This window comes from Corythoichthys intestinalis, chromosome 2, assembly GCF_030265065.1.
Source record: "Corythoichthys intestinalis isolate RoL2023-P3 chromosome 2, ASM3026506v1, whole genome shotgun sequence".
In the NCBI taxonomy this organism is placed as follows: domain Eukaryota; kingdom Metazoa; phylum Chordata; class Actinopteri; order Syngnathiformes; family Syngnathidae; genus Corythoichthys; species Corythoichthys intestinalis.
The window spans coordinates 56,688,950-56,761,038 of NC_080396.1; the positions used below are offsets into that span (position 1 = coordinate 56,688,950).

Genomic DNA, 72,089 nt, shown 5'->3' on the forward strand with positions numbered 1-72,089 from the left:
TTTGATAACAGATGCACAGTGTAGAGGGGTGTCCAATATGCCTTGAACAAGGCCAGCTTGACCTCTACTGAGCACTGACCAAATTTCAGAGAAAGAACACTGGCCTGGACATAAAGGGAACGACAATGTCAAAAAATGTCCTCATTGTCGGTCAGCGCGTCTGAGATCCTATGACTGAGATATTTCACCTGACTACAGGACTTTGAAACTAGACCTGACAACTTAAAGTCAGGGAAAACCAACCATTTGTTCTCATTTGTTCTTACAATCATAAGGACACTCTTTGAATCATTATTTTATAGTTTATAACTCCCATACCTCGAACACACAGTGAGCAGCTGCAGCAGACCAGCTGAACCTGGGCTAAGTAACACACAATCATCTGCATACATTAGATCAGGGGTGGGCAAAGCAGTCTTCGAGGGCCGCAGTGGGCCCTGGTCTTTGTTCCAGCTGATTCAGCACATACAGTTTAACCAATGAGGTTTCAGCGGAAGCAAGAAGCACCTGACTGCTATCAACTGATTGCACTTGTAAGAAACCAGATTGGTGAAAGGCTGTCACCTTGATGGGTATGAACAAAAAACAGCACCCACGGCGGCCCTTTGTGAAATAGTTTGCTCACCCCTGCATTAGATGGTTCACTACCTAATTAAAAAACCAACACAATACAAGGCTCTGTGTTGGAAACTATAATAGAAAAATTTATTGTCTGTTCCCAATGGTGACAGAAATTCTTCCCCAACAGCTAGAGCCTGGGCCGGCCCAGCCTATACGCAGATTATGCAGCTGCTTAGGGCCCCTGACCACTACGGGGCCCCCAATCTGGCAAATGTTTAATTTATATTCTATTTTGTTTACTACAGTTTGCTTTATTTGACTTTTGATACTTGATTACAAGCTTTAAAAAATAAAAGTTCTTCCTTAACTTCTTTCTTTCCTCTTTTAGAAAAAGGTTTGGCGCTATCTACTGTAAGTACTGACAATCATTTGGGGTGAGAAGTTTGAAGTATGCAGTGTAACAAAATCTGATTAATATACAAAATATGGACGTATGGGTTGGATTGCATGTATGGGTTTCACAGTACACTGTGACGAAATGGTGGGCCAAAAATGTGGGCCCCTTTGCATTATTTTGCTTAGGGCTCCAAAATGGCCTGGGCCGGCCCTGGCTAGAGCTCACAAACACATTCAAATGTTCCCATCAAGACACATCTTACCTAATAAAAATACTGTAGATGAAAAAAATTAATGTATTAAAGAAAAATAGTTAAAAATGCATAACTAGTGTGTGTAAAGTGCAATGTGTCATTTCAAACTGTTCAGGATGGTTACAGCCAATGGAATGAAAGATTTTTGTTGTATTTTTTTTTTTTCAGACCAGTTGGTCTTTGTACAGTACCTTCTGCCTGATAGCAGTTGCTGGAATGAGTGGCGAAAGGGATGGCAAAGGTCCCCATAACAAAAATTTGCAACTCATCTGTTGCTTATTCTCGTCTCGTGAGACGAATTTGATCTTCTCAAATTTATCTCATTCTCTGCTTATTTGTTTCCGAGTTTGTCTTTACCCTTAGGAGCAAGAGATGAGTCAAAATGAGCAAAAGACATCATTGACACAAAGGAGATTGATTTGAGAAAAGAAATTCTTATAATTGAAAATGGAGTTATACTAGCACTAGTAATTTCAGGCACTCAAAGCGTATTGACACAATATCCATCTACCTACTGTTGACGCAGCAATGTGGGGTTCAGCATCTTGCTCAATGATACTTAGATGAATTAATCAGGACAGATAATTGAACTCACAACCTCTGATTTGGGGAACGACTTGATCTACCACTGACCCACGCACGTGCTCAGATGCACCATCCTCATTGTGACGTGGTACAATAAGGGAAAGAAACTTCAGAAAGAGCGTGTAGCAGCGATGAAGCAAATTTATTTTATTCTGCTTCATTTAATAATTTGTATATTTCTTTGATACTTTCTTTGAACTTCCAAATCACAGACATGTTGTCTGTGAGCCAGTAGTTTTAGCGAGACAGCGTCAGCGAGTGTGTTGCTTCTCGCCGTGTTTTGACTATGTCATCTTAAGAGAGGACTAAGGTTCTTCACGCTATTTTGTGGTAAACTTTCGGTCTTCAAAACCAAAAACCGATAATGCATCTGTAGCGGCCGATAGTTTTCGGCGCTAAATATTCGGTCACATCTCTAATTTTTACATTGAACCAGATGCACGCAATGAACCAGATGTTATTTAATTATTTGACCGATTATATTATTTTAAGATTTTGGCACGAGATGGATTAAAATGTGATTGGACAGGTCAGACTCTACCGACACTACTCTTTTGTACGACGAAAGGAAATGAGATCAAATTGAGAAATATTTGTAACTGGCACAATATAAGGTTGCTTGGCAAGATCAGGAAAAGAGGCAGCTTTGAGGCAAGTTTAAGAAATAAAATACTTTGCTCATCCACATCTTTCACAGAGACATGACTGAGATCGTGAGTCCAAGTAAGGAGATCAAATTGAGACATACAGTATTTGAGACCAATATAAGATCTCGTAGTTGTCTCTTGGTGAGATCTTGAAAGGCGACAACTGTGAGACTTTAGTTCTACTTGTATGATTTCTCAACATTCTCAAGACCTTCTCATGTAATGCTCATTGTGAGACACACTTCTCTCAAGTCAAATTTGAGAAAACTGAGAAAACCACTCTGGTCTCGATCATTGCTGATTCACTTCTCCGAGATGTAAATGAGGCATAAACAAGATCGCATCTTCAATTTTGCGTTGCTATGGGTCCACTGTGATCAGAGTGACCTTTGTGAACACAGACCGGTTGTACAGTTCAGACAGGGGTGTGTAGTGAACCACATATTTTGCTAGCCATGTTTGTTATATGGAAGAGTCTGGTTTTGTGTTTGGTGGCGAGGAAGTTGAACCTGGATGAAATGTTGAAAATGAGAAAGGATTCAATGAGTGAGCAGTGAGCCAGAGTTAAAATGTCTTTGCTTATATAAAAAGTTTCCTCAGTTGGTGGATGGGCTGTTGAACTTTCTTTTATACGGAGTGTGGTGCTGTGAGACGGATAAACAGGTGTCAATCTCAGTCCTGAGGTATTTATAGTATTAGCTTGTCTGTTCTGTTATGGTACTCAGGGTCCAAATAAAAACAGGAGCGTGTGTTACTGTAGTAATATAGTGACAGTAGTACTATAATTGTTACTGTAGGATTAATTGTAATATAATAATAATATACAGTTTATTGTACAAGAGGTCCATATTATAGTCGTCACCCATTGGCACCAACGCCTGCTTGAGTTCTCCGTTGCCAAGCGCAGCCCTCTTATCAAGCACAAATAACAACCTTTTAAAGAAGGGGCCCCCAAACTACGGCCTATGGGCGGGATACGGCCCACCTCCACATTTGGTCCGGCCCCCTGAACAATACCAGAGAGCATTTTGATTTTTTTAAATTAAAAATTTTTTTTCAATAGTGTTATTTATCTCCTGGCTTTTTTCTGTGAAGAACCCAGAGAGGGTTATTTGGTTATTATCTTTTTAATTAGTAGTGTTATTATATTATATTATATTATATTATATTATATTATATTATATTATATTATATTATATTATATTATTATTTTGATTTTATTTTATTTTGTTTCGTGAAGAATGCAGAATGGGTTATTTGATTGTGGCTTTCTGAAAAACGATAAATTTTTACATTGAGGCACTCCGGCAATCGTCACACTTTTTCTGTTACAAACTGACCCCGGCCCCTCATCAGAGAAGGGAAATGTTATGTGGCCCTCACAGGAAAAAGTTTGGGGACCCCTCTTTTAAGGGGATGCCTGAAGTTATTGTTGCCAAGGTTTTAACACTCACAGCAGTTCAAACACCAACTCGTGTCCACCAAATTACACAAACACGTAGTCTAAAATGGCTCCTCGTACTCTCCAATAATGTACCGCTCTACTTTTGTACTAGTCATGAAAATAGAACCCCAGTGCGTAATGATCAGTGTTGTTAATAACGGCGTTACAATATAACGGCGTTACTAACGGCGTTATTTTTTTCAGCAATGAGTAATCTAATTAATTACTTTTCTCATCTTGGCAACGCCGTTACCGTTACTGAGGCGGGAAAGGCGTGTGTTACTATGCGTTACTAAGTTGGTTGAATAAAAAAAGTCAGAGAGAAACGGACTCACGGGGACGAGAGCAGAGCAGCAGTGGGGAAGACGCCGTTGCAACCGCGATGCTAGGTGGCTCCAATAATACCTGACGCCTAGAACTAGATGCAGATATCATATTATAGAACTAGATGCAAAAACTGACACAGCTGCATTGCCAACATGTTTTAAGGACTACATGCGTTAGTAAACAGCCGCCATCTTAAAGCAGTAGACCTCTCAGGAAGGCCCTGATGTAGACATCCTTCCTAGCGAACCTAAGTATTTTTTTTTTTTTTTGTTAAATCTAAAATGCTTCTAAATCGGCAAAATCTTAACTTAAATCTTTCTTTAAATGATGAAACAGTTTTAAAATTTACACATGTTTAAAGTAGACAGAAGGGAACTAATGCAATAACGGGAGCAATTTTAACAACTTTAAAGGGGAACTGAAGACCTTTCCAGATTTTGGTGTAATTTTATGAATATAAACTTGGGACAAGTTCGTCAAAACAACCATGACATTATCAACACGTAATTGTAAGGATAATTTGCGTTTTTTTAGTTTTTTTGCACTCCGTTAATGGTCCCTTCGCAAACCCGGAAGTGTGACGTAGGCAACAGAAGACTACCCACAGCTAACATAGCAGCAACAACGATGTCAGTGATATTTCCACCAAAGGTAACCATTCAGGATCGCTCTTTCGTGACGCTACCGATGGCAAAGGCTCCCAGGAAAGATGAACTACAATTAATCCCTACATGTTTGAACCTGAGGCGTCAGATGACGGCGATTTACTTGACACAGCAGATGGCGTCATGACGCCAATTGACAGCTCGACACTTCACGAACGGGAGAGTGAGTGGTAAATCCAGCATCGTGATTTTTTTATTAGAATGCGATTACATGGTTGTATAATTTTCCATGCTCTACACATAGCTAAAACTGGATATTAGGTAATGGGACAGCTCCTACCGATCTAAATATGATAAAGCTAGCCCAAATGTGGCTAAATGAATGCTCTACACATAGCTAAAACTGGCTATTAGGTAATGGGACAGCTCCTACCGATCTAAATATGATAAAGCTAGCCCAAATGTGGCTAAATGAATGCTCTACACATAGCTAAAACTGGATTTTAGGTAATGGGACAGCTCCTACCGATCTAAATATGATAAAGCTAGCCCAAATGTGGCTAAATGAATGATATGTTATTGATGTTTCAAAATAAATGACAAAACCTTTTTATTTTCCAGGTGTTGCTGTAAACCGTCAAGTAACTACCCTTCCAAGAGTATGCCTGTGTCATCAGGAGATCCCAGACGTGAGAGCCAAACTTGCGGAGGCTGAAGCACTGACAGGGGCATGAATTTCATTAAAAAAATAAAACCATAAATTGTTAACAACATTGACACATTTTGTTGACTGTTTAATGTATTCTATTGGCATATAATATATTGTAATTATATTACATTCTGAAAAAATATTCAATAGGCCGCAATAATAAATGATACCAGGTTTATGTTGAATCAGCATTAGCTTTATGTTGAATCAGCATTAGCTTTCGTTGTCAGATTGTGACACAACATGTTATACCAAGCACACAACGGCACACATCAAAGAGCATAATTTTAGTAAGCAACACAAAGTTAGGATAGCAACGGACTAGCGCAACATTGAAAAATGATAATGGCAGTGGGAAATATGTATTTACTCTTTTCTGTAGCATGAAGTGTTCTCTATACAAAGATAATGCATTATCATTAAAATATGAAGGTAACTTGATTTTTCTTTTAAAAAATGTGTACTGTATATATGACTAGTTTATGATTTCATATCATCAAAATTTGCTACATTTATTTCTCCTAAATCATCGTCATCTGATGTCGCAGACGGAAGAAATTCAGCATCTGGCAGGCCTCATAGGATCTCTTCAGTCGTCATCGCTGGACACCGCATCACTTCGGTCATCATATGACTCGACCCACTCTCTCTTGATTTTGGGAAACTGGGTGGCAACTGACTTGCAACGCTTTTTTCATCGTGTTGAGGGTTTCCGCCACTTAATTTTTTATGTTTGGCTTCCTGGAGGAAAAAAAAAATCACAGCAGCATGAAAATATTGGATGAATCCCAATTTTAATTTAATAATAATTTCTTGGTGATCAAATAATAGTGCCCCAGTCATAGCAGCATCTATTTGATGCTATTGTTCCCTCTTCAAATAGGCAGACCTTGATGTTGAAATATAAAAAACGAGCCAAGGACCTATTTGGTGCTGGGGACATTTGAATTTACATAACACCTATTGATATAGTAATAAAATCACATGAGTAGACGACATGTCAGCCAACCTATCTACTTATGACAGGCCAACAGCAAAAAAAAAAAAAAAAAAATGTCGCACTTCAACAAACTGGCAGTAGGAGTCCCCCTCGTTTATAAAAAAAAAAGCCATTAATGTTCTACTTACGTCTTTGGAAAACCAAGGTTGCATTGTTGTAGGTTTTCAAAGCTGTCGTGGCTGAAATGATGAAAACAATGAGCCGATTGGGGACCTGTATGCATGCTAACAAAAACGGTCCAAACCTTTGCAGAAGTTTTTTTTTGGACCACTCCTAGAGTCTCGAGTCTTCCTGTGAGTAATTCATATCGCTACACATAGAGATGGCATGACGAATCCCGCGAGTAAAACCCAGAAAATGTTTGCAATATATGGCGAGGATAGCGTGGTGCTATATTTCCGTGTTCAGAGTGGTGGCGAGGCTTCCTGGAAGTTACGTCACGAGGTAGGGGTCGGCAGGACGGCGCGTCCCTCGTTGCTATGGTGTTGCTATGGCCATAACTCAAAAACTACGCGGTCAATTATTATTTTTTTTTTTATGTGACTTTTTGAGAGAGCGCATGACGCATTTAATACAATTCAACTGAGTAAAACACTTAAGAGCGAAATCTGAAAAGCTCTTCAGTTCCCCTTTAACGGTTGATTCACAACTTTAAATGACTTCCACACATAGCAAAGCTAGTTATCGCAATACCCTTGTGTCTAGTTAAGTGGAGGGTAAAGAATTGGGCTAGGGCCAATTGTCCCCCAAATCCTTTAAACTTCACATTGTGTGACCTTTTTTTTTTTTTTTTTTTTTTTTTTTTTTTTTTTTTGTTTGTTTTTTTTTTAGAAAAAAAAAATAAAATATCACTAGTTACTTTGCCAAGTAACTAATTACTCTTACATTCAGGTAACTGAGTTACTAACGCAATTACTTTTTGGGAGAAGTAATTTGTAACTGTAATTAATTACTATTTTAAAGTAAAATTAACAACACTGCATATACTGTATATAGATATAACTAGATGCAAAATGACAGACACGGCACTAGATGCGTTAGTAAACAGCCGCCATCTTAAAGCAGTAGACCTTTTATTACGGCTCTGTTGTAGAGAACCTTCCTAACGAACCTAAGTAACTTTTTATCTAAAATACTTCTAAATCGGCAAAATCTTGACTTGAATCTATCTTTAAATGATGAAATAGTTTTAAAACTTTCATTTGTCAAAAGTAGAGAGAAGGGAACTAATGCAATAATGGGAGCAATTTTAACAACTTTTAACAGTTGATTCAGGGTGAAGGGTAAATTAGGGTAAAGAATTGGGCTCGGGCCAATTGTACCAAAAACCTTCACAAAAAAACTTAGCATTAACACATAGTGTGGCCAATGTTTTTTTTTTTTTTTTAAGGAAAAAAAAAAGTAATTATCACCAATTACTTTGCCAAGTAACTAATTACTCTTACATTCAGGTAATTGAGTTACTAACGCAATTACTTTTTGGGAGAAGTAATTTGTAACTATAATTAATTACTTTTTTTCAGTAAGATTAACAACACTGGTAATGATCAATCAATTACACATGAAAAAAACAGTATCAAGGGACAGAAAACACCTGATATGAAGAACATTCAGGAGAAAGACCGTTGCTTTATGCAATGATGTATCGTCAACTTCTTTGACCTCTGATTAAGGAGGAAATAAATGTTTAAATACAAAAAATGACACTGCTTCCAGACACAACCATTTCTTGATGGACACAAGCAAATGCACATGTGATGATGGATATTGGATGCTCCAATTGGATCAGTTAAAATATTGCATTGATAAAATGCATTGAAAAATGTCTGCCCCAGAGGGACTCTTTTATTCGCGTTTTTTTCTCCAGTATTACACATCTGAAAATTTATATTTTTTGTTTTGAGGATTTATTAAAGAAGATTCTCTCTCCTGGGATGAACATCATCATTGTGTTGTCTTTACCTTTATATTTGGCTGATGAACAAAAGTGTTGCTAACATTTTGTCCAGATGGACATTAAGGGTTTCAGCAAAGCTTCTGAAGCCAAAGGTAAGAGGTCAGAGGGGCTACTGTGTACCTACTGTGAGTGTGCTTAAGACTGCAGGAAAAAAAACGATTAGCACATTCAGCAGTCATCTCAGTTAAAATGTATTTGATAATGTACAATTCCGATTTATTTTCATTTTCAATTTTTTGGGTGTACCCATTGAGACTGTCTTTGTCCATTGAGCACGTTTGAGTATTATGCATGCGCACTACTTCACAGTCCGAAATAGACAAAGCAAACTGACCCGCATGCGCAGAAGCATCAAAACAAATGACTACACATGCTGGCTCTAGGTCATTCAAGGGTGATCTTATTTTGATTTCCAAAAAGAGGACAAAAATATGAGACATAAATAATCCCCGTTAAATTTATATGAATTATTAGAACGGGAATTATTAGAATGGATGTACGCACTGTGCCTGCATGACACACACACATAGGCTCAGTTTGCTAGTTTTCGCCACTTTTATGGCCAAGATGGACCGCACGTGCATGCAGCGCGCACTCGCACCCCCTCACCTTTGTGTTCATTATACTGCGCGAGTATGTATGTGTGTCACGTGACTCAAAAGGGCCCCATGTTGCTCGTTGCCTGGGGCCCCCGGGGACCCTTGCTACGCCTCTGGTCAAACCGCGAACGTAGTGACCGCATACCCAAGATTCATCAGTGCAGAAAGACAGCTGACACCGAAATTTGGACGTGCATAGCCGTCAATGGCAGAACCTTACTTGCGTGTCAGCTGAATGTCAATAAGCTGTAATGTCAAGTGCATCGTCAAAAAACCCACCCACACGTTTTTCTGCCATTTAAAATGAAAATACAATTTGGATGTGCATAGCCGTCAATGGCAGAGCCTTACTTGGGGTGCCAGTTGAATGTCGATAAGCTCTAATGTAAAGTGTAGGGTCAAAAAACACAGCCACACGTATTTCTGCCATTAAAATGAAAATACAATTTGGACGTGCATAGCCGTCAATGGCATGGACTTGTATGGCCTGCAAAACAGCCATATACCCCCAAAAATGCCATATACCCTCCCACAAACCAAAATGCATTTTGCCACATACCCCAAATAAATGCCACATGGCAAAATCCATTTTGCCACATGGCAAAAAAAAATTGCCACATGGCAAAAACATTTTGCCACATGGCAAAAACATTTTGCACAATGGGAAAAAAAATGCCACATGGCAAAAAAAAAAAAAAAGCCATATGGCAAAAAAACATTCCACGTGGCAAAAACATTTTGCCACATGGCAAAACATTTTTGCCACATGGCAAATACCACTTTTGGTTCTTGCTGTCTCTCCAAATTGGTTCGTAGGTGTTGTCTTGTTTTGTTGGAATGAAATCCTGCACCCACTGCGGCCCTATGTGGAATAGTTTGGAGACAACTGGGTTAAACTGTCTGTGCTGGATTGGTAGGAACAAAAACCAAGACCCACAGCGATCCTTGAGGACCAATTTGGACACCCCTGGTTTAATGTATTAACAATATCCATTCAGCATATATTATCCATTCATTCATCATACTTATTGGCTCTGTATATTTTCATTCATCTCTTTTAATGAATTCACCTCTAAAATGGGGTTTTTGACATAAAATGTTTGGGTGGACTGTAGTCTTCAATAAGTGTATAATAATCAGACATACGTGATCTTTGACTTCATCAAATTTTCTACCTCTTAAAATCAGAGTCTTTGGTCATACGAATTCTCCGAAACATTTGTCTTTATGATTTTACTCCTTTAACATTTGCTCACCAAATTTCCTCATTTGAGCCTCATGAGCAGGGTTTACGTTCCGAAAATCCATTAGGTTGAAATAAAAATAAGCAAAGTATTGTCCATATGTTTATTTCATTTATATATGTATGGATTTCCCATATGCAGTAGTAACAATAAAAAAACACATCCTGTAGTCCCAACTTGAAATCACGTTCCACACGTTCAACACCTTATTATCTAAAATGTTTGACATGATAGGGCTTTCAAAGTTTGGATGACATGGTTTCAGCTAATTAGATTGTAAAATTGACTGTACAGTGTTACCTCTACTTACGAACGTTTCTACATATAGAACAGAGGTCACGGAACCGCGGACCTCGGTCTGGTTCCGGACCCCCAAGCCGTCTGGACCGGATCTCAAGCTGTCCGGACTAATACACGTCGCAACAACAGAAATCATTTTTTTCCTGCGGGTTTACAGACCGGAGGTGGGCAACAAACAAAAACCTTAGCGGTGACGCGCGTGAGCCAGCCAATGGGAGTGAAGCATTTGAAAGTTATTTTTAGAACAGCATGTCTCACACTGGCTTTCCAGACTCCGCGGAGTAACAGCCAAAAACTGAGTCGAATGAAGTTGGAGGAAGAGGCGAAAAGGTACGGCAAATGGCGTGCTCAAAACTACACAAGATTGATCCAGAAAACAGAGTGTTTAAGGAGGAGTGGACCAACACATTTTTGTTCATTTTACCTGGCGGCAGCACCAATACATTATGCCTCATTTGTTCAGAGACGGTAACGCTTGTAAAAAGCAGCAATTTGAAAAGGCACTATGAGACGAAGCACGCAGCTTTTTCGCAAAGTTTTCCTATGAACTCTGCCATCCGTTCTCAAAAAATAGCGGAATTAAGGGCTCAATATGATCGCACCTAAAGGCTCATGGTTCATTCATTCACTGCACAGCAACGCGCAAATGAATGCTCCCTCAAAATAGCGTGGATACTGGGTCTAAACAAAAAGTCTTTCAGTGACACACCGGTTGTCAAAGATTGCATGAGTGCAGTTGCTGAAAAGAAGAGGTCTGTCAAAAAATAAAGCAAATCCCCCTGTCAGCACCCACAATAACCGCGAAAAGTGAACTGGTGACACGTGATGTGCGGACACAGCTTGATGATGCCATTCAAAAAGCAGAATTCATAAGTCTGGCTGTCGACGAATCTACTCTATTGACATGGCGCAACTTGTGATTTTTGTAAGATTTTTTAACAAAGAAGAAAACAAAATGTGTGAAGACATTCTGGGTGTATCATCACTGGAAAGAAATCTACAGAGCAATAAAATATATGTTAACTGAGAGAGGGATTGATTTGAGAAAAGTGGTGTCTATAACCACAGATGGAGCTCCAGCTATGTTGGGAAGAGAAAGGAGAGCTGTGGCAAAATTGAAAGAGGACCACCCTGACCTTACGTCTTACCACTGTATAATTCACCAATCAGTCCTGTGTGCCATACTGTCTGACAAGTATGCTGATGTGATGAACACAATGATGAGAATGATCAACTTCCTTCGGGCGTCTTCTTCCCTGCAGCATCGCCAGCTCAGAGAATTTTTCAAAGAAGTTGAAGCAGATGCAGATGATCTCCTGCTCCACAACAATTTTAGGTGGCTTAGTAAGGGGAAAGTGTTGGAGTGCTTTTGGTCCATACGGAATGAAATAGCAGCATTTCTGGGTCAAATGAAGAGAGAAAAAGCAGCAACATTTCTTTCATTTCTAAATGACACAGAGAAGATGGAACATCTTGCATTCCTGGTTGACATAACATCTCACTTAAATCAGCTGAATTTAAAGCTACAAGGCAAGGACAATTCAGTTTGTGACCTGATGAGGGATGTGCAGGCTTTCCAAAGAAAACTGGAAATATTCAAAGATGACATACAGCAGGACTGCACCCACTTCCCAGCTGTAAAAGAACAAGTGAAGGGTGACAAATTTGGTTTTGTGAGATTTATAAACAAGCTGATCACCAATTTTAGCAACCAATTTGACAGTTTTAAACTTGGAGAGCAGCTTCATCTATTCATTCAAAACCCATTCCTTATCACTGACACCAGGGGGTTTTCTAAGGAGGCTAGTCGCATCTTTCAATGGGCAAAGGAGGGATTTCTTCAGCTCGAACTTGCAGATCTTCAGGCCAATGGTGTTCTTAAAGGGCAAGTTGGAAACGGTGACACTGCATCCTTTTGGATCCAAATGGTTTCGGAGACTACTTTCCCAACTTTAAGAAATTTAAAAAAAATTGGTTATGTTTGGATCTACCTATTGCTGTGAAGTAGCATTCTCCACTATCAACATAATAAAAAATTAACATCGCAACAGATCCACCAATGAGCACCTTGACATGTGCTTGAGAATTGCTTTGTCCCCCTTTAAACCTAGGTTTACAATCCTTGCAGGGCAGCCACATGCACATTTTTCTCACTAACTTGAACAAACAAACAAGCATTTCAGTTGTTCAGTCATTTGTATTTTTTTCCTGCATTGCCAATAGGACATGTTGGTTTTAAGGCCTACTTGTATAAAAGTAGGTTAGTTTAGTAAAGTTGCAAATATGAATAATGTTAAATGTTCTAATTGTTCGTGAACATGCTCTTATGAACACTTTTTTTTTTAGTTCTATGCACCTTTTATATTTTATTTACATTTTTGAATATTGTAATTATCAGCATGGCCACATAAAGATATGTTTGTATTCTTTGGAAAAAAAGCATTAAGATTGTTGGAATTTTTTAATTTCAGACCCAGAGGATTTTTAATTAATGACCCCTGCTATAGAATTTTCAGGTTAGGACACGCCTCAACGGGAAAATAGTGCCTCTTGTTACGAAAAAAAAAATTCAGGATACGAAAGGCAAAAATACAGTATGGCTGGTACTCGCAGCTCTTAAAACTTAACTGAACATGACGTACTTATAGCTGCTCTGCCATTGGCTATTGCCTAGGCATCCAATTGGCTAAGAGGGACCTCTACTGTACGTATGTATCCCAGTGTCCTTTTCTTTCGTCCCTCGTGTTCTTACAGCTTTACATGAGTATATTAACTGTTATTCTTTACTCTATTCATTCTTGTTTTTTTTTAAATTTTTTTTTACATTATGCAAAACTCTGACTTTATGTTTATTGTGCAATATTGTAAATGTAACATGTATTTGTTAAAAATTTTGATGCATTTTTATGCATTATAAAAGGTTTATGTCTGAATTTTGGGGTGCTTATAACGGCTTATGGGCATTTACATGAAAAACGCATCTCTACTTACAGAATTTTCAAGTTACGAAACTTCCAGAGGCAATTAATTTTGTAAGTAGAGGTACCACTGTAGCTGTCTTAGGATAGCAGTGGACCGCTAAGTGGCTAACCTTGAGCTAGTTTGAGTGTTACTAATAAAATCATTTTGGGCAAAAGAATATACATTATGAAATGATTGAAGAATCTGCGCTCTAGTGAGGCCGCAAAACACGAAACACCCATGCTGGTCCATAGTGACTTGCTCAAACTGGAAAAAAACAACTCCATCATTTACTTGTGTTGTCCTTTGAAGTGTTATTTTTTGCGACAGTTTGATAAGATCATTTTATGACGGGATGATGACATTTGTTTAAAGCTAAAAAAATAGAATTGTATTATTTGGTCCAGTCAACAGATGGGTGTGTTCTGGCATACAGCCGGTCAACACAAACATCTCAGGCTGTGGAACAGGAATTATTGAAATACGAAGAGGACATTTCCTGTTGGCCACCACCCTCATCTTTGTTGTTGAATAGGTCTTAAAATACTCAAATAACTTTATCACTATAGGCTACATCTCACAGATGGGGCAATCTGACATATATATAAGGCTTGCTGTCTGATTGATTGCCATCATCCACAGCATCAAGCATCGTGACCATGAAGGTAAGATCGCATACCAGGACATCCTGTTTGAAAAGCTGAACTTCATGCATGCTTTTTCCAGTTTTTTTTTTTTTTTAATGAATGTCAATGAGATTTTAAAATTATTTTTCCTTGATTGTGCAGATAGCATTTACTCTTCACTCTTTGTTCCTTCTTTGCGGGTTCGCTGGACTGTTGACTGGAGTTGTAAGTAGAAATCTTAGCTGCATTTTTAATTGTTGCTTGATATATTGCTGTCTTCATTTGTGTCAAATGTTTTCAGTCTAACCTCTCCAATATACTTTTCTCCCTCACAGTTCTCAAGTAGAAAAAGTCATGCAGAAGGTTGTTACCGGCGTCATAATGAGACATTTTCTGAAAACTAATTCTGACTCCTGTTGGCATGTCATACCAGATTTTAATATCAACTCCCGTTTGCTTTACAAGTCGACAGTCGTGGATCTGGTGGTTGCTGCCCTGCAGGGTGGACTCAGTTGGGCTCTCGCTGTTTCATCTACCATGATGCCTTCTTTAATTTTCAAGATGCAGAGGTATGGAAAACATTCACACAGACGTTATGAGAAAGTGCTAAATTTGCTTTTTTTTAAATTTTTTTTTTTTAAAATTAACAAGCAGTTATCCAACAGCAGTTGAGTGGCTAAATATTATGGATTGGTCTCAAAATACTTTTTACTCCCATAACTGATTTGTTTTTAAAGACTTTTTTTGTGTTTTGGGGAGCATTACATTTTCCTCAGTTTTATAGCTGGGTTTGTATCTTTCTTTGTGCAGCGTGTCTGCCAGCTTATTGGTGGGAATCTGGCCTCGATCCACAATGCTGTGGAATATTTCCTAGTTCTCGATTTGGCTAAGGATGGCATTCTCCTTCCTGGTGATATTTGGCTTGGACTCCACGAGGCCGTAGAGGTGAAACACTTCCTGATTCTTTAAACAACTAGTGACAACTATTGAATGTATCACATACCTTTAACCATTAACAAAAATTATACAGAAACATTTCAGTGAGTTTGGATCTGTTCTCCATGGTTACCACTCAAACAGCATCATGTATCATCATGTATTTAGCCCATTACACCCTGTTACAGAAAAAAAAATGTTCCTGGCTTGTAATCATTTTATTTGTGTTGCTTGGATCCAAACTAAATGGAAAAAGTGCCACTAAAAAGGTAAAAGTTTGGTTTGATAAAGTTAGAGGCTATATTCGAAATTTCCAATTTAACATCTTAGTAATGCAGAAAATGTTTCTTAAATGTCATTTCTTCATGTCAAACTAAGTCTGTTATTTAAGGAGGAAAATCTGCATATACTGTATATAAAAAGAATTGTAAAGTACAACAGTAAAGAAAAGTGGAAAATAGAATTTCAAAGTCTTGACCACACATTCAATATTTTTGGGAAACAAAAGTGTTCTATATGTCAGTGCAACGAAACAAGCTGGGAAGCTACTATCTCAACAACACCACACAAGACATTCTTGTGTCTCCCAAGATGTGGTACCCTATTGTGAAAATTCAAAGATCATGGCACATGGTCAACGTGATTTAATATTTTTATTTTTTATTTTTGGTGTGACTCGATGAAACATGTTCTTGTGTTTTCCAGCATTACGCTTTCTTATGGACTGATGGCTCACAATTTGATTTCGACGCTCCCTTCTTCGACGATAACTTCAACATCACTGGAGCTTGCATTAAGATCAACTCCGATAGTAAATATCTGCATATTTTAAATAAGAAACTATCTACCAGCAGATTTGAACTGAATGTGCCACTAAATTTGTACATAGGATAATTAATACGGTATTGAGGGAATTTAGAGACATTAATTAAAAGGTTTTCATCGTTGTCACACTGTGTTGTGTTTCCTACTAGATCGACAGTGGTACCGTGAGGCCTGCTTTGCCAAAAACAGATTGGTTTGTTCCAGAGATGCTCCACAATGCTGCCACTGAGCAGTACTCCAAATAACATATAATCTGTAAAAATGCCATACAAAGCTTCATCATTTCTCATCCAAAATCAAGCCTCTGTACAGTATTTAATTGATTAATGAGAATGTTTTATTACTGTTGCGCGCAAGACCAGACTATCCGAGACTAAGGCAAGAACTGAGACTTTCAGGAGTCGAAGCCCCATAAGACCAAGACTGACATGACCTAAGACAAGACCAAGAAGAAAGTGTGGTCTCGAGAAAAAGAACTTGATCTTGAGTGGTATATAGTATTCTTTTATTCCTGACAACATGATTCTTATTCATTGATTGATTCATTGATTCAGATAATTTGACAAAGCATGATAACAAATGACTATAAATACAATAAAGCATTTTTGCATTGGATATGGCCTTCAATTCATTTTAGTTCAAAGACATGGAGATCATTATTTCCCAGAGTTTATTTTTGTTTATTTTTTTAAAGAATTGGAACGTAATTTAGCTTCACGGGGGAACACGCTAGTGTGAATTGCAGTCCGGTCTCAAGCCTTTTGAATGTAGTGTAAGGAAGGAAAGGTGGCGTAAAACTTAGGTCAACCTAGTTCAAATTCACAGGCCTCCACTGGTGCTATTGATGCTATTTCTGTTGATTGGATTGAATAGTTATTGAATTCCCTTCCCTTTTGAAATATAAATATATATATACAGTGGGGCAAATAAGTATTTAGTCAACCACTAATTGTGCAAGTTCTCCCACTTGAAAATATTAAAGAGGCCTGTAATTGTCAACATGGGTAAACCTCAACCATGAGGGACAGAATGTGGGAAAAAAACTGAAAATCACATTTTTTGACTTTTAAATAATTTTTTGCAAATCATAGTGGAAAATAAGTATTTGGTCAATACCAAAAGTTCATCTCAATACTTTGTTATGTACCCATTGTTGGCAATAACGGGGGCCAAACGTTTTCTGTAACTCTTCACAAGCTTTTCACACACTGTTGCTGGTATTTTGGCCCATTCCTCCATGCAGATCTCCTCTAGAGCAGTGATGTTTTGGGGCTGTCGTTGGGCAACACGGACTTTCATCTCCCACCACAGATTTTCTATGGGGTTGAGATCTGGAGACTGGCTAGGCCACTCCAGGACCTTGAATGCTTCTTACAAAGCCACTCCTTTGATGCCCTGGCTGTGTGTTTGGGATCATTGTCATGCTGAAAGACCCAGCCACATCTCATCTTCAATGCCCTTGCTGATGGAAGGAGATTTTCACTCAAAATCACTCGATACATGGCCCCATTCATTCTTGCCTTTACAAAGATCAGTCGTCCTGGTCTCTTTGTAGAAAAACAGCCCCAAAGATGATGATGTTTTTACCCCCATGCTTGACAGTGGGTATGGTGCAATTCAGTATTCTTTTTCCTCCAAACAAGAGAACCAGTGTTTCTACCAAAAAGTTCTGTTTTGGTTTCATCTGACCATAACACATTCTCCCAGGTCCTCTTCTGGATCATCCAAATGCTCTCTGGTGAACCGCAGACGGGCCTGGACGTGTACTTTCTTCAGCAGGGGGACACGTCTGGCAGTGCAGGATTTGAGTCCCTGGCGGCGCATTATGTTACTGATAGTAGTCTTTGTTACTTTGGTCCCAGCTCTTTGTAGGTCATTCACTAGGTCCCCCCGTGTGGTTCTGGGATTTTTGCTCCCCGTTCTTGTTATAATTTTAACGCCACGGGGTGAGAAGGGAGTTGAAAGTCCGTGTTGCCCAATGACAGCCCCAAAACATCACTGCTCTAGAGGAGATCTGCATGGAGGAATGGGCCAAAATACCAGCAACAGTGTGTGAAAAGCTTGTGAAGAGTTACAGAAAACATTTGGCCTCCGTTATTGCCAACAAAGGGTACATAACAAAGTATTGAGATGAACTTTTGGTATAGACCAAATACTTATTTTCCACCATGATTCGCAAATAAATTCTTTAAAAATCAAACAATGTGATTTTCAGTTTTTTTTTCCCCACATTCTGTCTCTCATGGTTGACGTTTACCCATGTTGACAATTACAGGCCTCTCTAATATTTTCAAGTGGGAGAACTTGCACAATTAGTGGTTGACTAAATACTTATTTGCCCCACTGTGTGTGTGTGTGTATATATACACATATATATACACATGTATATATATATGTGTATATATATATATATATATATATATATATATATATATATATATATATATATATATATATATATATATATATATATATATATATTAGGGCTGTCAAAATTATCGCGTTAACGGGCGTTAATTAATTTTTAAAATTAATCACGTTAAAATATTTGACGCAATTAACCCAGATGTCCCGCTCAGACAGATTTAAATGACAGTACAGTGAAACGCTCACTTTTGTTTTATGGAGTTTTGCTGCCCTCTGCTGGTGCTTGGGTGCGACTGATTTTATAGGCTTCAGCACCCATTACATTGTGTAAGTAATTATTGACATCAACAATGGCGGGCTACCAGTTTATTTTTTGATAGAAAATTTTACAAATTTTATTAAAACGAAAACATTAAGAGGGGTTTTAATATAAAATTTCTATAACTTGTACTAACAGTCCCTCTATCCATGGATCGCTTTAACAGAATGTTAATAATGTTAATGCCATCTTGTTGATTTATTGTTATAATAAACAAATACAGTCCTTATGTACCATATGTTGAGTGTATATATCCATCTTGTGTCTTATCTTTCCATTCCAACAATAATTTACAGAAAAATATGGCATATTTTAGAGATGGTTTATATACGTGTGTGTATATATATATATATATATATATATATATATATATATATATATATATATATATATATATATATATATATATATATATATATATATATATATATATATATATATATTTACATACACAGTGGGAAGAACAAGTATTTGATACACAGTCAATGGGAAAACCCATTGGCAGAGCATCAAATACTTGTTCTCCCCACTGTATCTATACTGCGTGTATATATATATTAGGGCTGTCAAAATTAACGCGTTAACGGGCGGTAATTAATTTTTTAAATTAATCACGTTAAAATATTTAACGCAATTAACGTATGCGCGGAACGACCCACTCAAGCATTGCCGCGAACAGACTACAATGGCGCCGTTAGAAATATATAGAGAGCTAAGGGCAGAGACAAGCAAGTGGAGTGGAATGTGGATGCAGGCGTTACCGGCACCCGCCAAGGGGGCCGCTGTTATTTTCAATGTGACCGGCATTGTCAAATTGAGTAGTGAGGAAGAAAGTGGTCGAGCGAGAAAGGGAGTGAGAGAGTAGAGAAAGTGCGCGGTCAGGGCAGGCCCGAGTGCAGCTGTTACTCACCTGCTTTTGTTATGTTAATAGAAGTATTCACAAAAAGCCATCTAACGCCTCTCAGTGTTTATATGTTCACCGCCGTCTTCCTCAGAAGGTAATCGGACGAATCGAGCCATTTGACGTCAATGAATCAACATGATTCACCAGTCCAATGATGTCCATAGCACTACCAATTTTCACGCAGGATGAAATGGAAACGCAGACATTTATTGGTGCCACGTAATTTAATGGGTTACGAAGTAGCATTTCTTCCACAATTGTTTAACTATTGCAGCAAGCAATATATGGAAGAATAGCTAGAAATGATCTTTAACTTAACACCAAGTTTTGTACTAAACGCAGAGAAGATATATCCTTTGAAGCAACCACTGTGACTCATGGTGGCTCAAATTCCCATAATGCATTTGGGCAGTTAAGAACATTTAAATCGCTATAGTATCATTTAGTGAAAACACAACAAAAATAATATTCCTATCTCTCAAAAATAAAATAATGTTCACAAAAAGAAAAGCGCTCAATGCAAAGAGATTCCCAATCAAAATAGCTATGCAAAATAATACGCTATTCAAACATTAAGTTTACCTAAAAAAATACACTAGATGGCAATATTTAGTCACAATACACAAACTATCAAAATTACTATAACTTGTACTCACATTTATCTTTTATGAATTAAAAGTCTTTCTATCCGTGGATCCCTTTCACCGAAAGAATATTAATGTTAATGCCGTCTTGTGGATTTATTGTTATAATAAACAAACACAGTACTTATGTACAGTATGTTGAATGTATATATCAGTCTTATCTTTCCATTCCAACAATAATTTACAGAAAAATATGGCATATTTTAGAGATGGTTTGAATTGCGATTAATTACGATTAATTAATTTTTAAGCTGTAATTAACTCGATTAAAAATTTTAATCGTTTGACAGCCCTAATATATATATATATATATATATATATATATATATATATATATATATATATATATATATATATATATATATATATATGGCGGAAAACAGAGACAAGACTGCAAAAGCAGTTTCTGCTCTTGCTCTCCTCTTTAAAAGAAACTGCTGTATTTTAGACAGTTTTAGACAACTGTTGTGATTGATTGAACAATATGTCTATATGCTGCCATAGCAGATGCGTGGCGCATTAAGCCCCCGAACTATTTTTAATTTGACAGTTTTACCCTGAAAACCCATGTTTACAGACGTCGCACAACCGTTTTTGTTTCAACCCAGCCATGAAAACAAGTTAAGTAAGTCCTATTTATTATTCAAAATGTTTGTCATTTTTTAGCTTAGAATCATTAATTGATGTCTAATACTTTGTTTAAAAGAAAAAAAGACTTTAAAAAATTATTCACTCGCATATTTTAAACTTTTAAACAAATCACATCACAATGAAAAAAATGGTACAAAAAAGTCATGGATAGCTACCTCATAACTATCGCTAAATTGTATTTTTTTGTTACTTTCGCATTTTCTCCGATATTTTAGATGATAAATAATCGATCCAAACAAAGAAAAAAAAAAAAAAAAATGTTTAAATGGATAAATATATAAAAAAGAAAATCCCGACCACTCCTTAATGTCTGCGATTTCTGCATCGCGACCCTTGTTATATTACCATGTTTCACCCATAAAATCCCCCAAAAATCCAGCTGTGGCCATTCACAGCTGTGTTTTGACACTCAGTGATACATGCAACATGGAGTTTTTGGATCGAAACAAGGTAGTACGCGATAATGTCTCGTTAAAGTCATTGCTCTCGTGTGCTCTCACCTCCTTATAGAGTTTTGCTGTTTAAAACATTTTTTTTTTAAATGCCCTTCAGTCCATAATTTTTCTTTCCCCAGAAAATTGAGATTTTAAGCTTTCCAATGATGTATCACACATGCATATCGGACAATTTTGAAATTTGGCCAAATTGGAGGTCTCAGAGCGGAACTTAAAGTCACCTGAATGTTTTCCGCCATATACAGTATATATATTTTTAATAAACTTAATGTAACCATGAAGCCCCCAACACAGCTCGTACTAGTGAATCTTTCACAAAATAGCTGACATTTTTAAAAATGACATTAAAAGTATTATGTGGAATTTATAGTGTTAATTTGAAATACTTTTCCATTCCATGCTTGCTCCTCCGATGCTGTGATGAGTTCACAGAGCCCTGACATTTGAAATGAAACTGCCCCAAAAAGCCTTTTTTCTTCCCTTCACTAGAGATCGTTCGGGCTGAACACTCTGGGTAAACACACACCTGTGCACGCCCACGTGCATCCTCCGCTTGGCATAAACACTGCACACATTAGCCAGAAATTGTCAATAATTTAACTTAAATTCTGACATAGTGCTGATCTACAGTCATGTTAGATTTTATTTGTACTTAATTTAGTCATAGATAATTTGTATATATCTTTTAAATAGTTTGTCTATATGTTATACATTTGATTGTACACTGTCTGAGCTGAATTTCCCTTATGAGGGATCTTATCTCTTATCTTATTCTGCAGACAATAAGAAGAGACAGGCTTCCAGCACAGCCCCAGCTCCAGCTCAGACTCAGACAAGTTTTATGTTCGTGCTCATACAAGCATGGGCACCATACACGAGTTTAAGACAGATGCTGCAGTTACGCTTTAGGCCATAGGTATCAGTCATGAGAAAAAAAGTGACAAACTCCATATAGAACCTTGAGGTATAAAAATAATATATTAGTATGGTTACTGTTTTCTTTGACCATTCCATGCTGAATGTTGAGGTGAGGGGCCTCGGGAACAGAGGGACCTGAGAGGTGGTGTCTGCACCCAAACCCCTTTCAGTTAATTACAAAGTCTTCACCACTTTGACCCAGATGAATTTATTTGGGTGACTGCCAGTCAACAAATTTTCACGAAAGAGAATGATAAATAATGTATTTGAGTTCATTTGAATTCAGAGACATGTTTTCATGCTTACTAAAACAGTACCCTGACCTTCGGGATTGAGATCCTTCCTCAGAGGAAGATATTTAAGGACCTTGGGGTCTAGTGATTGTTCCATGTGTCCAGAGATATGAGTGCACCAACTCCTGAGGTTCTTGAGTCCAAAGCAGCCATTCAGCCGATTTTTTTGGTGCTTTGACTTGTCTATGTAAACTTGATAAGTATCACTGAGGAAAATACCGAACAAATCTTCTGAAAGGGCTTCAAGCTGTTTAATGAAATCACAGGATTGCCAAACTAAAAACAAAGAATAAAAAAATAAATTAATAAAATAAAATAAAATAAATGAATAAATATATTAAAATATATTTTGTCATGACTTGACTTTTACTTTTTGTCGTTGAAAATCACAAACGGAAAAAAAACCTGACAATTTTTGTCCTCGACTTTCTATTACTTTTTTTCATTGAAGAACACAAACAAAAAAAGCAATGGCAACTTTTGTCATTGACATTTACTTTTTGTCATTGAAAATTACAAACGGGAAAAAACATTGGCAATTTTTTTTCTTTGCCTTTTCTATTTCAGCTGTCATTGTCTTTGCTTATGCCTTTGCTTATACCGAAAGGAATGGTTTGTCAATAAAATGGTGAATGGTGTTACACTTGTATCGTGCCTTTCCACCTTTTAAAGCCCTAAAAGAGCGGCGTTGGATGGGGCTTTCCAAACAGGAATAGTAGTCATTAGCTGAATACTCCTTGTTTACCTGAAGGAAAGTGACGTCTCAGCGAGATGGGGAGGGGGGATCTATTGGTATATCACGTGAGAGTTTTGATTCATCATTTATATGGAGAGATATTAAAAATCCTTTTCACAACTGCTTAGGGAAGCAGCTGACAGGCTGGATGGGTCACCTCAGCCAACTACTGTGTCACCAAGACAATAACGCCGTCGATATCTAACCCTTTCCTCACAACAAAACAGTTCTTCTTCACAGCCAATGAGCAGACAGGTTCACATTTTCTTTGTTTTGAAAACTGGTTTGCGCGATAGGAAGGGCTTACTCAAGCTTGGTATGGGAAAGTGCAAGCTGACCTTAATGGAAAAATGGCAAAGTGGGAAAATAGCAGTAGTAGATTCAGAAAGCTAAATCATGCTAATTCTGAAGGGTGGATATTTAATGATGAAAATGACACACATTTTTGTTGTCATTATTACTCTTATTTGTTTTTCCGTCGAGATGGTCTCTGGGACAATGACACCTGTGATGAGACGAACAGATTTGTTTGTGCCAGAGATGCTGAATGCAGCGACTGAGCATCACTTCTTTCGTCATATAATCTTTAGCAATGTGATATAGAGAATGGTAATACTTCCCCTAAGATCATTTTCATTTATGAATTGCTTGAAGTACAAGAAAAAAAAAATCGACAAAACAGAATTACAAAAAATCTCTTTCCTGGAATAAATTATTTTTGTTGTGTTCTTTTTTGGAAACAAGATGGCGTGCTGCTGCTGCTATCTCGCTGCGAGCTAAACCTGAAATCTACCGAATAACCAGTGATAAAATCATTGTAGAGAACGAACAATTAAACTTCCTCATCATAAAAATGAGAACTCTGGGCCATGATGATGTTGTCCTGTTAGCCACAAGCTATTTCAGCTCGGAGTGGATCGAGTCTTCCAAGAAACTCTTGTTGGAGTTGTGCCCGTCCACCACGCAACGCTACGTCTCACACAAAGGACCACAGAAAGGCTCAAACAATATTAAAGTCTGTTTGATGTTACTAAACGAATATGGGGATAACATATTCGGATCAGTCTATTTAGTGGAATCGACGGCCTGATCGCGGCTGTGACATTGCTATTTGATCGGTCTAATTCCTGCATCTTCGAGTGGGTAAAAAAACGCGGATTTGGATTATTATTGCTATCTTTTATGTTGACTATTCTTCGTGGGAGTTTCCCCCAAATCATATTAAATAATTAAAGCACTAAAGCACGCTACAGTGACGACAGTGACTCTGACGTGGACCTTACAACAATGTTGGAGTTGTCATGGAACGCGTGTTTGCGTACTGCTGAGCTCCCGAGTGAAGAGTGGTCAAGGTGGAAATATTATTTTTTGTGAATAAATGTGCATAAGTGGAAGCTTCTCCCCTTTTTTGGTACTTTTATAGACGTATCCTAGCTACCACGCGTTACAATGTACAATACATGGATTACACAAGGTGTGCTCTTTGGCCTGTACTGTATCTAAAGCACACGACAGCTCTGGATGCTAACAATCTACTTGCCTGGCACAGCCAGACTGTTCTCCCTGTGCTTTTCCAAACACTGAGAATATAGTCTGGGACCCAGCCCATTAACGGCCTCTCGAGCAAGTACAAAATCAATCGACAAATCAGATTTGTTTATTTGCATGACGTGTTCTTAACGAGCAACGTCACTCTTCCGCGTCGGAAGTCGTCTCCACAACAACACAGATGGCGAACAGGAGAGCCGAGAATATGTTCCAATCCACGGTAAAATCAGTTTTAAATGACCAAAAACACATCGACACAAGTCATTGACAACAGTCTGTCTCACGCTAGCTATGTAGAATAAACTCCGCTCTCCTCGTATGTTTACGTAAGTCCCTCGTCCCGCCCGTCACTGATTGGTCCACTCCGCTGTCTGTTTGCTGTAGCTTGCTCCGCCCTGGAAATTTTATCCACTTAATGGTGGCCAGACTCAGTAGCTGAAACAGCGGTGAGTCTGGAGTACCAGGCTAACAATCTACATCATTATATTGGGATAAGTTTGAAAATGCAATATGCTTACCTTGAATATCTGCTAATAAAACCGGAGTTCCAAACAGCATACAGTCTCGCTCCCAACCGGAGCTCCAGACAGCATACACTCTCGCATCACCAATTTTGCCCAACTTTTGTCCTATCAGGTATTTGCTGCACGCATTTTGCCCTGAAGCTCGTCTTGTGAACGACCGACAGCGCTGTCCTGCTCTTCACTTTTCAGATCTGGTTCAAATAGGAAGGGCAGAACTGACGACATGTTGGGATCGGTCGAAAAGTCTGAGGGAGACGGACTCACTGAGACGACAGAGTAGAGCAGGAGTTGGGAGGAGGCAAGTAAGTTGTGACACCGAGCAAACTTTACGCGATGCTAGGTAGCTCCAATAATACAGTGCCTTGCAAAAGTATTCGGCCCCCTTGAACCTTGCAACCTTTCGCCACATTTCAGGCTTCAAACATAAAGATATAAAATTTTAATTTTTTGTCAAGAATCAGCAACAATCGGGACACAATCATGAAGTGGAACAAAATTTATTGGATAATTTAAACTTTTTTAACAAATAAAAACCTGAAAAGTGGGGCGTGCAATATTATTCGGCCCCCTTGCGTTAATACTTTGTAGCGCCACCTTTTGCTCCAATTACAGCTGCAAGTCGCTTGGGGTATGTTTCTATCGGTTTTGCACATCGAGAAACTGACATTCTTGCCCATTCTTCCTTGCAAAACAGCTTGAGCTCAGTGAGGTTGGATGGAGAGTGTTTGTGAACAGCAGTCTTCAGCTCTTTCCACAGATTCTCGATTGAATTCAGGTCTGGACTTTGACTTGGCCATTCTAACACCTGGATACGTTTATTTTTGAACCATTCCATTGTAGATTTGGCTTTATGTTTTGGATCATTGTCCTTTTGGAAGATAAATCTCCGTCCCAGTCTCAGGTCTTGTGCAGATACCAACAGGTTTTCTTCCAGAATGTTCCTGTATTTGGCTGCATCCATCTTCCCGTCAATTTTAACCATCTTCCCTGTCCCTGCTGAAGAAAATCAGGCCCAAACCATGATGCTGCCACCACCATGTTTGACAGTGGGGATGGTGTGTTCAGGGTGATGAGCTGTGTTGCTTTTACGCCAAACATATCGTTTTGCATTGTGGCCAAAAAGTTCAATTTTGGTTTAATCTGACCAGAGCACCTTCTTCCACATGTTTGGTGTGTCTCCCAGGTGGCTTGTGGCAAACTTTAAACGAGACTTTTTATGGATATCTTTGAGAAATGGCTTTCTTCTTGCCACTCTTCCATAAAGGCCAGATTTGTGCAGTGTACGACTGATTGTTGTCCTATGGACAGACTCTCCCACCTCAGCTGTAGATCTCTGCAGTTCATCCAGAGTGATCATGGGCCTCTTGGCTGCATCTCTGATCAGTTTTCTCCTTGTTTGAGAAGAAAGTTTGGAAGGATGGCCGGGTCTTGGTAGATTTGCAATGGTCTGATGCTCCTTCCATTTCAATATGATGGCTTGCACAGTGCTCCTTGAGATGTTTAAAGCTTGGGAAATCTTTTTGTATCCAAATCCGGCTTTAAACTTCTCCACAACAGTATCTCGGACCTGCCTGGTGTGTTCCTTGGTTTTCATAATGCTCTCTGCACTTTAAACAGAACCCTGAGACTATCACAGAGCAGGTGCATTTATACGGAGACTTGATTACACACAGGCGGATTCTATTTATCATCATCGGTCATTTAGGACAACATTGGATCATTCAGAGATCCTCACTGAACTTCTGGAGTGAGTTTGCTGCACTGACAGTAAAGGGGCCGAATAATATTGCACGCCCCACTTTTCAGTTTTTTATTTGTTAAAAAAGTTTAAATTATCCAATAAATGTTGTTCCACTTCACGATTGTGTCCCACTTGTTGTTGATTCTTGACAAAAAAATTAAATTTCATATCTTTATGTTTGAAGCCTGAAATGTGGCGAAAGGTTGCAAGATTCAAGGGGGCTGAATACTTTTGCAAGGCACTGTACATGTTGTAGCCGATAGCCTACAAACTACGCCCGCATGTTATGGTAGATATGGTAGACATGGTAGATATCACATGTACTGTATATAGATATAACTACATGCAAAATGACAGACATGGCACTAAATGCGTTAGTAGACAGCCACCATCTTGAAGCAGTAGACTTTTTAGGACGGCTCTGTTGTAGAGAACCTTCCTAGCGAACCTAAGTAACTTTTTATCTAAAATACTTCTAAATCGGCAAAATCTTGACTTGAATCTATCTTTAAATGATGAAACAGTTTTAAAACTTTCATATGTCGAAAGTAGAGAGAAGGGAACTAATGCAATAATGGGAGCAATTCTAACAACTTTTAACAGTTGATTCAGGGTAAAGAGTAAATTAGGGTAAAGAATTGGGCTCGGGCCAATTGTACCAAAAAACTTCACATAGTGTGGCCAATGAGCGAAACCAAAATCTCATGCAGGTCGTTTTGGCACACTTTTCCTTCATTGTTTTGGCAAAGTCAAACCTAATTGTTCTAATCACCAGTGTGCTCTTGTGCTGTTTTTTTCTCAACTGTATGGACTGGCAACTAAATACGGAGGCTCTGAAGTGCAAAACAAAACTGCGAATCCAAAAACACAACGGCAAATAAAAAACAAAACGGCAAATAAAAAACAAAACGGCAAATAAAGAACACAACGGCAAATCAAAAAAACACAACGGCAAATTCAAAAGTACAAAAGCAAATAAAAAACACAACGGCAAATCTAAAACCACAACGGCAAATTCAAAAACACAACTGCAAATAAAAAACACAACGGCAAAATAAAAATACATTAAGGAACCGGAAGAGGTAGGCACCAGTCAAAAAGTAAACTCATCGCTTATTTGACGAATCTACTGTCAACGGTAGGTATTAATAAATAAGCAATTTATTCTGCGTCTGTTGTGGTATTTGAAAATGAGTATTACCAAAGACGCGAACGTGGCTTCCACTATAAATCCATTCTTACATCTTCAACTACTTTGATATTTTTATTAGAGACATATGAATGAGGTAAAATATGCCGGCGCCACGATGTTCATCAGCGCAACTTTCCTATTGGTACGTTCGATGTGCCAACACGATGCTCCCATTGGTTGTAAATTGTTGTTGATTGTATGACATTGGAGAGTGCAGTGTAAATAAAGTTTGTGTGAAATGTGAGTTCAACTGTTGTGTTCAGATCAGGGAAGCATTTTCCTACTGTTTGCAATTTACAATCGAGGTATCAATGAACACACAAGTCTATGTGCCTGCGAATCCAACCAAAGGGAACGATGCGTTGGCACATCGAAACCTCCAATAGGAAAGTCATGCTGACACACTATCCCATCGCGGCGCCGGCATATTTTACTTCGTTAGAAGTGATAGTGATGTAAAATGGTGTTACACTTATATAGCGCTTTTCCACCTTTCAAGGCGCTCAAAGCGCTTTACACTATCTCACCATCCACCTACTGGTAACGCAGCACCAGGAGCAACGTGGGGTTCAGTGTCTTGCTCAAGGACACTTAGACCTGCGAATCCAACCAAAGGGAACGATGCGTTGGCACATCGAAACCTCCAATAGGAAAGTCATGCTGACACACTATCCCATCGTGGCGCCGGCATATTTTACTTCGTTAGAAGTGATAGTGATGTAAAATGGTGTTACACTTATATAGCGCTTTTCCACCTTTCAAGGCGCTCAAAGCGCTTTACACTATCTCACCATCCACCTACTGGTGACGCAGCACAAGGAGCAACGTGGGGTTCAGTGTCTTGCTCAAGGACACTTAGACGTGTTCATCAGGGCGGAGAATCGAACCCACAACCTCTGGGTTGGGGGACAATTACTCTACCACTGAGCCACGTCACCCCACAACGACACACACAACACACCACAACAATGATGTAACGAGGCTGAAGGGAGTAGTTACCTTTCTCGCACACACACCAAATAACTGTTTGCATTAGTCTCACACATTCAATATAGTAAAGCATTTAACCATAGTTTGAGGGACGTCATGCCATGCCCTTTGACACAGTAAAGTGGATCACCTTATCAGCCCTCGCCTGACGTCAACAGCTCTTCGGTGGGTCAGGGCACCCTCGCCCTACCCTATGCAACAAATTGATAGCGCAGTGTCTTAGACGTCAAGACATGCCTCAGTTTCCGTGGCAACCATGTCCCATTCACGAAGGATGACGCACAAACTTGACTGTCCAAACCTGCCACAGAGGGATGATCCCAAGACAACACCCAGGCACGCCTTCCGCCCGGTCTACTCCACCACAGCTTTCAAAAGGCTCAACATTTAGATAACAACTGTCGCTTCTCGGGGACATTCCGATATATCCGTTTTTTTGCGGACCTTGGATCCAACATTGCCTCTCCGTTGTCTGTTTTGCCTTGTTTTATTGATCACTGTCGACAAATAAATTGTCAACCTGTTTTCTGTGAGCTTTCTTTAAACCGTTCAAAATGGAGTCAGTACAAAGGGTTAGGTGTAGGCCCGGGGGACCACCCTGGGTCCCGGGGGGGGGGACGATGGCTCCTTTGCTGGGCGGCGGGAGGAGGGATGGGCTGCGCGTGCCCCCCCACCCCCCCCGCCCTCCTTCCCCGGGCTGGCTGGGTGGGGGCCGTGGCCCTGGGTTGGCGCCCGCGCGGTTTCTCCGTCCGTCTGCGTGGCTGTCGCGCGCCCGGTGGGGCTTGCGTGCTGCTGGATGTGGTAGGGCATGCTCGGGTTGGGGGTTCCGGTGCCGGGATTGGCGATGCGGCGGCGTAGGGTTGGTCGCCAACGGGCTTACACTCATAAGAGATTCACACGATTACTGGGTTCTAGATCACAGAACTGATTTGTGTACACTCTACCCCTTTCAATCACTTAGCTTATAGTCTTATAGACACCCCCACCCCCATTCTCCTCTTTCACTGGCCAATAGGCCCCCACATGGTGTAAACCGGAAATACATCTCGCTGACGATAGCACCAGCATATTAGTAACTAGTTTAGATGTTCAATGTATTTCTTGTTGCTGTTTGTGTATGTGTTTCTTTTCTTTCTTCTCTTGTATTTCTTTTCTTCTGTCCCCCCATAATCCCTTCCTGTTCGCTGCTTTGTCATAATAAAAAGGTATTTTGAATTATCACAATGGGAGTATGTCAGACTCTCAATGTGAAACATTAAAACTGTTCAGAATCCGGGCACTTAGACTTCCATTCTCTGTGTCAAACAGCTGAACAGGACAGGTTTAAAAAAAAATAAATAAATAAATAAAAAACAAAGGGTTAGGTGTGGACGCGCGGCGTTTGACTTGCTGGGGCGGCGCCAGCGGAACACCATCTGGTTCGGCTGTCGCTGTTCCGGCGGCTTGGCCTGGAGGCCGAATTCCTTGAAGGCGCGCCAAGCCTTCGAAGCGTGTGTCGAGTAATGAAGGGGCATTTCCGGGAAGTGTGTGCCGAGGCTCGCTTCATTCCGAAGCCTCACTACCAAGCTGTACCACGTGATTGCTGCAGTGAGTGCTTTAGATTTTGCAGCGCGGTTTGACAGCTCTGGGCAGCGAGGCTTCGGACGTCATTGTTTTCGGAACCTCCTCTAAATGACGCGAGCCTCGGCACACACTTCGCGGAAACGTCCCTTTATTACTTGACACAAGCTTCGAAGGCTTGGTGCGGGGCCCGGCTCTACGCGGGGCAAGAGGGGGCAGTGCTCCCTCAAATAAATATCTTGCCCCCTCAAATCCAAATTTTCGAAGTTGAGAAAGCGCATTTTTAATACACTCACAAAATTAATATATTACAAATTGACAGAATAATCAGCAATCAATATACAACCACTCCATATACAAAATCTGGACATGGCTCCTTAATATGGCAATATATGCACCTAACTTTGACTGTGAGAGGTATGAGTTGACACTTCTGCGAAGCGCGTTCAGGAGATATGGTGTGTGCATGTGTTTTGGGGGAGCTGAGTTCCCACGTTGGAAAATCGTTCTGATGTGCTGTAAAGTAGTAATGTGGGCTAAAAACACGGTTGCTACAAATAGGAATAGCCTATTTTATTGCTCCAACGATACATCACAAGTTGAGTGACTGGCGCTATTTCTTTGAACATAATACAATGAGTTCCTGTCGACTGTCTCATCAGATTTTTACTCCTTTTTCGTGCCAGCTGAAGTGAAGTTCTCAAGGTCATAGCTCATAATGTTTTTCTGTGGAAAATCACCAGTTGATACTTAAGTTCCACTTTCGTTTTCGTAGGTATCGTCTCACAGTAAGCATCCTTAGGTAACGCCCTTTCAACAGTATAAGTGTCCGGCCTCTGTTCTGCTTCTTTGTACTCTTGCGTGTTCATGGCTCCTCGCCCGATCACGCCCTTGTATCCTTGATGTATTAAGTTTTATATACTGTAAAGTCTTCAAAGCAGGCAATCCTTGGTTGGTCTGATTCATTTCTCATATCGAGCTATCGAGTTGACACTTGTCTTGGAGTTCAAAGTTGAATTTCCCTGACATACATGAATGCAGAATCAATCTTAGCATGTTCTAATCATACAGTCGATAGCAGGTGCAAATGAAAACTTCACACATGCTTTACAGGTTAGTGCCAGATAAACTGCCCATCCTATTTAGCTCTTTGTGCCATCATAATTAAATGAGGTAACTGGACATAAAAAAATGATAATTATAGATTTACAAGCGAATAATTGCCTACTTAATGGGTTCCATTAGAAGTTAGGTGTGCCTTGACTTTTCTTGTCTAGACTATTAGTATATGATTGCCATTCCAGATTCCAGAGCTTTATCGTGTTGGTATATAAGGACTGTCATCGATCTTAACATCATCGATCTCAACATAAGCCTTCACAACTACTGAGGTACTCTTCTGCTTTTTAAACTCAACTTTATTCATTCCTTTTTCAGTGTTTGCATTGGAATATGAGTGTAATTCTCATATTGTGAAAGTTTTTCTCATCTTGTGCAGATGGCAATTGCTCTCCGCTCGTTGTTTCTCCTTTGGGGAATCATTGGATTTTTGACTGGAGCTGTAAGTGTGTGTCACCTGTGGAATTAAAATTATTTTATTATGTGCTATTAATATTTTGATATAAATAAATAAATATAATAGAATTATTATATTAGTGTTAAACTTCTGCAGTCTGTTTATAATAACGTTTTTCTTCTTTACAGTATGCTATACCTGTTAAAGTTGTGAAAGGTTGGTGTCTCAATGCTTAAAAACAACAACAACACGCTTGTTTTGTCGGCATTTGACTATTGTCTAATTTACTTGTAAAACACAAATTGTGTTGCAGGAAATGGCTGTCCAAAAGGCTGGACTCAATTCAACTCTCGCTGTTTCCTCTACCAAGATGAAGAAAGGCAGTTTGCAGATGCAGAAGTATGCCAAACATCCACATAGTCATTCGCCCCTTTCGCACATGCCGAAATACCGGGAAAATCGCGGGATTTAAACGGGTAGTCATTATGTGTGAAACCAATTTCCCGGGTCGACTGACACAGAGATTACGCGGACATTTCACAGGTCCCATCTTAGTATAATGTCCGGGAATGTCGCAGGAAATGGTGTGTGTGGAAGCAGGTGTTAAATTCTCGGGTCGGGAAGGAGTTTCAGCAGGGATCCCCAAACTTCCCTTTTCCTGGCCACATTAACTAGCTCTGACCAGGGGATCCTGAAAACGGTCACACCTTGCTTGCTACCAGATCACGTTGGATAAGGCGCTATTGGAAAGGAAAAGTTAACTGTTGACAGAGGATCTGTTAACACGCCCCAAAAACGAATCAGCATTTTTTTCCTTTACAAAAACAGCGAAATTTTCTAAAATTCAATTCCAGGCCGAAAATGAAGATGATTATATATATTTTTTTCGGGCCCTGTGAGGAAAAGTTGGCTGCTGATTTAGACCGTGAAGAACTTCAAATAGCTTGCATTGTAGCCGTTGCAGCTGTTGAATATTTGTGTGAAGAGTGGGTGTTAAACCAAGGCTTAGTGGACCTTCTAGTTTTCAAATGTGTGTCATTGCTGGGGGATTTGCATTATAATACTGAAGGTGAAATAGACCGCTGTCTTTGAAGTAGCCTAGCAGTAGTACGTAAACTATCCAGCATGCGTTTATACTGCGATTGTGCACGCCTTGAATAGAGAAAAAACGCGAGCATGAGACATCTGGACCGAAACAGCTGTTTTTGGAGATCTTCAGCACTCCCTGCTGTGAGTGACTTCCAGCACCTTGATACTTAAATGTTTAGATACACACATACAACTGTGCAAACAGTGTCAGATTAGTGTGTTGCTTGCATTTTATTTATTTATTTTACACGTTTTTCTTTTTGTAAAGAATTAATCATATTACACGCGTCAAAGTGTTTAAAAATCATTACCAGGAGTGAACGGTAGAATGCTTTTCACCTTTGTTTAGTCCCATCTCCATCCCTCCCCATCTGACTTTCACTCCCGCTACGGCCTATTCCCACAATTGATGGCGAACTAAAAAATGTCCTCCCCTAATCTGAATGACGTTTGTTCATTCAAAATCCATACACAGAGGAAGTCTTTGATCTTTGTATTGTATTGGAAGTTTCCCCATTTCTACTATCAAGTGTTTTGTTTTGTTTGTTCTTGTAGAGCATCTGCAACATCCTTCATGGAAACCTGGCCTCGGTCCACAGTGCTTTGGAATATGCAGTAGTTCTTGAATTAGTTCGGGCAAGCTCTGACTCTGATGGTGATGTTTGGCTTGGACTACATGAGGCAATAGAGGTAAAGTGTATGGCTTGTGTTTGGTTCTTTCACGTTTGTTCCTTAGAGTGTCTTGTCCTTGTGATCGCCCATTGATTTCCCCTGTCGTTGGTCTGCTCCTTGCGTGTCGATCAATCTTCTATCTCTTGTGTCATTGTCTTGCTACCCCATGTCTGTGTATTTAACGTCCTCATGTTCAGTCATTCCTTGTTGCGTCAATGTCCATGTCAGACGTGTTTTCCCTGACCCCCATCCTTGCTGTGTCCCTGATTCCTCGTAAGTTGATTGTAATACTTGGTCCTTTGTTTGAATCTCTGAGCTCTGTTTGTATTTTTTTCCCCCCTGGACGTTTCAATATGAAAACATTTACAGTTTTCCAATACTCTGCCTGGCCTACCTGTTTCTGTGCATTTGGGTCCACCCATACCTTGTCCCTTGCCGTCTCGTCCTCCATACCTGACATTGTAACCCCCCCCCCCAAAAAAAAACAAAGAAAACCCCACTAACTTGACTTGAAATTGACTGAAAAGGGATTTGCAACCAAGTATTAAAAAGGAAAAAAAAATCATTTATTTTATTTTTATTATTTATTCTTTTGTATGGCACGGTGGCTGAGTGGTTAGCACGTCTGCCTCACAGTTCTTGAGATCAAGGGTTCAATCCTGGGCTTCGGCCTTCCTGTGTGGAGCTTGCATGTTCTCCCCGTGCCTGCGTGGGTTTCCTCCGGGAACTCCGGGTTCCTCCCACATCCCCAAAAACATGCATGGTAGGCTGATTGAACACTCTAACTTGTCCGTAGGTCTGAGTGTGTGTGTGTGAATGGTTGTATGTCTCCTTGTTCCCTGCGATTGGCTGGCAACCAGTTCAAGGTGTCCCCTGCCTACTGCCCATAGTTAGCTGGGATAGGCTCCGGCACCTCCGTGACCCTCGTGAGGAAAACCGGCATGCAATATGAATGAATTTATTCTTTTATTTCGTTACCTTTCGTCATTTAAAAAGTAGAACCACATACACAAAGTCATACTTCTTAGGAGTGTAACAGTTAATTGAAACATCAATTGGTCATGCGCTGTCAAGTAAATCTATATAAAACAAAACAAAGTTTATTATCACCATTCTTTAGATATGCTATTTTGTTAAGAATGGTTTTCATTCAAACGTGTGAAAAGTTTCCGCAGAATTTCAAAATAATTAAAATAGATTTTTTAAAATGTTTTTATTTTTATTTTTGAGATTAACTTGAAGTGATTGTGTTAAATGTATGCATGATATTGGATTAAAATTGATCGAAGTCGTCTGAATCAAATCAAATTGAATTACATCATGGCAGACATGGCAAATATCATATCGTGGTCCAAATAATTGATACATAATATTAGTCATTTAAACCCTTCCTACACTTTTCACCTGATTTAGATGTGTAAATCCCTATGTTAAACTGGAACGTCTTCAGCCTAAGACAAAAACACGCACATTTAATTTCAAATACATTGTAGTGAGGTTCACAGCAAAAAAGGTGAGAATTGTGTCTATACCCCAATATATGTACAGCCTGACAGTACATGAATGCATTAAACTTTCAGTGTGACTTATTAAAATATATAACTTCTAGGATGGTAACTTCATGTGGACTGATGGCACAGAAGTTGATTTCACTGCCTTCAATGGTGACGACGATCCTGGAGATTGTATTGAGCTGGAATTCAGTGGTAAATATACTTGAAAAATGTCTAGAAGAATATTTGCGCTGTCTGAATCTATTGCTGCTAATTTGGAATGTTGGATATTTAATAATGAAAATTGCACACATTTTGTTGTCATTATTACTCATATTTGTGTTTCCTTCTAGATGGTCTCTGGGACAATGACAACTGTTATGACACGAACAGATTTGTTTGTGCCAGAGATGCTGAATGCGACTACTGACCATCACTCCTACTGTCATATAATCTTTAGAAATGTATTATAGAGACTGGCAAGATCATTCTCCTTTATTAATTGCTTGAAGTAAAAAAAAAAAAAAAAAAAAAAAAAAGGACAACACAAGATTTAAAAAAAAGTCTTTACTGGAATAAATAATTTTTTGTCCTATTTTTTCATTTTACCTCAAAGGAGGTGTTTTTTGTGCCAGAGATGCTGAATGCGACTACTGAGCATCACTCCTACTGTCATATAATCTTTAGAAATGTATTATAGAGACTGGCAAGATCATTCTCCTTTATTAATTGCTTGAAGTAAAAAAAAAAAAAATGACAACACAAGATTAAAAAAAAAGTCTTTACTGGAATAAATAATTTTTTGTCCTGTTTTTTCATTTTACCTCAAAGGAGGTGTTTTCCCTCGTCTTTCTCTCTTATTATACAATAAATTGGACTGTTTTTCAGGGTATGAGAGTAATATGTCGTTCTAAATGCAATCACGATCGAATATATGCCGCTCAAAATAATAAAGTGAACACAAACGTTACTCGTTGTAAATCTGAATGAATGAAATATTTTTAATAAATACTTTGTTCTTTCCATAGTTGAATGTGCTGACAACAAAGTCCAACAAAAATTATTCATGAAAATCAAATGTATTAACCAAAGGAATTCCTCATTTGGAGTTATACTCAAAATAAAGTGGAAAAAAAGCACTACAGGCTGATTCAACTTTGATGTAGTGTGTGTGGCCTCCGCGTGCCTGTATGGGCTCCCTACAATGCCTGGGCATGCTCCTAATGAGGTGGCGGATTTTCTATTGAGGAATCTCCTCCTAGATCTGGACCAGGCATCACTGAGCTCCTGGACAGTCTGAAGAGCAACATGGCTCTGCCAGATGTAACTAAACATAATGTCCCAGAGGTGTTCTATTGGATTTAGGTCAGGCGAATGTCTGCACCAGTCAATGTTATCAATTCCTTCTTCCTCCAGGAACTGCTTGCATACTTCAGCCACATGAGGTTGGGCATTGTCGTGGACCAGGAGGAACCCAGGTCCCACTGCACAAGCATAGCTTATGACAATGGGACCAAGGACTTCATCCCGATACCTAATAGCAGTCAGGGTGCCAGTATCTAAACCTATATAGGTCTGGGTGTCTTTCCAGGGGTATCCCTCCCATGACTAGCGCTGACGCACCACCACACCGATCATGCTGAATGATGTTGCAGGCAGCATAACGTTCTCCACGGCATTTCCGGACCCTTTCACGTCTGTCGCATGTTCTCAGGTTGAATCTGCTTTTATCGGTGAAGAGCACAGAGCGAGTGGCGTAGTTGCAAATTCTGGTGGTCTATGGCAAATGGCAATCGAGCTCTACGGTGATTGGCATTGAGCAAGGGGCTCACTCCATTATGTTAGGCCCTCTGGGCTCCCTCATAGAACCCGCTTCGGATTGTTTGGTCAGAAATATTCATACTAGTGGCCTGCAGGAGGTCATTTTGTAGGGTTCTAGCAGTGCTAGACAATGTGAATGTGCTGACAACAAAGTATTTAATAAAAATATTGAATTATTTCAGATCTACAAGATGTTTAGTTGGTATTCCCTTTATTTTTTTCGAGCCTTGTATTTATATCAATCTGGCGGAAAAAAAAACAAGAAAAGTAGGCAGCTTCTCAAGGTACAGTGGGGAGAACAAGTATTTGATACACTGGCAGTGTATCAAATACTTGTTCTCCCCACTGTATGTATGTCAAGGGAAAGGTATTGGAGTGCCTTCAGGAAAGTCAGTGTTCATAAGAAAAATTACATATTTCCATTGTAATTATAAAAATAATAAAAACTGGGATTTGTTTAGTCTTTACTTTACTGCTGCTTTACAGAAAATTTGACAAAAATACAAAAGACACTTTATATAAAAAGCTACTGTCAGTAGTAATGGTGAGTTTTTATTAAAACATTAAAAACTTGTTTATCAAAACAACAGCTGCATCATTGTGTATTTCAGGTTTCTAAACACTCACACATTGAGCATGTTTCTCACATATTTCAGGTCATTATCAAGCCCCATGCAACACCTATCCATTTTTCACGCCCACTGTCACATGGTAACTAGTGTGCAACCACAGGCTGAAGGCTGATAGGGAGGGCGTGCGTGCCCTCTACTGGCGAAACACCTAACCTACAGGCAACAATGAGTCAGCAACTACAGTGCCTATCATAAGTATTTACCTCCTTAAAATAAAAAAATAAAATAAATAATCTGGATTTTATTAGGGAACAATTTAAAAATTTTCTATGTTGCTGCTCATGGAGACTCATATATGCCTAAGGGTTTTCAGGTTGCTAGCGACTTTGGTTTTGAAAATATTTAAATTTTAAGTTTTTGAAATTAGATCCACTACACGGATCGGCCCCGAGCCCCGTGTTACGTCAGCGGATAGTGAAATCTATGCCTGGTTCTTTTTTTTTCTTTTTTTTTAACTATTCCTGTGTGTTTTGGATTATTGTCTTGCGCGAAAATAAATCTTCTCCCAAGCAGACTGAAGAAGAAAGTGTCCCAGGATTTCAATTTACCCTATTTTGAAGCATTCATTCTGCCGTCTATCTTTACAAGCCTTCCATGTGCGGCTGCTGAAAAACATCCCCACAACATGATGCTGCCACCACCATGCTTCACAGTGGAGATGGTATGTTTTTTGGTGATGTGCAGTGCTAGACTAGAGTTTATAAAAAAGCATATGGAAGACTCCATGGTCAAATGGAAGAAGATTGGCCATCAAACATGCTTTTAACCAAGAATGGAGACTGTTTTAATTGAATTTTGAATTAAGGGATTTAAGCATTTATTCACAAGAATTTTCAACGGAAAAAGCTCTTTGTCTGTGTTTTCACTTGGTCAGCTTTGATGGAGATAGGCCCCCAATGAAACGGCCCCGTGCCCCGTCAATACATTTTGAAGTCTATGAAACAAGATGTTATGTTTGGCAGAAGAAGGAGAGAAGCAACAGCAAATTCCTGTGTGAGCAACTAGAGCGGGGCCAAAGAGTTTATCTATGGGATGTGGGTGCTGGGCACAGAAAAAATCAAGTTGCCTATGGTTCCATGGTCTCCCAGGTGATGAAATCTCCTTGCCCAGGATGTGTGATCTATTCCATTGCCTCAAAAGACGGGCTCTATCAAGTGCATTGTACTTCGCTGCTATAGATGGAAATCACGTGATTTGGCCACAAGAACCAGTAGATGATACTGAATTATGCTAGTGATGAGGAGTTGAAAGCTGGAGGATGGTTGCTGGTCTGCCAGTGGCGTCATCCACACCCACTGAACCAGTCACATAAGTTTTCCCCCTATTCTTCCTCCTGCTGTTGCGCCAGCTGTACCCCACAGTGCTGGGTTTGCTCCACGGAAATCTACACATGGAACCACTGGAAAGCATTCCAACCCCCATCCCTACCTATATCTGTCCAAAGTGAGGGGATTGGGGTTGCTGCCTCTTGGATCCAGAATCCTAGCAGCTTGAAGACTGCTATATAATATCCTGGCCGAAAGTATTGGCACCCCTACAATTCTGTCAGATAATCCTCAATTTCACTCAGAAAATGATTGCAATTACACATGATTTCGTAATATTTTCATTTATTTTTCCATCCATCCATCCATTATCTTCCGCTTGTTCCGGGGTCGGGTCGCGGGGGCAGCAGCTTCAACAGGGAAGCCCAGACTTCCCTCTCCCCAGCCACTTCAACCAGCTCCTCCGGCGGGATCCCAAGGCGTTCCCAGGCCAGCCGAGAGACATAGTCTCTCCAGCGTGTCCTGGGTCGTCCCCGGGGCCTCCCGCCGGTGGGACATGCCCGGAACACCTCTCCAGGGAGGCGTCCGGGAGGCATCCGAACCAGATGCCCGAGCCACCTCAGCTGGCTCCTCTCTACGCGAAGGAGTAGCAGCTCGACGCCGAGTCCCTCCCGGATGACCGAGCTTCTCACCCTATCTCTAAGGGAGAGCCCGGACACCCTGCGGAGGAAACTCATTTCGGCCGCTTGTATCCGGGATCTTGTTCTTTCGGTCACGACCCAAAGCTCGTGACCATAGGTGAGGGTAGGAACGTAGATCGACTGGTAAATCGAGAGCTTTGCCTTTCGGCTCAGCTCCTTCTTCACCACTACGGACCGGTGCAGAGTCCGCATTACTGCAGACGCCACACCGATTCGCCTGTCGATCTCCCGCTCCCTCCTACCGTCACTCGTGAACAAGACCCCAAGATACTTGAACTCTTCCACTTGGGGCAGGATCTCATCCCCGACCCGGAGAGGGCACTCCACCCTTTTCCGACTAAGGACCATGGTCTCGGATTTGGAGGTGCTGATCTTCATCCCAACTGCTTCACACTCAGCTGCGAACCGCTCCAGTGAGAGTTGGAGGTCACGGCTTGATGAAGCCAACAGCACTAAATCATCTGCAAAAAGCAGAGATTCAATGCTGAGGTCACCAAACCGGACCCCCTCAACGCTTCGGCTGCGCCTAGAAATTCTGTCCATAAAAATTATGAACAAAATCGGTGACAAAGGGCAGCCTTGGCGGAGTCCAACCCTCACTGGGAACGAATTCGACTTACTGCCGGCAATGCGGACCAGACTCTGACACCGGTCGTACAGGGACCGAACAGCTCTTACCAAGGGGCTCGGTACCCCGTACTCCCGGAGCACCCTCCACAGGATTCCCCTAGGCACACGGTCGAATGCCTTCTCCAAATCCACAAAACACATGTAGACTGGTTGGGCGAACTCCCATGCACCCTCGAGGACCCTGCTGAGGGTGTAGAGCTGGTCCACTGTTCCACGGCCGGGACGAAAACCACACTGCTCCTCCTGAATCCGAGATTCGACTTCCCGACGGACCCTCCTCTCCAGCACCCCTGAATAGACTTTACCGGGGAGGCTGAGGAGTGTGATTCCTCTATAATTGGAACACACCCTCCGGTCCCCCTTTTTAAAAAGGGGGACCACCACCCCGGTCTGCCAATCCAGAGGCACTGTCCCCGATGTCCACGCGATGTTGTAGAGGCGTGTCAGCCATGACAACCCTACAACATCCAGAGCCTTTAGGAACTCCGGGCGGATCTCATCCACCCCCGGGGCCTTGCCACCGAGGAGCTTACCAACCGCCTCAGTGACTTCAACCCCAGAGATCGAAGAGCCCACCTCAGAGTCCCCAGACTCTGCTTCCTCAAAGGAAGGCGTGTCGGTGGAATTGAGGAGGGATTCGAAGTATTCTCTCCACCGACTCACGACGTCCCGAGTCGAGGTCAACAGTACACCATCTTCACTATACACGGTGTTAATAGTGCACTGCTTTCCTCTCCTCAGACGCCGGATGGTGGACCAGAATTTCCTCGAAGCTGTCCGGAAGTCGTTTTCCATGGCCTCACCGAACTCCTCCCATGTCCGAGTTTTTGCCTCGGCGACTGCCGAGGCCGCAGTCCGCTTGGCCAGCCGGTACCTGTCAGCTGCCTCCGGAGTCCCACAGGCCAAAAAGGCCCGATAGGCCTCCTTCTTCAGCTTGACGGCATCCCTTACCGCTGGTGTCCACCAGCGGATTCGGGGATTGCCGCCACGACAGGCACCAACCACCTTACGGCCACAGCTCTGATCGGCCGCCTCAACAATGGAGGTGCGGAACATGGCCCACTCGGACTCAATGTCCCCCACCTCCCCCGGGACAAGGGAGAAGTTCTGCCGGAGGTGGGTGTTGAAACTCTTTCTGACAGGGGATTCTGCCAGACGTTCCCAGCAGACCCTCACAATACGTTTGGGCCTGCCAGGTCTGGCCAGCATCTTCCCCCGCCATCGGAGCCAACACAACACCAGGTGGTGATCGGTTGACAGCTCCGCCCCTCTCTTCACCTGAGTGTCCAAAACATGCGGCCGCAAGTCCGATGACACGATTACGAAGTCGATCATCGAACTGCGGCCTAGGGTGTCCTGGTGCCAAGTGCACATATGGACACCCCTATGTTTGAACATGGTGTTCGTTATAGACAAACCGTGACTAGCACAGAAGTCCAATAACAGAACACCACTCGGGTTGTGATCGGGGGGGCCGTTCCTCCCAATCACGCCCCTCCAGGTCTCACTGTCATTGCCAACGTGAGCGTTGAAGTCCCCCAGTAGAACGAGGTAGTCCCCAGAGGGGGCGCTCTTTAGCACACCTTCCAAGGACTCCAAAAAGGGTGGGTATTCTGAACTGCTGTTCGGTGCATAAGCGCAAACAACAGTTAGAACCCGTCCCCCCACCCGAAGGCGGAGGGAGGCTACCCTCTCGTCTACCGGGGTAAACCCCAACGTACAGGCGCCAAGCCGGGGGGCAATAAGTATGCCCACACCTGCCCGGCGCCTCTCACCATGGGCAACTCCAGAGTGGAAGAGAGTCCAACCCCTCTCGAGAGGATTGGTACCAGAACCCAAGCTGTGTGTGGAGGAGAGTCCGACTATATCTAGTCGGAACTTCTCTGCCTCACACACCAGCTCAGGCTCCTTCCCTGCCAGAGAGGTGACATTCCATGTCCCAAGAGTTAGCTTCAGCAGCTGGGGGTCGGACCGACAAGGCCCCCGCCTTTGGCTGCCGCCCAACTCCCTACGCACCCGACCCCTTTGGCCCCTCCCACAGGTGGTGAGCCCATGGGAAGGGAAACCCACGTTGCCTTTTCGGGCTGAGCCCGGCCCGGCCCCATGGGGACAGGCCCGGCCACCAGACGCTTGCCTTCGAGCCCCACCTCCAGGCATTTATTTTTCTTGCAATGAAAAAAAGAGAATGAATCCCCCCCCCCCCAAATCATTATCATTTTAAACAAAACTCCAAAAATGGATCGGACTACAGTATTGGTACCCTTAGCTTAAAACTTGGTAGCACAAACTTTAGACACAATAACTGCAAACAACCACTTCTGGTATCCATCAATGAGATTCTTACAATGCTCTTCTGGAATTTTAGACCATTCTTCTTTGGCCAACTGCTCCAGGTCTCTGAAATTTGAAGGGTGCCTTATCCAAACTGCCATTTTCAGATCTCTCCACAGGTGTTCTATGGACTAAGGTCTGGCCTCATTGCTGGCCACTTTAGAAGCCTCCAGTGCTGTCTCTTAAACAATTTTTCTAGTGTTTTTAGAATCGTGTTTTGGGTCATTGTCCTGCTGGGAGACCCATGACCCAGCTTTCTCACATTGGACCCTAAATTATGCTGCAAAATTTGTTGGTAGTCTTCAGACTTCATAATGCCATGCACACGGTCAAGCAGTCAAGTGCCAGAGGCAGCAAAACAACCCCAAAACATCAGGGAACCTCCGCCATGTTTGGCTGTGGGGACCGTGTTCTTTTCTTTGAAGGCCTCTTTTTTTTCTCTCCTGTAAACTCAATGTTGATGCCTTTTCCCCAAAAAACTGTACTTTTGTCTTCCAAAATGTTTTTGGCTTTCTCAGGCAGGTTTTGGCAAACACCAGCTTGGCTTTTTTTATGTCTCTGGTTCAGAAGTGGGGTCTTCATGGGTATCCTACCATAGAGTCCCTTTTCATTCAGACACCTACAGATAGTACGTGTTGACACTGTTGTACCCTCGGACTGCACGACAGCTTGAACTTGTTTGGATGCTAGGCGAGGTTCTTTATCCACCATCCGCACAATCTTTCATTGAAATCTCTTGTCAATTTTTCTTTTTCGTCTACGTCTCTGGAGGTTAGCCACAGTGCCATGTGCTTTACACTTATTGATGACACTATGCACGGTAGACACACATGAACATTCAGGTATTCGGAGATGGACTTGTCGCATTGAGATTGCCCATGCTTCCTCACTATTTTGCTACTCAAGTCCTCAAACAGTTCTTTGGTCTTCTTTCTTTTCTCCAAGCTCAATGTGGTACACACATTCTGCTCCTGACTCGCATCGAGGTAGGACGCTTTTCCCTGCTGCTCCACTATCACTGATAACACTCCAGCTGGAAAAAAAATACAACAAACCTTCTCTTTCCCAACATGCCCACTGCGAAAAGATCTGATGTCATAGAAGAAATAAAATCTTCTTTTCAGAAACTGGAGAGCACTGTGGCTGAATTTTTGATTCAAAATCAAAAACAAAATCAAGACATTTTGAAGGAAATCCAACTGCTGCAGGCTGAAAATGAGCAACTAAAGAAGGAGATGAAAGAGAAAGATGATCGCATCAAAAACTGGAGGATTTGGCAGAAGAACTGGATCAAAGTGGGCGCGCAAACGATCTCATCGTCACCGGGATCCAAGTAAGGCCACGCACACATTCACAAGTTGCGGCCAGCAGTGCTCAGGATGACCCTGAACCAAACTACGAAACAGTTGAACAGCAGGTAACTGCTAAATTACAAGAATTGGGAATAAAAGCGGAACCGCAACACATCCACCAATGCTACCCGGTACAATCTGGAGGAAGAAAACCGCCAATGGTCCTCTGGAAGTTCTCCGATAGGCAATCTTAGGCAATCTTGCCCTTCCTATCTCCTAAAACGATCTAACATTTTTTTTTAAATGATAACCAAACCTGCCGGAATGTCGAAATAGCTGGAAAAATTGTGGGTACCTGGACCACTAACTGCAAGATTCTCATCAAAACACAAGACATGGAAACCAAAGAGATCAAGCGCGTCGAAGAGCTGGTAGCATATGAAAACTAATCATGACCCAGTTATCTGACTCTATGCCTTCATCACAATTTAGAAGATCAATTTGAAGATTGTTCCAATGACCCAAATGATATACAGTATTTGATCCTGACAAAACCATTTACAACAACAGACCTGAAAAATGTAAATACTACACTAAAGACCAATACAAAAACTCTTTCAAATTGGAAGGTAAGCTTTCATTAATTCATTTTAACGAAGTCTCTACACGAACTTTGAACACATCAAGGATTCTTTATTTATTTAATTTGGCAAGAAGTTCAACATCGGAAACATGGATAAAGGATAACAAAGGCTCTGACTTTAACTTTCAAGGATACAACATGGCAAGTATGCACAGAACTAGCAAAGTTAGGGGAGACGTTTCTTATTAACATGGAATACACATAAAAGTCAACTGAAAAATAAATTAGCTAGAAGCATCTCTATCCTTTTCAGAGCTCAAAATGTACTAGATCAGAGGGCCCTTCAAATAATTTATAGTGCACTAATTTTACCATATCTGACTTGTTGTGCGGAAATTTGGGGAAACACTTATAAAGGCCGCCTGCATCCTCCGATGGTCCTTCAGAAAAAAAGCAATACGGATTATTCATAATGCTCCCTACATAGTTATTTATTAAATCCAAATAAAAGCGCTATATAAGTATAACACCATTTACCATTTACCATATTAAACATTTATGATTTAATAAAATTCAAAACGGTACAGATGATGTACAAAGCATCTAAAAATAGCCTTCCGTATAACTTACAAAGTTGCTGCCAGGCTAGGTAATCAAAATACGATTTGAGAGGAGAAAATGTATTTCACCTTAACTATGCCAGAACAACACTAAAATTACTTTAGATTCCCTACACTGGTGTTCAACTTTGGAATGACTTGGATTCTGGAGTGACCAGCTCAGGGTCGTTGGCTGTTTTTAAGAGAAGATACAGACAACTTATATTACACAGTTATGCTGCTAAACCAATCTAACCTTTGGAAATGATTAGAACTGTGGACAAGGGGAAAAGTCTGGGTGACAAGTCAAAACTGTAAATATAACTTACCCATAGCAAAGAGGGGCGGTGGGGGGCAAAAACCCCCAAAACAAAACATTACTGAATGCAAACATGGATAGACTAGACATCTAGACAATTATTTGGCTCTGTAAGCGTCGTACAGACAGCAAACTGTTGATAATAAGTATTCTAACAAAACTGTAAAGACATGGAACTGAGTGCTCTGGACAAGATCTTATCTACAATGCGAACAGAAGCTGGACAACGCCCATGTCCGGGCAACACTTTCAAGTCTGGATTTATGGAGCATAGCTGGGGAAAATGGTGGCCGCTGTGTCTGACCACACTCGAAGTTGAGGACATCGAAGATATTTACCTTTTCGTAACGCTGCTGGCTGAACTGTAAAAAATTGCTGTAAATTTACGGCCAATTTTGAACACTAAAATACCGTTTTTGTGTTAAACAGTTTAATATTGTAGTTAGCAATGCATTATGGGGAGTTGGCAATGCATTGTGGGTTACCAGCATCAAAGCAACAAGACAAATCCTGTACATGGTATGTTAATATTTTAATTATATGACATTACCGTATTTTTTGGAAACCAAGTTTTTACTGGAAAATTGGAGCATGGTCAGAAATCTGACAACTTTTACGTTGTGGCTCTATAGACTATGTTTTTTGCCAATTTAAATTAAAATAATTAGACACCGCAAACAATTTGCCACCAAATCCTGGAGGACCTCATTACCCATAATTTGGATGTTGGAGACTCTTCAGAGGATTATTTTAGATGACATATGCTACTCTTTAGTGCTTGTTCTTCAACTTATATTGGGATTTAAGTGTACCAATTTATAAACGGTAATGTTTTTAAGTCTTACTCATATTACCTAAAATATTTTATATTAAACTAAAGTTCAGAGGATTGCTGGATAGCGATATATAATATTGATGTTTATTCGTCTGGAGTGCCTGTAGAGGGCAGTTTTCTATTGTTTTGCAAAAGATGCTGCTGAGTGAATGTTTTCGGGAAATAAATAAAAAGTGTTTGCCAGTGAGCGGTTAAAAAGGCAAAATCTGAGTGTCTCATATGTATCCAACAATGGAGTTATAATACGATAAAAAAATTTAAAATTATTTCTCTATTTATATTATTATTTACACAATAAATGTATTATGTTTTGATTATGTTAGTAGTTTTAAATTTTGATGTTACAAATGTTAGCTAAATGCATTAGCCTTAGCTGTAGCGGATGATGTATGGGAGTTGCACCTCCGACTACAACACAATCACATCGATGCAAACACCAGACAGGATGTTTAGTTGGCCGATAGGCTATATTATTATATTATTTGACGTCGCCTCCGTTCTATTCCACTCATATGTTATATATTTCTTGTTGTATCCACACTCTGATCTAAACCGGCCCTTCTCCACTAATTGTAGTATTGCATCACCCTGAAGGCTGATTTATGCTTCTGCGTAGCGGTGACGGCGGACCTACGCCGTTAACGCAGACCCGATTATGACCCTACGCCATAGCCTTACGTGCACCTCCAAAAAGTCCTGACTACACGTCAACGCGCGTGACGTGAACGTCGAGGGACTGTGATTGGTCCGCTCAGAATGTTGTTTCCGGTTCAGCACAACATCAACACCATTTTCAAACATTCGCAAACAACTTCTGTGTCGCCTACACTTCAACATTTGTATTGACAACATTTGTTGTTTAATATTGATTAGCTGCAGCTGCAAATACACACGTGCCATCTCCATTGCCATTGCTGTCAATGACCGGAGGAAAATTAAAGGAATTCGACAAGAGTCCCCCAAAACCATACAAAGACAAAGTCACACCCATCTAGTGGTATGGCGGTGAATTACTGTGGAAACGTCACTGGCTGCGACAAACTTTGTCCCCACGTCACACATGAGACCAATGTTTACATTTGGAGTAAATTAGACAGGTGCTTTTTTTTTTTTTTTTTTTTCAAACTTGCTTCTTCATGTTGAAGAACCCATTCGAAGAATAGGGGTATTATGGACAATTATTTTTTCGCGCATTTTTATAAATGTACTTAAAAATGAATGAATGTGGTTGGCTGTGGAAGGTTTTTTATTATTTTTTTAGTTGTATTTTTTTACAAACAAGCAGGTGTGGATGTAATTATTTATTCCCGAGGTATTAGGGCAGGTTCCTCTGTTTTGGAAAACCCTGCTTGGTGTAGACATGGCCGCAGAAGCATAAATCGGCCTTTAACCTGCTGCCACTCCACCTATCAGGGAATTCATCTTTCAATCACACCTAATTACCGCCACCTGCAACTTGTTACCAGCTGTGCATTTAAGGCACGGCCTCCCAAAGTCAGTTTCAGTTCGTCAACGATTCAGCACACTCCTGCTCGTGATTTGTCCTTGACCGATAACCACTTCTGACCCAGCCTGTCCTGCTTGACCTGACTACACCAGAGTTCCAGCCCAATCAACTTGCTAAGCCTGTCCTGCTTGACCCGACTACACCAGCTTTCCAGCCCGATCAACCTCCTCAGCCTGTCCTGCTTGACCAGACTATGCAAGTTCTCCATTGAGCTCAACCTGTCCTGCTTGACCCGATTACACCAGATCGCCAGCCTGCTCAGCCTGACCTACACGACCCGACTGCACCATCTCTTTAGTTCCTGTTCGTTTTCACTGCCAGCCGACACGATGAAATAAAACCTGTTCTGTTTCGCACCTGACATCAGCATTTTTTTCTGTACTAACTGGAAATACATGCATTCATAGACTGTAAAGTCGTTTTCCCAAAAATACCGCGAAAACACAGTATATCATTAAAAATGCAGCTCCTCAGTTGCCTGCTCTTTTATGTGAATTCTAGTAATACAGGAACATACAGTTTTTCCTGGATTACAGACTACTACTGTTAAACATTTTTACATTGCCAAGACTGTAAAATAATGGTCTGGTAATGGCAATCCTGCTGACAGACTATTACTGTATTTTCTAGAAATACAGGAATCAGCAGTTTTTCTGGATAACGGACTATTACTGTGAAACAGTTTTACATTACCAAGACTATAAAATAACAGTATATAAATGGCAACGCAACCCTGCTGCCAGCTCTTTACCGTTATTTTACACTGAAATTTTTTACAGTGTGCGATTCTTCTGCAAGGGCTGCGAGCCCACTGGATTCATCGGATCCTTGTTAAAGTGACAGATAGCAAAAGGAATTCAGTGGAATCGACCACTACGGCCGGGAGCGCTATCGCTGGAGTGCACGCAAGCCTCAACAGAGCCTGTGATGATACAGTATATCACAGGTGAAGAGCGACCTAGCTGCATCCAACATTGTCACAACCAGAATGGTAATGAAAATTAACATGGAGCTGCGCAACTTAGAGATGACTGTTCGTCGGAATACAACAAGGAATGAACACCGCGACGAGGATTGAATCGACGAAAGGAGGTGGCGGGCACGGGCTGCCATCGGTCCTCAGCTATCCCCTATCCTGGATCGAATCAACAGAATGAACTAGCTCACACTGAAACATGAACTAATCTACTGGATCAAATCAACATAACAAACTAATCACTGCGATCGACAATGACTATTGGGAAGATGAACAACACACAATCAAGGGCAGGGGAAAAAAAAATGTAATCATCACACAATCTGAAATTTCTAAATGTTTATTCGATAATTTGCGTCCTATGTTATACTGGGGACGGGATTTAGTAAGCTTTGGCTTCTCCCGTCAGCGCTTTCTTTTTCGCGTTTTACTGAATATAAACACAACTGAATGCTGTATGTTTGGATCTGTCATGCCTGAAAAGGAAATAAACAAACAAACAAACAAACAAGGACACAGGACAGAGGTTGAGTCAACTTTAACCCATTTCAACTGGCTGCAAGTGTGATTTAGTTATTGTCACCACCTGTTATGTGCCACAGGTAAGTAATAGGTGCTGTTTATTACACAAATTAGAGAAGCATCACATGATTTTTCAAAGGGTGCCAATACTTTTGTCCGGCCCATTTTTGGAATTTTGTGTAAAATGATAATGATTTAATTTTTTTCCCATTCTCTTTTTTTTCATTGCAAGCAACATAGATGAAGATATTACGACCAAAGCATTTGTAATTGCAATCATTCATTTATGGGAGAAATTGAGCATTATCTGACAGAATTGCATGGGTGCCAATACTTTTGGCCAGCACTGTATTTGGTCCGTGGTTGTGATCGTGATGGGACGGACTTAATGCACACACACCTCCACACAAGCACATGTAGGTTTACTCTAAACAATTTTCATACTGTAAATTGCGAACCCTGATGTATTATTATATGATTACATCTTGCTTCACTAAACCTGTCATGACGACAATTGGTCTGCACAACAGTATACCACACCTGTGGAAAAGGTCAAGATTTTTTCCATTGTATTGCAAACTAAGGTGTGCTCCTTAATTAACATCATTAGTGTGTTCCAACCTATGATGACTGGAGGTAAATGGCATGTTACAAAGCTCTATGAGGAGCCTTGTGTATTAGCCTTATACTAATAGCATGATAACCAAAGTTTTTCAGGGCCAGACAGTGGATGATTGCTTAGCATTTCCCTCTTAAAACTCACAGATTTGAACCAGGGCTCTGGCCCTCCTGTGTGGAGTTTGCATTTTTCACTTTGCCAGTGTGTGTTTTTCTGGTTAGGCCTACACCCGTTTCCTCCCACATCACAAAAAAACAAAAGAGATCAAATTAAATCAAATGATTTCTTTGTTTTTGTTGTTGTTGTTGCTGTTTTTCTTAAATTGAGATTAGACACATTTTTTTTTTTTTAATCTAGAGCCTGGCCCAAACAATGTCTTAGTACTGTACACACAGTGTCAACTAACTGACAATATTCACACTATTATACTAAAATACAATATGGTGGTTAGAGAAGCCCAAGTTTTAAAGTACTCTGAAGTGAAGAGTGTTTGCCTAACTAGGAACACATTTGGAACATTGAGCAGATCGTATTTCTCATGATTCTCATAGAAGTATACGTATTTGCAACGATGTTTCAGATAAGAGTTTACCAGTAACTTGTTCTATGATTACTATGGTTGTATTTTAAAATACTCCCAATGCAACAAATAGAAATCCAATTAATCAATTGTGACGTCCCTCCGAAACTCTGAACGTGATTGTTTCTCAAGAAAAAAAGCAATCAATCAATAGCATTGTCCTGGATAAAAAATACAGTCATAATATTTGCTCTCCACGTAACCGGCAAACATGAAAAATTCAAACACACACACACGCACACCCACCCACACACACACAAATATCGGCAGGGCTGTCAGCCACTCACTTTAAAAGTCAGCGCTGAAAACTTACCGTATTTTTCGGACTACAAGTCGCACCGGAGTATAAGTCGCACCAGCCATAAAATGCCCAACGAAGAGAAAAAAAACATTTATACATCGCACCGGAGTATAAGTCGCCTTTTTGGGGGAAATTTACTTGATAAAATCCAACACATAGAACAGACATATCATCTTCAAAGACAATTTAATACAAAAAATACAATAGAGAACAACATGCTGAATAAGTGTACAGTGTACAGTGCATGAACAACGAAATGCGATTATACTGTCCTCACCAGGACGCTACGGCTCCGTCCTGGCAATTTAGCGGGCTAAGCTCCCAAATGACGATGCTGGACGTCCGTATAATTTGCTGAATCAATTTCGTCCTCGATACCAAACAGGTTCACATCGACATAAATAAATGATAATTAGGTGCTTTTACAGCAATGACATGACACACAAACACACAACAGGCTCTAAGTGTCCGATCGCGGGTGGAAAGCACACAACAACAACAGAAAAGATGACACACACAGGGGTTGCCTTTATAGAGATATTTTACAAGCATAAACAATGAACGTAGGTTCGCAGCCGTTTTTTTCTCTCGCTAATTCGCCCACTCACTCAGAGCTACGTAGCTGTTGGTCTTCTTCTGGTGTGTGAGCGTGAAAGCGCCACAATCTAAAAGCATGCATAACAATAAAAAAGGTCAATAATACAATTGAACACACATTGCCAAAGGCAGAACGCGAATGTGGCCATAGCTAGTAAGAGTTATTCAGATAACTATAGCATAAAGAACATGCTAACAAGTTTACCATACCATCAGTGTCAATCCAAAACACCAAAATAACATGCGAAATGATATCATAATGTGTTAATAATTTCACACATAAGTCGCTCCTGAGTATAAGTCGCACCCCCAGCCAAACTATGAAAAAAAACTGCGACTTATAGTCCGAAAAATACTGTAATCCTTTTCAGCATTAAAAAAACAATCCAAACATACAGTTGGAAGAGGACTGGTCAAGGACTGCTTTCATCCCAGGCAATGATCTTTACTGAGACAGAAAGACTTTTAAAACTGAAGGACAACAAGGTGGACCTCTTCAAAAAAGTAGAAGTTTTTGTCCAGAAGGATCGTCTCATGGATTTTATGTACAAGTAAAGGCAAAACCATAAAGTTATTTATTTTGGCTTGAAATAAGTTAAAGAATTCAGTGCCTCCCTTGTTATGAACCTCACTGCATATCACTAGTGTTGTCAGAGATTACTTGAAAAAGCAATTGAATTACTGATTACGTCTAAAAAGTAATCTAGTTACTTTACTGATTACTTTATCATCAAAATAACTGTTAATTTAAAAGTAATTTATCAGTGACTTTTTACCAATTTTTCTCCCTTTGCCCCCTCAACATAAGAATGACAAAAGCAAAATGTTGAAAACTGAGTTTCCCATAAATGAATTTAAAGGGGAAGATCAGAATTTTCGAGTTAGCGAAGTTTTAATTACTTTAATAATTAATTAACTTTAATTGGAGTTGATTTCAAACACCATTGATTCGCGCTAGCTTAGCCACTCTGACACGAACAAATAACTGGCAGACTGCATGGAATTTGTTATAATCGACTCTACCGACTAATTAAAGCCTGCTAACTCAAAGATTACGCCTAAAGTCGAAAATTCTGAATTTCGGATTAGGGTTTAAGGGTTCGGGTTGACAACATACCAGTGCCAATGCAAAACAATGCAATTTGACTGCACAATAATCAACAACACACAGACACACACACAAAGAATTGCACAGTGTAATAAACACAAGGGTGGAGGCGAACGCGGATGCGCCCGCACAACTCGGAAGTATGCCGTACAAACACGCGGTCAATTTGGCCACCAAACGTGGCAGCAACTAAGGACTTTACACTCAAATGGACTAACAACACATCCCATAGATGCTCAACGAACATGTCACCTCACAGCATAAATGTGCTACACGAATATGATATAAACAATGCTTGCAAACTTGGAGCGATGACTACCTGCCATTGCAACGGCAAAGCTCCGAAACAACCGCGCATGTAGGGGTCGAACCTATCACTGGAACCCTCCAGAATGAAGGAAAAATACGTCATTCATGGATGTACAGAGATAAACATTTCCTGCTCAACATGTGGCTGCACTCGGCTCAAATGTGCACCTGCGCTGGCAGCCTGGCACACGCCTTTCTCATTCCCAAAACACTTAGCGCGTGTAACTTGAGACCAAAACAGGAAGTAACTGTCAGCAGTTACCATGGAAACGAACACATATTGGTAAACTTTCTAGTATTTTCTATTCAAAATGCTCTTCATGCATGACTACAATATTCTTCATTCTACATACCTATGAGGCAATAACAAAATAGTGACACACAGACACTAAGGAAAAAAACTTTAATCAGGATACTGGTTTGGAAAAATGAGCACGGTAGATTAGTCGTTACTGAAAGAACGTAATCAGATTACAGTAACAGTTAGTGACAACACTGCATGTCAGTGGTAATCGCAAATGCAGGCGTCCTCTGCCGGAGCGTGGCGTTCATAAACGCACCTTAAACGTAGTGTGAACGGGCATAAAATATAGTCCGAATTTAGAAGGAAAAAATATTATCCGTCCTAGTGTAGATGTAGCCAAAGTGTACACCAAATTTCCCTCGTCACTATACACTGCATAGTCCTCATTATACAAATATCAATCCTTTCTTACTGTGAGTGGATCTTTTTGGATTGGCCAAGAGAAAAGTAGCTCCCATAGGAGAAAAGTTTGGCTACCCCTGCTTTAAATATGTTTTACCATCAATATATGTAAATTTATTCTGTTTTACACTTTTTTTTTTTTTTTTTTGCACGATATAATAAAACAACACAAAAAAGGGGCCGATTTTGATTTTTAATGATCGAGCACCATTCTGAATAAGCAATACATGATGAAATTGGTGCAAGGGAAAATAAATGACACTCAAACATGTTGTCATGCTCTGTTATTTATTGAATTTGTTGGAAAGACACCCACGGAAATTAGCTTGAAAAAGAAGAAGGCAGTTACAGAGAGACAAGACATGAAGCCAGTCGTGTCACCATCATGGCCCCTTGATTTCTTAGCAATTATTAAAGTGTAAACTTTGGAATCAGGACTAATGACATATAAGATACCAAGATGATAAAAATCCATGATTAGAGAAGGTTGCAGTAACATTAGATAAACTGATTAGTGGCAGTCCGTTTTCTCCGCAGCTTTGATGCAAACAAATGGGTTGGCCTCAGTGCAAGTGTCATCATTCCACAATTCGTTTGCTGGAAAACACACAAACAGGTTTGGTGTGCCACATTTACAGGAAAATGTAAACCATGTACTATAGTTTTCTGTGCAATTTTGTTGTTAGAAAATACCATTTCACAATTGTAATGTATTTATTATTATTTTTTTTTTAGAAAATCATTATTTGTTTCTGTGCGGAAAGATCATGGTGTTCCTGTCTCTTCTTTCTGATATTGTAGCCTCACATAATTGAAAAATACTTTTGCACTACCTAGCAACTCTCAACCTGGTTGAATTTGAACTGTTGTCTTACAAGTTTTTTTTTTTTTTTTTTTTTTTTTAAATCTATATTAAGTGTTTCTCTGATATCTTTTGCGCTTGCCCTGTCTCTTATCTTTTCAGGATTAACATTCTCCAAGTGACATTTGTTCTTAAATTTAACAACACTATAAATTAATTCATACAACAAAGAAAGACATTTCAGCCAATATTCAATTTCTGCTTCAGAAAAAAATTGTTAAGGATACATACCATCTGCCGCGATCTCTACACAGTTTTCGTTATCGCTATTGTTGTCAGGCTGGCCAACACCAAAGCTTTTGAAATTCACAGTTTCGCCATCGGTCCATACAAAGTCATTTTCCTGTACGACAAAGTCACATTTCAGGAATGAGTTAAACCTAAAAAGTAAACTTGCAGCATAGAGCGCATGAGACAAGGAAAAAAAACTGAATTGTAATAACTAAGAGTATTTCTGATTCTGAATTATCTGACGGTCAACTTTGTCCAACATCTTTTCTGGAACTATTGAAAATGTTTGAACCTCTAGGTAGAACTGCTATGATGACGACACTCAGGTCTATACTAAGTATAGTATGAAAAAAGGACATAGGATTGTTCTCAATATTGGTAAGGACTATATGACAGCATAACCTGCATGAACACTTTTTGCTGCGGACGGGACTTCAATAAAACCAAACAGATTAGGTGAAGGTCAGGGTTACATTTCTCACAAATATGAATCAATGGGCTAAATGATCAAAGCAAAATATATCTGTATTGGCACATTAATTTTCACCCTGCAAATTTATAACATCTTAATCTTATATCTTTTCTTAAATTTTATTGAATTGTTTTCACCATCTTGTTTTGACTGTTAAAGACTAATTAACAGATTAATACGTCAGATTATTCCACTTAAATTAAGTAAATATTACCATTTGTTTTTATTAAGCCCATGCATCTAAAAGTTGGTCATTTTTTACCTAAATCCACAAATATTTGCTTTCAAATAATGTTTTGAACAATATCTATTCTCAAAAAAAGATTAAATATACTAATTTTTTGCTTAAAATAAGTCTATTAAGCGTATTTTCAGCTAGCTATTTATTTTATTTTCAAGAAATCCAAGTGAGTAAATTTTACTTGAAGCACTGGTGGATCATTTCACTTCACTCAATATTTTCTGTTAGAAATAAGGAAATTAAATATAACTGAAAAAATCATCTTAGGAAATCACAAAATGAATAAAAACGGAGTCTTCCTTCCGGTAAAACACTACTGCTTTTGTCCGCAAGCACAGCCAAACTCGACAAAAATGAAATCTATTTTGGGCTGCTTTGAGACCACATAAAATAAAGGTTAAAATTAGGGAGAAGGGGGCAATCCTCGGTTGACTACAATCCTCAAAGTTTAATTAATGTTAACAGTAGAAAATACATACTGGAGGATATTTCTCTCAAATCAGCTTCCAACTTGAGTTCAGGAAATTCACACAGATTAATGCTATGCTAACTCTGATGCAGGTCGGGCTTTCAGTAGCAAAATAAGTGTTGTGTTTCCCATCTCCACAACATTGACATCTTCTTACATTACTTACAGTGGCTGCTGCTTGCGGAGAAAAAACTTTTAATATTCTTGGTCTTCGAAGGGGGCAGAGGAGGCGGCATGTTGTATATGTGTCAGGGCTAGGGCTGTGACTGTGCGTGTGTGTGTGTTGGGGGGGGTCAAGTCATCAATGTTCATTTGAAAATATAAAATGGACTGGCACATTTGGAAAGTGAAGATGGGTCAATGTAAGTCTGAACATAATGAAAGTAATTCACTTAACAATGGTAGGGTCAATTCTATCTTACAACATATGTGAACACAATTTAAATAACCTTTATAACTGAAATCATTATATAATGCAAATATGGTTGCTTCAAAGTTGGTGGGGACACTTTGAGCTGTATGTTTTTTGTTTCTTTTGTGTGTGCATGCTCGAAATAAAAAAGTTTCATCATCATCATCATCATCATCATCCTGAAAAGTTGGTAGTGCTATGTCCCTACCATCCCCACACCAAACCTACGCCCTTGGTATTAAGTAAGTATACTAAGTATACTTCATTTCAATAAGTTACTGAAATGAATGTGTGTGAAAGGCACATTCATTTTCCACATGGCACATGCACATAGTCAGAACCTTTGCACAGTTAAATGTTTCACCTCAATTGCATCGTGGAGTCCAATCCAAGTGTCCACAACAGAACCAGCAGCCTCCCGAATCAGCTCAACAACGAGTGCATTTTCCTTGGCGCTGTTGATGGAGACCAGATTCCCGCCAAGTACGTTGCAGACGCTCTGCATTCAAACAATTGCATTAAACAATGAACATACACTTTAAGAGGCATTTTCAGAGCTGTAAAACGTATTCACAGCTACTGTATGAAAATCTCCCATACCTCTGCATCAGAAAATGACCTGGCATCATGTTGAAAGACGTAACAGTACATGTCCAACTGAGTCCAGCCTTTTGGGCACTCAGTTTCTACAACATAATTGTTGGGAATCATGATTAATTATTCATCTTAAACATGAGTAGGATTTAATCACAACTACTTCCATACCTTGTTTTCTAGGTTCCCCCTTTGAAGACGACATAGTAGAAGAGAACATATAGTATGTTCAGTTAAGAGAGCAAAAGATGAAACTATCACATAGAGTCACATAGTCATAATTACTTACTGCTTGGGTCAGTGCAATGATGGCACAAAGAACAAACAGGTGACAATGATCCATCTGTGCAATTACAGGAAAAAAATATTATTGTTTTGTACTGGTTTGACTCTTATTTTAAAGTATGGTTGAAAGCTGCTCATACATGGACAAAAACCTGATTGGAATTAAAAAAAAAAAAAAAAGAAAAAAAAAAGATTTCTGAATGGAATTAAAAAAAAAAAAAATTAAAAAAAGGATTTCTGATTGAATAGTCTTACCTTTGCGGTTTTGATGTTTTTGCGAAGGCGGACAGCTAACAAATGATTTGTACCTAAACTGGAAAGTTTTGGAATGTGAGCCCCTATAAATGCCACATGACACGTTTGACAAGTTTAGAATGTTTAAGTTAACTCATAACTTCTCAGAACCAACCCCCTTTAGTGAGAATAATTATATCGTCATCCAGTTTCTAAATTGTTCATGCTTTTCACAGTCATGGGTAGCTGGGGATTATTGAAGATAATATCGGCTGAAAATCAAACCTAATGCTTTATATTACAGTTTTTTCACAATCAACCTAACACAAACCCAATACCTCTGACACATTTCCACAACTCTAGCCATTATATTAACCCATTTCTTGTTTGACACAAACTGCATGCAGAGGACACGTTTACAAAATGTTTCAACTTCTTTTACAAACAAGCTCTACCAAGGCCAAAATTATTGACTTTAACTCACAAATTTACTAAGGCTTTAAAACAGTATGTCAGAACAGATAACCTCATGGTCTAAATTTAACCATGAGGCTTAAGTTTAGGTGACCGGGCCAGAGAGGGGCCAACATCACAATCTAAGCTGTTATATTCAACAATGGAGTAGTGTTGCACAAATGTGAGATGTGAGAGATGTGGTCCCTACAAGACCAACCGACTGCTATCGTTCTTGAAGGCACTAGATGACAAAATTGTGCTGGAAGCAGACAGGGGGCTGGATGGCCTTCCAGTCTATTGTTGTGTTTAAAATCGTTCAACCCCCACAGTGGATAAGTGTTTTTGCAAGTTTGACATCCATTTTTCATCTTGTTTCTGATCACATCAAATGATGACATGTCAAGTAGACAAATGCACCTAAAATAAAATATTTTTTGTAATATTCCAATAGGTGGCACGGTGGCTGAGTGGTTAGCACGTCTGCCTCACAGTTCTAAGACCAAGGGTTCAATCCCGGGCTTCGGCCTTCCTGTGTGGAGTTTGCATGTTCTCCCCGTGCCTGCGTGGGTTTCCTCCGGGAACTCCGGTTTCCTCCCACATCCCAAAAACATGCTTGGTAGGCTGATTGAACACTCTAAATTGTCCGTAGGTATGAGTGTGTGCGTGAATGGTTGTATGTCTCCTTGTGCCTTGCAATTGGCTGGCAACCAGTTCAGGGTGTCCCCTGCCAACTGCCCCGAGTTAACTGGGATAGGCTCCAGCACCTCCGCGACCCTCGTGAGGAGAAGCGGCATGGAAAATGAATGAATGAATATTCCAATAAATGGCCTTTCTGTGATTACCTCATTGACAAAATTATCCCCAAGCCCCCAAGTCTACCGCTCTGAAGAACAAAGGTTTCCATCAGGTGTTGTCAAACAGCTGATGAAAACATCTGTAGATGTGAACGGAACCCTAATGAGCAGCAATTAAGCAGATTTAAATGGACTGTGACAGGACTTCTTGGCAGTTAATGGCATCTTTACAACGTGGTGAAGTTCAAGGAAGGGTCAAAAAAGGTTAGAGAGGAGGTCATTTTGTATCTCTAAATTGACATTTCTGAGTCCATATAAAAATAAAAAAAACAACAAAAAAAACAAAAAAAACAAACAGCTTTTATGTATTTTATTTTATGTAACATTTCAATCTAAAAACCTTCAGTGCAGCACCATAGGAAAGAAGTGTTGGGTTGTGGGCTGCAATATGGAGGAGGATGGAGCACTAGTTCATGGACAGCGACAAGTTCACCTCCCCCGAGGAACTTAAGGAGAAGATCAAGATAGAGATTCCTACTACCTACAGGCAATTTTTGTCCACAGCTAGCTGAAGATAAAAGAAACTTTGGCTCTGAAAATACATTTTTTCGCCGGCAAATTAATTTTTTAAATTTGATTTTCATTTCGTTTCAGTGGGAGTCGGCAATTACGCCGGCTACCAGGCCAGGAAGGTCTAGGCCAACTCCTCTGTGGCTGAATGCTGCAAGCAGGAGCTTGCCCAGCAGGAGAAAATAGAGCACTGTGGAGCTCAAGAGGGGTGACCCGCCCTCTGTGACGTTCGACACCCTGGTTGAGCTCGTCGACAGGGGAGAGCTGAAGACGGGCCGGGCGGTCCTTAAGCGGCCATCTCTCCCCCATGGTCCACATGGCCAAACTTTGTTTTTGTTGAATACAATTAAGATGAGTCTGCATGCTTTCCTTATGTATGAAGTTTCTGATGTGAAAATTGAGTGATTTATTAGCTGTTGAAAACTTATGTTAAAATTGCACTAAATTAAAAAAAAAAGTTGCCATTTCGGGCAAAAACTTAATCCTAAAAATATAGGTGATTATTTCTGCATTTGGTGAGTTCAGTGCAACTAGCGTACAATCTGAGAATTTTATAGCCATTTTAAGTTTTGTTATATAAAAAATAATTAATTAGAATTCTATTCATTTATTTATTTATTTGAATTTTTTGATGCCGCTGCTCTTGGAGACTCATATATGCTTAAGGGAGGTGCCTGTTTTGGTGTTAAGTCGCTAGCGGCTTTGGTTTTGAAACTATTTAAATTTTAAGTTTTTTAAAATAGGCTTCCTATGGATTGGCCCTGCGCCCCGTGTCCTGTCAACTGATAGTGAAGTCTAAGGACTGATATAAGGTTTCTGATGGAGGAAGACAGGTGTTGGTTTTTGGTTGATTTGGTGTATAGTGTTAGTGTATTCTTGCATTTTGAAAACTAGTATCGCTCATTGTGTTCTGATGATTGACAAAAACGGCAATGCATTGAACTGAAAGGTCTGGTTTGGGCTGATAAGTTTTAGAATTCACTATGTGGACACTAAAATATTTGGCATGTCTCTAACTTCACACCCAAACAATTAACCACTTAAACAACAATTTCAATCATCTTGTTGTTCCATCTTTGTCAAAGTTGTCTATACTGACATGAGCGAATGCCTTAATGCACTGGTATGTAATTAACCCTATACAGGTATGTATGGTCTGACAGCACAACTGAAACTTAGTGTGTGTTGCCGCAAACATAATTAGCCAAAATGGAAACACGTTGCACCTCGGTGAGATCAATCCTATCTTCTCGGTTTTGTATGTCTGTCTGATCAGATCGACTAGGGCTATACAAATAAAATTGAATTGAATTGAATTTACTATATTTATTTTCTATATACTATTTAATATTTTTCTTCCGTCACTCTTGGTTTTATTTGATGGTGAAAAAGTTCCCATTTTTTGTGTCACCTTGTATTTCATAAGACTTAATTTTGTCCTGGAATGTTGTATGCATTATGTCACATGACGCAGCGGACGAGTTCAGTGATTTTAAATTAGCTCCTCCCTTGTCAGAAAAAGAACCACATTTTCTCCGTAAAGTACAGAGTGTTCCAAAATGTTTGACCCCATTACGTAGGCCAATAATTTTGACAATTTTTGTTGGAATGACCTCAAATTTTCACAGCTTGTGTAGAAACATTTCAAGTTTTTGTGTGTGGCATTTCTATCTTTTCAGGTTAAGAAACGATGTTCACTTCAAAATAAAAAAGGCAGGCATTTTGCAGGCGGCGCTCATATTGAACATTTATGAAAATCTGTCATAAAACTAAGAAATATATGTACTTTTCTTTGTAAATTTAACCAATAAAACTTATGACCTTCAACATAAGTGTATATAGTTTTATTAAGATCCATCAATTAGCATGGGCATTTAGAATGCGGTCAACAATTTTGGAACACCCTGTAGTCAAAACAATATCCATCTACCCATTTTCTTCTTAACTCATCTTGTTCAGTTTCAGAGTCATGGGGAATTACAGCCTGATTTCGGCCACGGAGCACTTAACCCTGGGTAAGGAAACCAGTCATTCGTGGGATCCAGTAAATAGACAGCAAACGTTTTGCACTCACTTCTACACTGAGTGGAAATGCAAATAAACCACAACACTTTTGGTTGGTGTTAAAAAACTATAAATAATAAAATATATTACACATATAAAATACTGTGTCTGATGCGTCATTATGCTGGAATGTTCATTCTACTCAAGTGCTTTTCCTATATGTGTATATATATACAGTGGGGAGAACAAGTATTTGATACACTGCCAATGGGTTTTCCCATTGGCAGTGTATCAAATACTTGTTCTTCCCACTGGATGTATATATATATATGTGTGTATATACAGTGGGGAGAACAAGTATTTGATACACTGCCAATGGGTTTTCCCATTGGCAGTGTATCAAATACTTGTTCTCCCCACTGTGTGTGTATATATATATATATATATATATATATATATATATATATATATATATATATATATATATATATAAAACATACATACATACGTGTGGCGGTTTTATGGAACAAAAGACTGGACTCTGTGGTTAATGTTATTAGACTTTGGGTAGATTGGTGCATTGCTGTACACAGTCTGACAAGGAACTTCTCATTTTAAATGTTTACCGGGTGACCCCCAAAAAAGTTTACACTGCCATAATACAACTTAAATGCAATGTTTATTCAGTTTAGAATTAGAATTTAATCACAAATTATACATTATTGTAAAGAACATGTACAGTACACTCTATTTTTCAATGTGTCCTCCCTTAAGTGTCACAACAGCCTCCAGGCGCCTGCGGAACGCTTGACAGGTCTTCTTTGTGTAGGATGCTGTCATCTTTTCCCAAGATCTAACAATGGACCTCTCCAAGGCTGCCACAGAAGTTTGTGGATTCTTACAGGCACTGCCTCCACAGGTGCCCATATGCTATAATCCAAGGGATTGAGATCTGGACTCTGGGGTGGCCACACATCACCTTGTCAATCAACTTTTTGGTCCGCACAGATCGGGTTTTCCAGACCCAGGTTTTCGTGAGGCTGTTCCAGTATCTTTCAGCTTCTTTTTAACTTTGTTGACTGCACACCTGGATATTCTCAGATTTGCTGCAATCTCAGTAGGTGTCAGACCGGCACGCAGCAATTCAGGTACAGCTAAAGTTTTCTTCATTTTCAGCAGAAGCACAGGAATTGTAGAGACGAGAGATTACCAGCTGCATTGAGTGACCTTAATGAATCACTTAAGCATGACAACCTATTTAGATATGTTTCAATGGCTTTTAAACAAGCAGTCAACTGAGTGTAAACTTTTTTTTGGGTCACCCTGTATACCCCATATGAATGTCGGGATAATGTTGATGATTATATGGATAAGATGGCATTTATTGCTTCTTTAATGAATGCGCAATACACTAATATTTTTATAGTTGGGGATTTTAATGCTGACATTTCAGATAGCGGCTCCTTGTTAGCTAACCACCTGAATCATCTCTGTAGGGATAATGGGTTGGTTCTATCCAGTAGGGAGCTCCTGCCTTCTGGCAGCTACACCCATATAAGTGAGGCATGGCATCATGGCTAGATCATTGTATATCAACAGTGGATGCTCACACGTCATTGGCACAGATGGAAATTATATATAACATTTCTACTTCAGATCACATCCCTGTGAAGATGGTTATAAGTTTTGCCAATGTCCCGAATACTGTTAATGTGAAGAGAAATTTTAACCCAGATCTGGTTGTCTGGTCTTCTCTTTCTGATGATGGCATTACTTCCTATACTTCCGACACCGATGTACTGCTGAGCAACTTAAATCTGCCCAAGCAAGCAGTCATGTGTAGAAACAATAACTGCTGTGATCCCAGTCATAAAACAGATGTCATAGAAATGTATAATCGCATTGTGTCAGCACTACTTGCTGCCAGTAAACCCCTTAGTACGCATAGAAGGAGGAGTAGAATTAGGCCTGGCTGGAACACTTACAGTACTGTGCAAAAGTTTTAGGCAGGTGTGCTGCCTAAAACTTTTGCACAGTACTGTATATATATTTTTTAATTATTACATTTATTAGGATCATGGAAGCTTCCACTTGGGGAAAATATATACATACAGTATATCCTGTATATACATAATATAATAAAAATATACAGTACTGTGCAAAAGTTTTAGGCAGGTGTAGCTGAATTTTATGCAGAAGCCTGTGAAGCTACCAAGGCTTGGGCTTCGGCAGGTAGACCCAGGCAGGGCCCCATATTTGAATATAAGAAGTGTACGAATGCAAAATTTAAATATGCTCTACAGTACATCAAAAAGAACGAACAAACATTGAGGGCTGACTCCATGGCCAAGAAGTTATTTTGTAACAACACTAAAGCCTTTTGGAAGGAGGTGAGGCTTGCTACTAATTGCAAACCCTGCTTACCTTGCTCGATTGATAGCTTCTCAGGTGCTAATGCAATTGCTGCTTTTTGGCAACAGCATTACGAAAATCTTTTTAATTGTGTACCAACTGAACACTATCAAGTGGGCAATGTCGAAGAGGTGTCAGTGAGGTTGGATGGAGAGTGTTTGTGAACAGTAGTCTTCAGCTCTTTCCACAGATTCTCGATTGGATTCAGGTCTGGACTTTGACTTGGCCATTCTAACACCTGGATACGTTTATTTTTGAGCCATTCCATTGTAGATTTGGCTTTATGTTTTGGATCATTGTCCTGTTGGAAGATAAATCTCTGTCCCAGTCTCAGGTCTTGTGCAGATACCAACAGGTTTTCTTCCAGAATGTTCCTGTATTTGGCTGCATCCATCTTCCCGTCAATTTTAACCATCTTCCCTGTCCCTGCTGAAGAAAAACAGGCCCAAACCATGATGCTGCCACCACCATGTTTGACAGTGGGGATGGTGTGTTCAGGGTGATGAGCTGTGTTGCTTTTACGCCAAACATATCGTTTTGCATTGTGGCCAAAAAGTTCAATTTTGGTTTCATCTGACCAGAGCACCTTCTTCCACATGTTTGGTGTGTCTCCCAGGTGGCTTGTGGCAAACTTTAAACGAGACTTTTTATGGATATCTTTGAGAAATGGCTTTCTTCTTGCCACTCTTCCATAAAGGCCAGATTTGTGCAGTGTACGACTGATTGTTGTCCTATGGACAGACTCTCCCACCTCAGCTGTAGATCTCTGCAGTTCATCCAGAGTGATCATGGGCCTCTTGGCTGCATCTCTGATCAGTTTTCTCCTTGTTTGAGAAGAAAGTTTGGAAGGACGGCTGGGTCTTGGTAGATTTGCAGTGGTCTGATGCTCCTTCTATTTCAATATGATGGCTTGCACAGTGCTCCTTGAGATGTTTAAAGCTTGGGAAATCTTTTTGTAACCAAATCCGGCTTTAAACTTCTCCACAACAGTATCTCGGACCTGCCTGGCGTGTTCCTTGGTTTTCATAATGCTCTCTGCACTTTAAACAGAACCCTGAGACTATCACAGAGCAGGTTCATTTATACGGAGACTTGATTACACACAGGTGGATTCTATTTATCATCATCGGTCATTTAGGACAACATTGGATCATTCAGAGATCCTCACTGAACTTCTGGAGTGAGTTTGCTGCACTGAAAGTAAAGGGGCCGAATAATAATGCACGCCCCACTTTTCAGTTTTTTATTTGTTAAAAAAGTTTAAATTATCCAATAAATGTTGTTCCACTTCACGATTGTGTCCCACTTGTTGTTGATTCTTGACATAAAAATTAAATTTCATATCTTTATGTTTGAAGCCTGAAATGTGGCGAAAGGTTGCAAGATTCAAGGGGGCCGAATACTTTTGCAAGGCACTGTATGTTTTAAAAGAATTGGTCAACACCTATTTGAGGAAAAAGGGGAGCATTTTATCTCCAATTTTATTCAATTTTTATATGAATGACCTGGTATCCTGGTATCTGTTGGAGCCATGCACCCAGCTTGGGGGTTACTGCCCCTAGTGTCCCGATAACTACTGGCACCACTGTTGCCTTCACTCCCCACATTTTCTCCAAATCTTCCTTCAACCCGTGATATTTCTCCAGCTTTTCGTGTTCTTTTTTCCTGATGTTGCTATTGCTCGAGATTGCTACATCTATCACTACTGCTGTCTTCTGATGTTTATCTATCCACCACCACTATGTCAGGCTGGTTGGCCACCACCAGTTTACATAAATAAATAAATAAATAAATAAATAAATAAATAAATAAATAAATAAATATATATATATATATATATATATATATATATATATATTTATCATCACTGCTTGTCTGTCTTTGACATTCTTGTCTAGAAGCAAAGTAATTTACTGGCAGTGAATACTCTTATGTATGCATTTAATACTGTAGTTATAGTTTGACAGAACAATGTTATATTTGCAAACACGGTATATTTGGCCTTTATTGTTTTCTAATTTATTATTACATGTAGTATATGTCACTCCTCATGACTAGTTCACATTCATTCGGATGAGTCTCGACTGCTATGCATTTGAATTACAGTAAACCTAGTTAACTGTGGATGTAACATTCACTACTGAGATCGTTGGAAATCGATGAGCTCTTAAACTGAGCAAACAGATGAGATAGTTTTACTTATAAGCCTTCCCGCACACTTTAAAAACAGTCAAACTTTTAAAAACACGCATACTCATCTATGTGTGTGAACACACCAAAATCGGTCCCAAGCATTGAATGTGTAGAAAATAACAGGCTCATAGTAAAATAATGACGTGAAATTAAAAAGTTTTTAACTCAGTAAAAATACACACTATAATTTAAAAATATGATGATGCTGAACTACCAGTAATGATGCTATTATAATAAGGATTATAGGTATTATAACAACACACATATTTCTGATATGCTGATTGAAGATATTTACAATATGTGCAACATTTTATACTGTTCATATGTTTTAAAATGTAACAATAAAAGGTCAGAAGTTTTTTTGTTGATTGACTCCTAATACATGTTAAAACAATCCATCCATCCATCCATCCATCCATCCATCCATCCATCCATCCATCCATCCATCCATCCATCCATCCATCCATCCATCCATCCATCCATCCATCCATCCATCCATCCATCCATCCATCCATCCATCCATCCATCCATCCATCCATCCATCCATCCATCCATCCATCCATCCATCCATCCATTTTCTTCTGCAATAAAACACAGTTTCATGCTCAGAAATGATTGCCAATTTATTGAGAGGATACCCATGAAAATTAGTGACAGCAACCAAGTGAACAACCCTGTCCATGAAAGAAATCACAGATATTATGTTCAACGTTACTGTGATTAGAGAAAGACATCATGATGGAAGATATGATGGTGATATGATGAATTAGTGACATTTTTTCTTGTTCACAGGTCTGATGCACACATATGGATTTAAATCTGTGCATTCATCATCGTCCCACATCTCGTCTGCAAGAAAAACAAAAAAAGATTTTAAACTATTTCACTCTCACAGAAAATGCAAAGCATTTTTTTTTTTTTGGCTGTAATTTTTTTTCTACGGTAGTTTAAATTTAAACAGTAGGAAAAGACACTTAATCAAATACAGTACACAGATACATACAATTCTGAATGATTTTTTTTTTTTTTATACGAACCATCAGCCTCGATCTCAACACAATCTTCACCGCTGCCACTGTCGTCTGGCTGGCCCATACCAAAGTTTTTGAAATTAACAACTTCTCCATCGGTCCATACGAATTCGCCCTCCTGGAATACAAAGCCACATTTTAAGTACTTACATCTAAAGGCTGCATAAGGAGTGCGGAACACTTAAGATCGAGGGCTTTGAATAATTTGGCGTCATTTTCAGTTTTTGCTGTAAATATTTAACAAATGTCAACATGATCAAAAGTCAGTAGACTCTCAGCTTTCACCAAGGAAAAAGTTTATTTTCTCTGTTTCGTCCAGGTTGAGCTAAACGGACACGTTCAGAGAGCTATAACTACGAGAAAGAAAGACACTCATCTTTATATAAATGACACTGTAGGATTTGTGGTATGCTTTTTTTCTTTAAATTTGTGACACGATTGAGACTGACTGACATTCAATTTTTTTTTTCTTAAACATGGAAAAACACTCTGAGTGAACACAAGTGACTTGATTAAGCTAGAACGTTTGCACTGATCAAAGATTCACCTCAATTGCATCATGGAGTCCAATCCAGGTGTCTACGACTGTACCAGCACCTTCCCGAATCAGCTCAACAACGATTGCATTTTCCTTGCGACTGTTGATGGAGACCAGATTCCCACCAAGAACGTTGCAAACGCTCTAATGGTGAAAAAAACCAAAAAAAACCCCAAAATGATAATAAGGTTTATTTAGCAAATAGATAAAATTTGAACAGGCCAAAAAGGTGTACTGGATTTAAAAAATGCCCACTTCAACAGCCGTTCTTATAGAAGTAAAATGTTTTCACAACTCCTGTGTAAAAGTTTCACATACCTCTGCATCTGAAAAGCTTCTATTATCATGCTGATAGATGTAGCAGTACTTGTCTAGCTGAGTCCATCCTTTGGGACAATTGCAGTCGTTCTCTGAAACATAATTGATGAGTATGAAATGTCTCTGTAGACATATTACATAGTGTATATTTCTTATTTAATCCCAGCTAAATACATACCTTTTGAAGAATGTCTCTGCGAGGATGATGTACAAGAAGAGAAAAATGTTTCAATTTGGAGAGCAAAACACAGACCTATCACAAAGAATTTTGTCATCAGAAACTTACAGATGCTGTGGTCAGTGCAAGGATCCCACAAAGGACAAACAACAGGTGAAGACGATCCATCTGTGTGATGATAGAATGACTTTGTATGAAAGAGATCTCTTGCTTTGGATTTGTATGATAAGATAACAAATGTGAACTTGAAAAAAGTAGAATGTAAAATTGAGTAATCTTACCTTTGGAGTCTAAATGCTTGGTGCTGAGAATGACGAAGAGGAGATGTTTTATACTTAGACTGACTGTCTTGGAATGCTGCATCACAGGTCACATGACATGTCAAACGAGTTGAGTATGTTTAAATTGGCTCATCACTTGTCGGTAAATGAACCCTAATCAACGAGGGTAAATCATATTTGTCTCTTGATTTTTCTACATTGCTTGCCCAGTTAAGGGTCATATTGAGCTCAAGTCCATCCCAATGGACATCAGTCAAAACGAAAACAGTACACTTATTGGTCACCAGTCTACATCTCGAGATCAACAGACATTTATACTCACATTAGCATAGTCACCGTCTGGAAACTGAATCCGCCCGGGCGGCACTGAAGTCAGGTGACTGAACCCTTAGACACCCACCAGGCCATCAAATAATTCTAATTCTAAATTCTAATTTTTTCCCCCTCACAAGATACTGTTTATGACCGGATTCAGCCATATTCTGTATTACAGTAGCTCATGTTGCGATCAAACCGTTTCTTTACCGTAAAAGATTTGCAGCGATGTGGATTGATCAAAAGTTGACTCAGAAAAAAGTTTGGGTTCGGGACCAGTACTTCTCTCACTTGATGGGAGCCATCTCAACACAGTTACCTCTTTTATGTTATAAGACTGATTAAATAAAAGTGGGAATGCCAAACAAGTCTTGCAAATAAAACGCAGAAGTTTAATCCAAATACAAGGGCATAGGTTTGGTCTCAACAGCATAAACTGCATGAACACTTTTTGCAGGGGATGGGATATTAGTAAGACCAAACAGATTGGGTGAATGGGGTCAGGGCTTCATTTCTCATTAATTTGAACCTAATTAATTGAAAGGCTAAATGATCAATGCAAAAATAAATATATTGTGACTCATACTAACTTTCATATACAGTGCCTTGCAAAAGTATTCGGCCCCCTTGAACCTTGCAACCTTTCGCCACATTTCAGGCTTCAAACATAAAGATATAATATTTTAATTTTTTGTCAAGAATCAACAACAAGTGGGACACAATCGTGAAGTGGAACAAAATTTATTGGATAATTTAAACTATTTTAACAAATAAAAAACTGAAAAGTGGGGCGTGCAATATTATTCGGCCCCCTTGCGTTAATACTTTGTAGCGCCACCTTTTGCTCCAATTACAGCTGCAAGTTGCTTGGGGTATGTTTCTATCAGTTTTGCACATCGAGAGACTGACATTCTTGCCCATTCTTCCTTGCCAAACAGCTCGAGCTCAGTGAGGTTGGATGGAGAGTGTTTGTGAACAGCAGTCTTCAGCCCTTTCCACAGATTCTCGATTGGATTCAGGTCTGGACTTTGACTTGGCCATTCTAACACCTGGATACGTTTATTTTTTAACCATTCCATTGTAGATTTGGCTTTATGTTTTGGATCATTGTCCTATTGGAAGATAAATCTCCGTCCCAGTCTCAGGTCTTGTGCAGATACCAACAGGTTTTCTTCCAGAATGTTACTGTATTTGGCTGCATCCATCTTCCCGTCAATTTTAACCATCTTCCCTGTCCCTGCTGAAGAAAAACAGGCCCAAACCATGATGCTGCCACCACCCTGTTTGACAGTGGGGATGGTGTGTTCAGGGTGATGAGCTGTGTTGCTTTTACGCCAAACATATCGTTTTGCATTGTGGCCAAAAAGTTCAATTTTGGTTTCATCTGACCAGAGCACCTTCTTCCACATGTTTGGTGTGTCTCCCAGGTGGCTTGTGGCAAACTTTAAACGAGACTTTTTATGGATATCTTTGAGAAATCACTTTCTTCTTGCCACTCTTCCATAAAGGCCAGATTTATGCAGTGTACGACTGATTGTTGTCCTATGGACAGACTCTCCCACCTCAGCTGTAGATCTCTGCAGTTCATCCAGAGTGATCATGGGCCTCTTGGCTGCATCTCTGATCAGTTTTCTCCTTGTTTGAGAAGAAAGTTTGGAAGGACGGCCGGGTCTGGGTAGATTTGCAGTGGTCTGATGCTCCTTCCATTTCAATATGATGGCTTGCACAGTGCTCCTTGAGATGTTTAAAGCTTGGGAAATCTTTTTGTATCCAAATCCGGCTTTAAACTTCTCCACAACAGTATCTCGGACCTGCCTGGTGTGTTCCTTGGTTTTCATAATGCTCTCTGCACTTTAAACAGAACCCTGAGACTATCACAGAGCAGGTGCATTTATACGGAGACTTGATTACACACAGGTGGATTCTATTTATCATCATCGGTCATTTAGGACAACATTGGATCATTCAGAGATCCTCATTGAAGTTCTGGAGTGAGTTTGCTGCACTGAAAGTAAAGGGGCCGAATAATATTGCACGCCCCACTTTTCAGTTTTTTATTTGTTAAAAAAGTTTAAATTATCCAATAAATGTTGTTCCACTTCACGATTGTGTCCCACTTGTTGTTGATTCTTGACAAAAAAATTAAATTTCATATCTTTATGTTTGAAGCCTGAAATGTGGCGAAAGGTTGCAAGATTCAAGGGGGCCGAATACTTTTGCAAGGCATTGTATATTGGTTCAGGTAATACAACATTTGATTCAAACTTTTGTTATCAAAAACTACATTTTGAAACCAGAATACATTTCTGGATCTTATAAGCAAATTTAAATTGCAATATTTGAACCTAAATTATATTAACATACCCACTTGTTAATAATCTCTTAACTATCTAGGAATGCAAAAAAACAAACATTTGTCTTAAGACCAGTCGACATTTGTCGAAATAAATACATGAATTAAATAGAACTGAAACTTCTTAGGGCAAAAAAATAAAATAAAAAATAAAAATGGAGTGTTCATTCAGGTATAAACCTACTGCTTTTGTCCACAAGCACAGACAAACTCAACAAAATAATGAAAACTTTTTACCTCGAACATGATGTATGTATGGTTATCTAAAAAATGTCCGTATAGGCTGCAAATGAAAATATTTTTAAATAAAATAATGTAGAAAATAAATAAATAAACTATAAATAAATGAATGAATGAAATGTTTATTGTCATCATCATCGGTATCATTGATAGTTGCAAAATGTGATATGATTAGCCCGATGAAAGAAAGAACCGAAGAAAGACAAGGGCAGACGGGAGAAGCATATGCTTATCAATACCCGTCCCCCTACAGCCAAGGACGCACACTCAAACATGGTAGAGTTGCATACATCACATTACATGAGCTTTTCTTTTTTCTTAGTTTTCTTTTTCACATTAATTATCTTCCCAAAAGTTATTAATTGCAATGGCACTTAAGCAATGTTGTTGATTAGTGTGAGTTCATTGATTAGGGTGATTGTCAAGTTTGTGTAGGGAGGGATAGCTGAGGGAGTCATGGAAGTCATCAGCCAATCACACATGCGTTTGAGGGGAAAAAATGGATGGGCACATTCAGCAAGTGGAAAGAGGTCTGAACATCAGGTGGGGACAATTTGAGTATCCTGAAAAGTTGCTAGTGTTACCATTGCTATGCAAACCTACGCCCTTGTCCAAATATCCATGGAACTTGGAGACCAGAAATTACAAAGTAATTTAAGTTGTAGCTCAACAACAGGCTTGCTTTACGACTGAAAAGCTAACACAGAACAAAGGAAATTATTACAAAAGCAATGATCTTGTAGAGATTTTAGGGTAATGCAATCAAGCATTTAGCAAAGTGCCGA

The 72,089-nt window shown here is 39.8% G+C and overlaps 3 protein-coding genes and 2 long non-coding RNA genes across 5 annotated transcripts; 2 read left to right on the forward strand and 3 right to left on the reverse strand.

The window, feature by feature from the left end:
- Window positions 1–5,730: 5,730 nt before the first annotated feature.
- Window positions 5,731–7,053, reverse strand: LOC130911951 (uncharacterized). Its single transcript, XR_009062505.1, has 3 exons — window positions 6,773–7,053; window positions 6,657–6,707; window positions 5,731–6,269 (listed from the first exon to the last, which is right to left on the reverse strand). It is a non-coding gene; the product is annotated as an uncharacterized LOC130911951 (long non-coding RNA).
- Window positions 7,054–14,144: 7,091 nt separating this feature from the next.
- LOC130912258 (uncharacterized) lies at window positions 14,145–14,732 on the forward strand. Its single transcript, XR_009062577.1, has 4 exons — window positions 14,145–14,254; window positions 14,378–14,440; window positions 14,551–14,578; window positions 14,681–14,732. It is a non-coding gene; the product is annotated as an uncharacterized LOC130912258 (long non-coding RNA).
- Window positions 14,733–29,532: 14,800 nt separating this feature from the next.
- Window positions 29,533–36,283, forward strand: LOC130929515 (galactose-specific lectin nattectin-like). Its single transcript, XM_057856700.1, has 6 exons — window positions 29,533–29,610; window positions 32,523–32,550; window positions 32,648–32,733; window positions 33,979–34,113; window positions 35,705–35,801; window positions 35,942–36,283. The coding sequence occupies exons 1-6, from the start codon at window positions 29,533–29,535 to the stop codon at window positions 36,016–36,018; spliced, it is 501 nt and encodes a 166-aa protein (XP_057712683.1). The 3' UTR covers window positions 36,019–36,283.
- Window positions 36,284–54,111: 17,828 nt separating this feature from the next.
- On the reverse strand, window positions 54,112–57,792 carry LOC130912565 (galactose-specific lectin nattectin-like). Its single transcript, XM_057830731.1, has 7 exons — window positions 57,643–57,792; window positions 57,392–57,445; window positions 57,274–57,292; window positions 57,109–57,194; window positions 56,873–57,007; window positions 54,915–55,026; window positions 54,112–54,418 (listed from the first exon to the last, which is right to left on the reverse strand). The coding sequence occupies exons 2-7, from the start codon at window positions 57,443–57,445 to the stop codon at window positions 54,333–54,335; spliced, it is 492 nt and encodes a 163-aa protein (XP_057686714.1). The 5' UTR covers window positions 57,643–57,792; the 3' UTR covers window positions 54,112–54,332.
- An 8,882-nt stretch (window positions 57,793–66,674) lies between these two features.
- LOC130910499 (galactose-specific lectin nattectin-like) lies at window positions 66,675–68,403 on the reverse strand. The gene is made up of 7 exons (XM_057827864.1): window positions 68,397–68,403; window positions 68,224–68,283; window positions 68,116–68,131; window positions 67,938–68,029; window positions 67,629–67,763; window positions 67,088–67,199; window positions 66,675–66,899 (listed from the first exon to the last, which is right to left on the reverse strand). Exons 2-7 carry the CDS (start codon window positions 68,281–68,283, stop codon window positions 66,817–66,819), a joined length of 498 nt encoding a protein of 165 aa, XP_057683847.1. The 5' UTR covers window positions 68,397–68,403; the 3' UTR covers window positions 66,675–66,816.
- Window positions 68,404–72,089: the final 3,686 nt, after the last annotated feature.

Coding starts and splice junctions, on each gene's coding strand:
- LOC130929515 (XM_057856700.1), top strand. CDS start 29,533: ATGACGCACAAACTTGACTGTCCAAACCTGCCACAGAGGGATGATCCC. Junction 34,114..35,704: donor GACTACATGAGGCAATAGAG/GTAAAGTGTATG, acceptor TATAACTTCTAG/GATGGTAACTTCATGTGGAC. Junction 35,802..35,941: donor TATTGAGCTGGAATTCAGTG/GTAAATATACTT, acceptor GTTTCCTTCTAG/ATGGTCTCTGGGACAATGAC.
- LOC130912565 (XM_057830731.1), bottom strand. CDS start 57,445: ATGGATCATTGTCACCTGTTTGTTCTTTGTGCCATCATTGCACTGACC. Junction 57,008..57,108: donor GGTCATTTTCTGATGCAGAG/GTATGGGAGATT, acceptor GTTTGAATGCAG/AGCGTCTGCAACGTACTTGG. Junction 55,027..56,872: donor GACTCCACGATGCAATTGAG/GTGAAACATTTA, acceptor TTTGTCGTACAG/GAAAATGACTTTGTATGGAC.
- LOC130910499 (XM_057827864.1), bottom strand. CDS start 68,283: ATGGATCGTCTTCACCTGTTGTTTGTCCTTTGTGGGATCCTTGCACTG. Junction 67,200..67,628: donor GACTCCATGATGCAATTGAG/GTGAATCTTTGA, acceptor TTTGTATTCCAG/GAGGGCGAATTCGTATGGAC. Junction 66,900..67,087: donor TGTTGAGATCGAGGCTGATG/GTTCGTATAAAA, acceptor TTTTTCTTGCAG/ACGAGATGTGGGACGATGAT.